Below are 71522 nucleotides of genomic sequence, written 5' to 3' on the forward strand. Positions count from 1 at the left end.
CCCGTCAAACCTAGTTTAAAGCCCTGGTAATCAGCCCAGAGAGCTTGCTCCCCAACACACTTGTGCCCCACTTGCTGATTATCTATCTTATTGTTCTTGAAGCATTCACACAAATTCCCTGGGAAAAATTTTAGATGTGAGAAATACCACAGATACTGAGTTCTTGCTACCAGATGCTCTCACCCCTGACTGTCATCTCTTTTTCTTGGATCAGCACACAGGGATAGTCTTGGTCATCTTTCTTAGTTTGCAGCTCAGAAATAATTGAAATACTGTGGCCAGATGGTTCTGTTTTCCAGGAGGGAAGGATAGCATAATATTTCTCAGAAAGGGGATGTAATTTGTTTATAGGGATGTTACATTTTTTTTAAAGCAAAACAATCCACAGCAGTGTAGATACTACAATTTTCTGTCAGTTTGTATATTGGAAAAGTGACTTTTCACCTTACAGAGATTATCCTTGTCCTGAAAATCTCTTAATATAAAATGAATGGAGACAAGAGAAGGAAAATGAAAAAGAAAAGGGCAGATGGAAACCGGAAAAAAAAATAGTTGTTTCCAGTTACTTACAACAAATCCTTCACACTTTGCTTGCTCACTGATGATTGGAAATTGAAAGGAGAAATTCTGAAATACCTACAAAGGACAAGATGGAGCAAACATGTTTGGGGACAGGCCTTGGAGAATGAATGCCTGTGAAATATGTCAGAACATAGTAGAGGGAGCAAGCAGGGATGGCGTAAATTGGAATCAAGAGATTTAGGAAATGAGGTCAAAAAGAGTTGGCGAGGCACCAGAAAGAGACATTAAAGTGCAAGAAACTTAGAGTTCTACTGGGCCTCTAGAGTGAAGACTAAGAACTTCAAAGGAAGAATTGGGAAGGGCAGTAAAGAAAAGGTACACATTCATAGAATCATAGAAGCGCAGAATGGTTTGGGTTGGAAGGGACCTTAAAGACCACCCAGTTCCAACCCCCTGCCATGGGCAGGGACACCTACCACCAGACCAGGTTGCCCAAAGCCCCATCCAGCCTGGCCTTGAACACCTCCAGGGATGGGGCATCCACAGCTTCTCTGGGCAACCTGCTCCAGGGCCTCACCACCCTCTGAATGAAGAACTTCTTCCTCACATCTAATCTAAATCTCCCCTCTTTTAGTTTAAAACCATTCCCCCTTATCCTATCACAATCTGCCCATGTAAAAAGTTTCTCTCCATCTTTTTTATAAGCTCCCATTAAGTAATGAAATGCTGCAATGAGGTCACCCCAGAGCCTTCTCCAGGATGAACTGCCCCAAATCTCTCAGCCTGTCTTTGAGGAAGAGGTGCTCCAGCCCTCTGATCAATCTTTCATGGTTCTCATCTGGACCTGCTCTAACAGCCCCACATCCCTCTTGTTCTGGAGGCCCCAGCCCTGGACGCAGCACTCCAGGTGGGGCCTCACAAGGGCAGAGCAGAGGGGGACAATCACCTCCCTTGCCCTGCTGGCCACCCCTCTGTTGATGCAGCCCAGGACGCAGTTGGCCTTCTGGGCTGCAGGCACCCACTGCTGGCTCATGTCGAGCTTTTTGTCCACCAGAACCCCCAAGTCCTTCTCTGCAGGGCTGCTCTCAAGGAGTTCTTCTCCCAGTCTGTGCTCCTCTCTGGGATTGCCCTGGCCCAAGTGTAGCACCTTGCACTGGGACTTGTAACCTCATTCTCTTCATGTAGGCCTACTTCTCAAGCTTGTCCAGGTCCCTCTTGATGGCATCCCTTCCTTCTGTTGTGTGACTGCACCACTCAGCTTGGTGTCATCTGCAAACTTGCTGAGGGAGTGCTTGATCCCACTGTCTATGTCATTGGTAAAGATATTAAACAGCACTGGTCCCTAGACAGATCCCTGAGGGACACCACTTGTCACTGGCCTCCACTTGGACATAGAGCCATCGACCACTCTCTGGGTGCCACATTCAAGCCAATTCATTATCCACTGAATTGTCCATCCTTCAAATCCATATCCCTCCAATTCTGAGATCAGAATGTCATGTGGGACTGTGTCAAATGCCTTACATAAGTCCACCTAGGTGACATTGGTCGGTCTTCCCTTGCCAACTGATGCAGTCACTCCACCACAGAAGGCCACCAGATTGGTCAGGCACGATTTGCCCTTGGGGAAGCCATGCTGCATGTCTCAGATCACCTCTTTGTCCAGCATGTGCCTTGACATTGCTTCCAAGAGGATCTGTTCCATGATTTTCCCAGGCACGGAGGTGAAGCTCACTGGCCTGTAGCTCCCCGTTTCCTCCTTTCTACCCTTGTTAAAAATAGGAGTGACCATGCCAATTTCCTTCCTTCCTTGCTTGATTTCTTACGTATGGTGATGGTGAGCTCTTGCACTCAAAGAAAAGTGTCCTTAAAGAGTTGCCATCTCTGATCAGTTTCTCTATACCTAAGGACAGTGTCCCAGGGGATCTCAGCTAGGTCTTTAAAAAGCTGGAAGTTCACTCTTTGAAAGTTCGGGGTCCTGACTTTGCTCTTTGACAGGCCCACATTCCTCCTTCATATTCAGTGTGGGTTTATGCAGGGGGAACCATGCTCAGCCAACCTGACAGCCTTCTTTGACCAGCTGACTGGCTTGGTAAACAGGGGGTGAGATATGAATGGTGTGAGTCTGAACTGGAGCAAGGCTTTCAATGCTGTCTCCCATAATATCCTCGTAGATAAAACTGGCACAGACTGGACTAGATAAGGGTATGGTGAGTTAGTCAGAAAGCTGGCTGAATGTCCAGTCCCCAAGCCTTGTGATCAGTGGCAGGAGGCCAGCCAGAGGTCAGTTACCAGTTCAATGCACCAAGGGCTGACACGGGGGCAACAGTGTTTGACATCTTCATTAATGACGGGGTGTTTGCTCAGCAGGTTTCTAGATGACACAAAACGTACAGGTGTTGACAGGCTGTATATATGAGATGGGCTGTATATATGAGATGGGCTGACAGGAACCACGTGAAGGTCAATAATGGAAGATGCAGAATCCTGCACCTGGGCAGGAACAACTCCAGGTACCAGTACCTGCAGTTTTGCAGAGAAGGACCTGGGGGTGCTGGTGGACGCCAGGCTGACCATAAGCAGCAAGGGCGGCCAGCAGCATTCTGGTTTGCGTTAGTAAGTGTGTTACCACTGCAAGAGACATGGGCACGGTGGGGTGAGTCCACCGTAGGGCCACAAATATGATGGTGGGACTCTACAAGGAGAGGCTGAAAGAGCTGGGATTGTTCAGCCTGGAGAAGAGAAGGCTCAAGGGGAGTCTTGTCCATGTGAAACCTTACCAGGATCCAGGGGAGTAAAGAAGATGGAAGCAGACTCTTCTCAATGGTGTGACTCTGTCTCAATGGTGAAAGGAGACAATGAGCACAAAATGAAAGGCAACAAACAGAATCACAGAATCACAGAATCACAGAATCACAGAATCGTCTAGGTTGGAAGAGACCTCCAAGATCACCTAGTCCAACCTCTGACCTAACACTAACAAGTCCTCCACTAAACCATATCACTAAGTTCAACATCTAAATGTCTCTTAAAGACCTCCAAGGATGGTGACTCAACCACTTCCCTGGGCAGCCCACTCCAATGCCTAACAAGCCTTTCAGTAAAGAAGTTCTTCCTAATATCCAACCTAAACCTCCCCTGGCGCAACTTTAGCCCATTCCCCCTCGTCCTGTCACCAGGCACGTGGGAGAACAGACCAACCCCTACCTCGCTACAGCCTCCTTTAAGGTACCTATAGAGGAGATAAGGCCGCCCCTGAGCCTCCTCTTTTCCAGGCTGAACAACCCCAGCTCCCTCAGCCGCTCCTCGTAAGACTTGTTCTCCAGACCCCTCACCAGCTTCGTTGCCCTTCTCTGGACTCTCTCGAGCACCTCCATGTCCTTCTTGTAGCGAGGGGCCCAAAACTGAACACAGTACTTGAGGTGCGGCCTCACCAGAGCCGAGTACAGGGGGACAATCACCTCCCTAGCCCTGCTGGCCACACTGCTTCTTATACAAGCCAGGATGCTGTTGGCCTTCTTGGCCACCTGAGCACACTGCTGGCTCATAGTCAGCCGACTATCAACCAGTACTCCCAGGTCCTTCTCGGCCAGGCAGCTTTCCAACCACTCATCTCCCAGCCTGTAGCGCTGCTTGGGGTTGTTGTGCCCCAGGTGCAGGACCCGGCACTTGGCCTTGTTGAACTTCATACAGTTGACCTCAGCCCATCGGTCCAGCCTATCCAGATCCTCCTGCACAGCCTTCCTACCCTCGAGCAGATCGACACACGCACCTAACTTGGTGTCGTCTGCAAACTTACTGAGGGTGCACTCAATCCCCTTATCCAGACCATCGATAAAGATATTAAAGAGGACTGGCCCCAGCACTGAGCCCTGGGGGCCTCCACTAGTGACCGGCCTCCCCAACTGGATTTGGCTCCATTCACCACAACTCTTTGGGCCCGGCCATCCAGCCAGTTTCCAACCCAACAAAGCGTATGCCAGTCCAAGCCACGAGCGCCCAGTTTCTTGAGGAGAATGCTGTGGGAAACGGTGTCAAAAGCCTTACTGAAGTCAAGGTAGACCACATCCACAAACAAACAAAAACAAAAAACACCTATTTAATCATATGAAAAACCTTGTTTACTGTGAAGATGTACAAATGCTGGTGCAGGTTTCCCACAGAGTTTGTAGAGTCTCCATCTTTGGAAACATTCAAACCTGCTGGAACGAGATCCTGGGCAAAGTGTTCTAGTTGACCCTGCTTGAGCAGGAGGTTGGTCTCTTCAGCTCTTGTGTGATTCTCTGAAATTGTTTACTTGGGCTTTCTAAATTTAAGGCTAAACTCTGAGCATGCCTTCTCCAAGTTTTTCTTAATTTAATGCTGATTGCATAACTGCTTTCAACAGCAATACTGGGGGGAAGGCTTACAGGTTAGTGTAGACCGGGATCACTTCCCCCCCAAAAATACTATGGAACTAAAACATTTGCATACATCTCACAATATTGAGGAGGTTTTTAATTATTATTTTTAAATTTATTTTTAAGTTGTTTTCATATTCTCTTACAATAACATTCCTGAAGGTCAAAAGTATCAAAGCCTCATTCCTGACAGATTTGTACATTGAGATTTCACTGCAAGCTTTAAGTTGATTTTTTTTTTAAATTTTTCCCACTATTGGACATTTTAAGAGCTTGGGTATCTAATCCTTCTGGTGTTTAATTTGTTGAGACACTCTACCAGACAGGAGACAGCCTGTGCTATGGCTGGCCTGGAACTACACTTGTTAAACCTCAGTGGCCACTTCACATATGCTGATTAGAAAGCTTGTTACTACTGCCAATTATGAGGGTACTGGCAGACTTCTCTGATAAGTTGGGCCTCTCTAGTTCTCCTCTATTAGGCAGAATTTTCCTCAAATTTTACAAGTGCTCAAAGACTTGAGTAAAATCTCTAACTCATTCAGGCAAGGGAAATGACTGACAGAGAGCAATTGAGTAAATTTCTGTATTGAATTCTGCTAAATACTGCATACTTTTTTTCTCAATGCAAATGAAGACTGAAGAGAAAGACACAAGAGAGAACATTTTGATAATAACAAACATGCTTAGCAGTAACATACCTATTTCTTTGGTTTTATTCAAAAGAAAGGAAGAAAGAATTTTAATAAAGGGTTAGTTAGACATATCCTACATTCTGCTTAGCCTTGGAGGCAGAGTTTTCAGTGTTTAAGTTATTAAAATTTAAAACTTCACTTCAAATACACACAATTCCTACCAAAGCATATTACCTTTATAATAAGGTTTTTTACAAAGCAGTTTCAAAGTGCAGATGCACAAGTGGATGAAGTCATCATGCGCAGGGCATACTTCCACCCTCCGCTCATATCCATATTTTCATGAATAATTTGTTCTTGCCTTTTATTTGCCCAGAACCTCAGCAATATCCTTGTGAGGAGAAACAGTAACAGGACAGTGACGGGCAAAACGTACAGCTGGAAATACTAACAAAGGCACACACAGGCTGTGAAATAGCATTTCAGCAGATTTTACATACAGTTTTAGCTGGGGTTCAGGTGAAAAACTGTTTTGCCACCTGCAGCTGGAGAACTAGATTACAAGTTTTGTCTCTCCAAAACTTATATAAATGATGTTTTTCAATAGAAACTCTGATGATTTTGGAGAAACCTGAAAAGCCTGTATAAACTTTTGTGTTTTTTTATGTTTCCACAGTCCTCTCAGAACTAATACCAGCATCACTACAGGTTATCAACTAATGACCTTTTGCTAATGATCTAAATATATATATACTTTTTATCAGTACAAAATTACATATGAGTGTTTATACTTCATCTTTTTTGTTGGAGCAACAGGTCTCATATCTACATACTCCACAGCCATATAGGATCCTCAGGAAGAAACATCGGGGTACAGTTGGGCCCCGGGATGTGCGACCTACGCTTCTTGACAGGAATAAATGTCCAAGGAGAGGAAAGGGTGCCGTCGTGAGGTGTTTGGACTAGATGGAATGGCCTCGAGTTGTGCCAGGGGAGGTTTAGGTTGGAAATGAGGAGACATTTCTTCTCAGAAAGAGCAGTCAGGCATTGGAATGGGTTGCCCAGAGAGGTGGGCAACCTTAAGTGTGGGAGACAGAGGGATTTGGCCAGCCTCTTTTCAGTGGTTTGTGGGGAGAGGACAAGGGGCAATGGCCACAAAATGGATCACAGGGAGCTCCGCACCAACATGCAAAAGAACTTCTTCACTGTGAGGGTGATGGAGCACTGGATCAGGCTGCCCAGGGAGGTTGTGGAGTCTCCTTCTCTGGAGATATTCAAGGCCTGTCTGGACGCCTACCTGGGCAACCTGCTCTAGGGAACCTGCTTTGGCAGGCTGATTATCTCTTGAGGTCCCTTCTTTGATTCTGTGGTGGAGTTACTGTCCGTGGGGGTGTTCAAGGAAAGGCTAGATGTGGTGCTCAGGGACATGGTTTAGCAGGCGACATTGGTGGTAGGGTGATGGTTGGACCAGATGATCTTGGAGGTCTTTTCCAACCTTAATGTTTCCATGATTCTATGTTACACTGATGAGAGGCTCTAGCCTGAGCTGGAAAATGTAATGTGGAACAAGGTAGATAGGGCTGCAATTTGCAAGGTCCTGCAGTTTTGCCACCTAACCTAACCCATAACAGTGGCCTAAAGAAAGCTGGAGAGGGACTCTATCCGGGAGTGTAGCAATGGAACTAGGAATAATGGCTTTGAACAAATGGAGGGGAGATATAGATTAGATGTGATGTGAGGAAGAAATTCGTCACTCAGAGCATAAAGTGCACATGGGTATTAGGGCTGAAGATGCACCTTGCTTCTGTTCTTTTCCGTAAACAGTAGAATGAAATTACCTAAAAACCAGTGTTAAAAATAAACCCAGGGCACAGGATGGGAGGTGGAGGGCAGTCCCTCTGGCCAAGGGGCAGCCTATCTCTCTGGCAAGCCAAATGGCCCAGAGGAGCCAGCCCCAGAAAAGGGGCCCTCAGCCCCCCCAACCCTCCTCCTTATTCCATGTGAGGGCATCTTCCAGGCTGCTCCCAACACAGCTGCCTTTGGCCACGCATGGGCCACTCCATCACAGAGGCTTGCTGAGGTCACAGTGGCCACCACTGCCCCCCCTTTGCTCCAGGCCCTATAAAAGAGGACCCCCGCAGCTGGCCCACCATTTGCTGAGCTTTGAGGCCCTCTGATAGCCAACTCGTGTGGCAGGAGGAAGAGCAGAGGAAGTAAGGTGAGCGGCAGGCCTCCTCGGTGTGAGGACAGCAATGCAGTCCAAGGAAGCACTGAGGAGTGCACCTAACAAGAAGGAGATGTGTCGTGGGCAGAGGGATAGCGCTGGCAGCACAACTGACACCAGTGCTTGGGAGACCTCTGGCGCACAGCCCACAGACACATATAGGCGGTGCCACTGGCACCGCAACGATGCGGGAAACAGGCTGCCCCCTCAGCCATACAGAGATAGGGGGCCTGGGCCTTCCAGTTGGTGCAGTGGTGGCGTGGACCAAAGGCATGAGCACCAGGCAGACAGCCGTGGGGAGCAGAGGTGTGCCTATCATCCAGAGCACAGTGTGGGACCCAGCCATGGCCATACAATGGACATCAGTGTCAAACCCATGCATGAAGATCAATCTGAGAGTGGCATGGGACCTCGGCATGGGACTGGGCGACCCCCTGGTTTGGCACCCTGGCCTGAGAACATTCCGGACGGAACGCATCCTGTCTGGGCAGTCCCAGGCAAGGACTGGCTTAGCCTTCTGCCCAACATCGTGGAGTCCATGGAGCTGGTTCCACCAGAAGAGGTGGAGGAACCAATGGAAGTGGATCCACCTCGGCCAGAACAGACCTGCGACTACCCCGGCATGTCTTTGTTACCTGCCATCCGAGCGCACCAACAGCGTCATAGCAGTGCCCGGCGAGCTCCCTACTCGTCGTCGCGCAGGCTCCATCCCAAGCATTAGCTTGGAGCCCCCAAACACCACGGACATCCCGCAGGCTCACCTGCAAGGTATCCCAGCAATAAACAACTCTGTTGCCAGTTCTCAGGAGTTGTGTGAGTGCTTCTTTCCCATCTCCCAGCCCTTGTGCAAAAGGTGGCATCCCTTCTGCACAGAGCCTCGAGGAAGAGCACAAGAGAAGACCCAGCTTCCTTTGGGCTGCTGTGCTGGGGTGACAGGAGGACTCCCTGTGGGCCACCATGCACCTCTAACATTTGTGCAAATAGACTGAGGGGTGAAAATAGTAGTGTGTAAGTGATTATGGGTGGCTAATTTCTTATATTAGGAGTGAGTTTCTATATCTGAGTAATTGGTAATGACAAACGTGGAGAAGGCTGAGGTACTCAGCAACTTCTTTGCGTCTATCTGCACTGGTAGACAGGCTTCCCAAGTCGTCATTTCCCTGAACCCGTAGATGGAGGCTGGGGGAGCAAAGTCACACCCACTGTAAGTGAAGAGCAGGTTCGACACCACCTGATGAATCTAAAGAGGTACAAGTGTATGGGGCCTGAGACATGCATCCCAGGGTCCTGAGGGAACTGGCTGATGTTGTTGCCAAGCCTCTCTCCATCACAGTTGAAAAGTGCTGGCATTCAGGCGATGTCCCTGGGGAGTGGAAAAATGGAAACGACATGCCCATACTCTTCAACAATTAAAACAAAGAATTGAACAAAGAGCACTACTCTTCAACAATTAAAACAATTAGGAGACATTTCTTCTCAGAAAGAGTGGTCAGGCATTGGAGCAGGCTGCCCAGTGAAGTGGTCAAGTCACCATCCCTGGGGTTGTTCCAGGAAAAGTTGGACCTGGTGTGTAGGGACATGGTTTAGTGGGTGACATTGGTAGTAGGGTGATGGTTGGACCAGATGATCTTGAAGGTCTTTTCCAACCTTAATTTTTCTATGATTCTATGTTTTTCTCAGTATGCAGCAAAGCTTTCCTCAAACCCTGGTAAATAAATTCATCGATATTTTGGCAATAAAACGATGAATGAACCAAGAGCAGTAGCTCTACAACACACGGAAAGCTTGCCTTTTTTTTTTTTTTTTTAAACACAGTACACATTAGCATAAGTCCAAGGCATTTGATTAGAACTCCAGGGTGTATCATGCCTCTGAGGCATGATGAGCCATCTTTGAGGAGGAGGCAGATTCACACTAGCTGAAGAACGCTGCTCTTTGTGAATCGACACAGTCTGTGCTAAAAGGGGAGACCAGGCGCACGTCATCCATCACTTCAAATTGCCACAGCTCCAGATGGCCCCTTGTTCCAGGAACCCATATCCTTTACTCTTTGTCCCCCACTAAGCTGAATATACCTGCTGAAAGAAGCTACATTGCAGGTTTGCTAAAGAAGTTATTCAGACCAAAGGCCTTACTCTACCTCACATCTCTCCACCATGCTCCCAGTGAACCTCCTGAAAGTGTACTGGGGCCTTGTGTATTAAACTAGACATCAACTTCAGTGTTGGATGCTGCAGTCTCCCAAAGGCGAGGTCTTTTTACCTCTTTACCTTTTTACCTTAGAGAGGTCTTTTTACCTTAGACCTCTCATGAGGATGAATTTCTTCCTTTTGATACAACAGAGCAAGCAGGACCAATTGCTGACCCCGAGAGGATGGCAGAAAGACAGGTCCTCTGCTAAACCAAAGTGACTTGTGCCAGCTTGGCATTTTCCCGCATGACACTGTGTGACGGTTGCTCATTCATCATTAGTATGCTTTGCTGAAGGTTGGAGTCAGTAGTAGGGTAAATAATCTTTATTCATTTTATTTATACTCTAACAATTCTTAAACACATGCTACAGTTTACAGAAGCCTCAGAATGTTTGTACGGAGCCACTGACCCTAACAGCTATTGCAAAATAAGCAGCTGGTCAACATAATCTCCCACGCAAACACCTTCTGGGACAAAGATTAAGCTTTAGTGTTTCAGCTCAATATTTCAGAGCCAGAAAAAGTTTAATAAACTGTGAATATTTGCTCAACTTACTATTGAAGACTGGCCCTCAATCTTCCTAATTCACTGTACCGTAATATTTTAATGCAAGATACTATTTTGCATAGGTTGTTTCTGCCTCAGAAGAGAGATTAAGTCAAGCCAAGTAAGGGTTTATTACATATATCAGCTCATACATTTCATGATTCAGATGTACTGACTCAGAATTCTCTGGCTGGCCTTGTGGCACTATCAAAACTGAGCACTACTATTCAATTCACAGCTTAAAAATGTACATAAAGCTCATTAAGAATGATGGGATCCTAAGCCCATATAAACGCGATTCTTAGATTCTAACAAAGAAAAATGAAAAACCGATTGATTACCACCCACAGTTACAAATCAGGTACAATCTGTGATTAATGAATTTGAAAACTGAGGCCATGTGTTTTTTGTGAAAAGTTCATTAAACACAAGTTTTGCTGAGAAAAAGACTGAAGCCAGACAGCATAAAGGTATGTTGCTGGCCACCACGATTTACAATTAACATGATAAATGCTGTTGAGCAGGAGCTAACAGACTACCCGTGTAGCGTTGGCTCTGCAGCACACCAGTTCCTCACCTGTTCCTACCAGAGATTTGTCAGACTCCCATTTCAGTTTTAAGCTGTGCTTTCAGTTTAAATTCAGTCAGTCATTTTCTGCTGCAGCATGTGAGCTTTGTGGATAGTATCACAGAATCAAGGCTGGAGAAGACCTCCAAGATCATCTGGTCCAACCATCCCCCTACCACCAATGTCACCCACTAAACCATGTCTCTAAGCACCACATCCAGCCTTTCCTTGAACCCTCAAGGATGGGGACTCCACCTCCCTGGGTAACCCATCCCAATGCCTGACTGCTCTTTCTGAGGAGAAATTTCTCCAAATTTCCAACCTGGCACAACTTGAGGCCATGGCTTTCCATCCCTACACCCTGAGTCCTTGATACTAAGTAGAGTTACTCCGAAGCCTGATTTTTGTGCAGTTTTGAGTTGCATTTTGGTGACCAGACTCTTCTAACAGCAGCGACTGAGTTCTTAAGGAGAATTTACGAGCACTCCTCCACCCGCAACCCCAACGGGGAGCTGCGGAACGAACACACACACGCAAGCTGGGTCCCGCCACGTCCCGCCCCACATCGCGGGTCCGACACCCCCGTCAGCCCCGTCGCCATGGCCCGGTGGCCCCAGGGCCCCTTGGCGGGGCGGTACCGGCCATAACCGCCCGCCCCTCCCCGGCGGGCCGGGCCTGCGCCTGACAGAAAGGCGGTGGCAGGAGGAGGGAGGACGGGGACGGGGCGGGCCGGCAGCGGCTCCTCCTCGGTGCGCGGAGCGGAGGCCATCGGGCCGGCGGGGGGACGGGGAGCAGCCGGCACAGCAGAGGCGCAGCCGCGGCTGACGGGGATGGCGGTGCTGGCTCTGGCCCTGGAGGGACTCGCCATCTTCGGGCTCGTCCTCTTCGTCGTGCTCTGGCTTATGCACTTCATGTCCATCATCTACACGTAAGCGAGGGGCGCGGGGGGGGGGGGGGGGGGCAGGACGGGCCCGGAGCTCAGCCCGCAGCTCCCAAAACCTCTCTTCGGGCTGGAAAAATAGTAAAAATAATAATATTAAAAAAAAATAAATCGTCGGTGTTGAGGCCCGGCGACCTTGCGCCGCCGCTGGCTCTCAGGGCGTGCGGGGGGGGGGGGGGGGTACGGCGTGGGGAGGCCCCCTCCTCCCGTTTTTAAATGTATTTATTTATTTTGTTAAAGTGGTGGTTTGATGAATGATGGCGGTGTGTGGGTATGCGCAGGTCCCCCGGCTGTTGAGTCGCGGGGTGCCCGGGGGCTGGCAAACAAAGCAGATTTATTCAGCCCTGTCAGCTTGGCAGAGCGATCCTCCATATGGGAAGGGGCTGGGAAGGCGCCTCTCCCCCTGAAAGACCTCTCTTCTGCCTCTCCCTGAAATGAAAGGCCGCTGTTGCATCACTGCAGGCATTAGAGAATATCTAAATTTGTTCTGTTTGTGCTCGGCTGGCTTCCTTTCTCGCTGCTCCCTGCGTGTGGTAGGTATCCCTGATGAACCCCTGCCTTCGCTGAAGACAAAGCTCCTCTTGCGCTCATGGATGCTGGAGGTTTGTTTCTGCTGTCCTTGGTCATGGTTGCCGTGCTCCTTTTTCCATGCAAAATCGCTTAAAATCTCTACTAATTTTTCCGTATTGTAGCTCAGCTGCATTTAGGTCTTATGCAGATGAATTATCTCCTTTCTCGAAGGCTAGTTGTCTGGTTTGTTTTGGGTAGAAATGACAGTATTTTGGTACTGGTGAGCTGCAGGGGTGCCCTGTGTGGGAACAGGCAGCGAACTGAGCTGCCATAGAAAAGCTGATTCTGGACAGCTCTGGGCCAGATCAAAACAGCCCCTTGCATGCCAAAACTTCAGCCTCTCGTGTGAGAGCGTGTGGCGGTGCTGCCGCTGCCCATAAATAATTAAGGAAGAGTGGCAGCTGTGAGGGGCAGGAGACCCACACAGAGATGTGGGAGAAGACATGCGAGAAGATAAACAGGAGGTTTGTGGCAAGAGGGGAGCCAGGGGACTGTACAGAAGGGGGATGTTACTGGCAGCCCTCGCCACAGGACCCAGGCGCGAAGGGATGGCCAGGGTGGGCAGTGGTAGGCATGGGAGGGTGACGCCAGAGCAGGGTGGGCAGGGGACGCCCGAGGGACTGCAGCCCCTGCAAAACCCACGGTGGGGCAGGGATGCTGCCAGAGGGAGTGCAACCTGTGGGTGAGTCACGGCAGAGCAGGTGCACCTGCCGGAGCAGGGAACAGTTAAGGAGGAAAATGAACAAGAAGCGAGGCGTGGCAGAAGGTGACTATGCACTGACCATGGCCTCCTGTATCGCCTGGCTGAGTGGGTCAGGAGGGACTGAGCGTAAGGTGCTGGGAAGCACAAGGAGCCCAGGTGAGGAGGAAAGGTCTTTGCCTGAAGCTGGCTTTGGGTAAGGGGAAAAAAAAAGGCGCTTCTCTGGAAGTTTGATGGTCTGCTTTGTTTCCTCAACACCCAAAACAACGATTAATTTTCCGTTAACTGGCAATAACTCAAAGTGAGTAGAATTCCCCAAGCTGAGGCTGCTTTGCCTTTTCCAGTAGCTGGTGGAGAACACGGGCAGTGGCTAGACTAGGTGCCATGGCTGTGAAACTTGGACAGAGCTCTGGGTTTTGTTACTGGGAATTTGTGGTGTTCCTGTTGCCTGCGTGTGCCACCCCTGCTTGGTACACAAGGCGATAACAGGTTGGGAACTCGCCAGCTGGGTGGGTGATTGCCCCGGGCTGTGACACCCCTGGAGAAAGGCGTGCTTCCAGCAGGGCTCCGCAGGGACTGGCCCCGCAGATTTGGCTGTCTCTGCTGGAGAAAGGCCACCAGCAGGGCTCTTTAATGCAGGAGGGTCTCCCTTGCCCAGAGCTGAGCAGCTGGTAGCTGAGGTGACCAGATGGCAAGCTGTGGTGGAGGACCCCAGCTGTATGGAAACGGGACCGCTGCACCCGGTGTGACCACTCAGCTGCCCTTCACTGGAGGTGAAATTAAAGAAATGCTGGGTGCCTGCAGCAGCCGCTGCAGGGAGACGTCCTTTTGGCGGTGCTGGGAAGCTGGAGCAGTGGGCATGGATACAGCCGCTGCTGTACTCTTACAAGGAAGGGACCCCAAAAAGGTGTATGCCATTAGTGCTGTGGCCTGAAAGCTCTGGTGGCCACATACCATTACTAATGCCTCTCATCATGTGGAGGCTGTTTTGTCCTGGAGAGTGGGTACAGCACGCTGCACCCTTCCCTAGATCTCTAAGATGTGAAGGGTCTTTGCTTACACGTGGAAACTCCTCTCGATCCCAGGGAGAGGGTGTAGCATCGGAGCAGAATTATCTCGTGTTTACCACGGAAAACTAATTAAACTGTACCCACTACAGAAAGTGAGGAAGGAAGATAAAAGTAATTACTCTTCCCATTTTCTCTTTGCGTGGATGATATTGTTGGTTTAACACTTGTTAAAGTGATAGGGGTAGGGACTGCTTGTTCTCAGCCTGTACTGCATCCAGCAGTGCTTGGCTGGTGGGTTGGAAGGGCTGATCTGTGCTACTGGAATGATAACGTTAAAACTACCCAGCAGAGCTTTTGTGGCCAAGGCAATCCTCATGCTGTGGTTCCCCTTCAGCATTTTAGATGCTTGACTTAAAAGGAAATATACTAAGAAGATGTGTGAATTAATTAGATAAATGGGATTATACATCTGCTTAGAAAGTAATCTTTTCTTGTTTTTAATTGCTTTCAGCAGTTGCCAATGTTAAGGTCATAACAGCATTTCAGTGGTGCTGGTTTGCATTGCAGTTGCTTTAAAAAGATGTAGGTTTTGGATATCTAGGGTGACATACAAGATTTCGGTTGTAAGAAGAATGTCCACTGTCTGTTCTCCCATGAAAGCACTTGCTGCATGGGGTACGAATCATGTATGACTGTCAGTTTGGTTCTTGGCTTTTTCCCCTACCACCTTTCCCCGTTGTGAACGGGTTTGATTTATAAAAAGTGCAGTAGGTTTGGTGGATTTCGTGTTCCTTCGAAATAAGCAGGTGGGCTGGAGCAGTGAAATTCAGACAGCCCCACTATTAAGTCAAAAGGTGATATTGGTAAATTGTTTCAAGTATGTGATTATGAAACCAGTATACGCTGGGTGCTCTCTGTGTAGCACTGACTCAGTGGAGTAAATGAAATGAACACAGGCCAAATGGCAGTTTTTTATTGCTAGTAATTAGGTAAAGGGCAGTTTGCATGTATTTGCTCTGTGTAATAAGGCAGTGGTGACTGACCTGTTTGAGATTCTATCCTTCATGCACAGCTTGGGTCCTTGGGCAAGACCCTTGCGTGTGTATAGCTGCTTGAATCGGGGTTGAGACACCGAATGATCCAGCAGGAGTTCAGTGCTGGAGGTTACTGGGTATACCAACTCTGAAACCTTCTGAAGCTGTGTGGACAGCTAAAACAGACTTTCAGAACTAAAATCAAACCTATAGCTATGTCTGAAATGGAAGGAGTGCATGTGATGTGCAATAAGGAAAAAGGATCTTACAATACTGCCTGAAGTGTCATTCAGGAGACCGAGGAGTAAATCTTAATTTATTTCAAGGCTGCTAAAATATCAATGTTAAGTTAATGATGCCTCACTACGATTCTGAAGACATTCAAACAGTGGAACAGAAATTGTCTTAAATCATGGGGAAAAAATAAAAACAACTAAAGCTGCTTTCTCAGGGTTTATGGCACTCTAACACATCTTGTATTTCTGAATAACTGACTGGCAAATTCTGTAGCAGCAGGCTTGCTGCTTTGACAGTATTTCAAAATCGTTGGTTCTAGCTTAATAATGATAGTTTTCTGAACTTTGTGTCGCTTCTAAAATAAGACTGGCAAACAAAGTCTGCAGAAGCAAGAAAAAGCCTTACTTACGCATAACCCGATCTGTTTCCCTACTATGTCTTCCAGCTTTAGTCTAGAAACGAAAGAAAGCCTATGTTCTATAGTTCCCTGAATAACTTGACTTGATTGTTTCAACTTGTATGCCACACAGAGGTGTGTTGCTAATGTATTTTGGGGACCAAAGAGAGGATAGGACATCTTCTAAGATGTTTTGTCCCTGGTGAACTGCATTGAACTCTGCCAGTGCGAGTTCACAAAATCTCTTAACCTGCTTGCAACTTCCTGCTTTGTTTTCCTGGTCCACGAAATTGGACTGACGGAGTTGATTTCCAGCCCCGAGTCTCCATTGTTTTTGTACCTGCTGTCAGCAGCAATTCTAATTACAGCACCTCATTTAAATTAGTTTTTTTTTTTTAACAAGGGATCCATAGTCAGTTCGCACACAAGTTGTTCATTGTGCTGGTTCTCCAGGTACGAGTAGGAAGGATACCGCCATATCATTTAATTGATAACTACATTGCTGTTTTTAGCTTTTAATTATAATTAAAATGTCTATATGTTAAACAGTATTCAATGATAAAAAAAAAAAAAACAAATTCTGCATTCGTGCAGTATTTAGGTATAATTAGGCACACTATGCCTTGTCTGAGTGAAACCCAAGACTTCCAGAAACATAAATGTAGTAAAACTCCTAAAGCTAACTAAAAACATATCTAATACCCCTAGTGTGAATCGTATGCATCTAAGGATGAAGTTCAGTTTACAAAGATACAGAAAAATCAAGTTTTCTTCTAAACAAACACCAGCTCCCTTCTCCCCCAGCAGAGCTGGTGTTTGATTTCTGCTTTTTATGAAGTCATGTTGATCTTTGGGTTAATGATATGTTACTATAGAGCATCTGTGACCTTTCCTTCTTAAAACAACAATTCTGTTGTCCATATCTTATTGTCTTGTCCCCCTGTATTTCTGTTTGTCCCTCCCTTGCTGCTCAGTCGATGATTTGTGTCCAGTCCTACCCTGCTCTACGCTGACATCCTTGCTCTTGTCCTTCTGACCTTTTTGCTTGTTGGCACGGGGCTCCTTCCTTTGGGCTGTCTTGGTTTTTCCACCGTCAGTGTCTGGCAACGGATTGACCAAAGGAGATGGATGAGCAGTAGTAATTCCCTTCGCCGTGACAGGGCTGCGGGGTTTTTTTGGTTTGTGGCACTGCTTCAGAGGCAGTCCTCAGACAGAAGCATCGAGGGGAGGAAGCGTGCTATCAAGTACTGCCAGGCATAAGCGAGCCAGCATTTGGATAAACTTTTCTAGAGATAATGCAAATACCTGTTTCTGAGATGAGAGGTACCCTTCCCTCTTGTTGGTAATCAAACAGAAAACTGAGACGTGTGCTGGAGCTCCTCCAGGAAATGTCTGGAAGATTTCTAGCACATGCAGAATGCTCTGTCTGTTCTTGGGTTTGTTTTTCTTCGCTACTCAGATGAGTCTTTATTGAACTTGAACCATTTAGGCTGAAATTTTCCATGCAGGTGAATAGTTTTTCCAGTTACATAGCTGATGAGAAACAAACCTGATCTAAAACGTTGGTAACTTTAATAGTAGATTGTCATCTGTGGTCTCGTCTGTGTGGAACAGAGAATGGAGCAAGCTCATGATCTCCATTAGTAATCTTTCTGCAAAAATGCAGAGGGTTGAAAGCAAGCAAAAACAGAACTTGCATGTTTGACCACAAAGAGGGACACTAGAGAACTCGGAGAAGTTGAACAGTTACCTGAAACTTCGGTTTGATCTTGAGTGAGACTTTTATCTTCCTACTGTCTCCGCACAACCCTCCCACCTAACCTGTGCATGGACCCCGCTTTCTGCAGCAACCTTAAGGTACTTGCTGCAAGTGCTGCGTCCTTACAGCTTGTTGGGTGGCTTTTACCTGGCGAGGGAATGACAGCATTGCAGGAGAGGGGAATCTGAGGGACTGCAATGCCAAGATGTGACGTAAAGCAGAACTGCTCATGAGGAACAGGAAAACCAATGTTTAAAGACATGGACGATGGGAGGTATCAGCAAACAGCAGGGGGTCGTGCCGCCATTCAGAGGGACCTGGGCAGGCTGGAGAAATGGACCGAGAGGAACGTCAAGAAGCTCCGTCGAGGCACGTGGCAAGGAATAGCTCCGTGCATCAGCACTGGCCGGGGGCCAGCTGTCCGGGAAGCAGCTCTGCAGAGAAGGACCTGGGGGTGCTGGTGGACAACACATGGCCCTTGAGGCAGCAGCGTTACCTGTGGCAGCACAAAAAGCCAACAGCTTTCTGGGCTGTGTTACTGGTTCCTATTACCTACGGACTGACTGGGATGGAGGTAGCGTGGAGGACGGAAGTTGTACATGTTGCCAATTTTAAACAGCTTTAAATTTACCAGACACTACGTGGTCACCAGGCTTAATTTTAGGTAATCTGTAGGGAAAGACAGACTTGGAGAAGGCAGGAGTTAATTTTTGAGTTATGTATAATAAAGTTGTGGTTGAGTGAGTGGTTCTAGACTAAAAGAAAGGAAAGCAAAACAGCGCAGAACCAGAAATCTGAGAGTGGTAACAATGTAGGAGAAAAGCCATGATGTTGTAGGCAGTTAGAAAACTGTGTTTTCTTTCCTTTTTTTTTTTTTTTAATGTTTTGAGTCAGGAGGATAAGGTACAGGTAATAAAATTTGAGGGGGCAGTGTAATATTGGAGGCTCTTAACGTGAATGGTTTGGTAGAATCCAAAGCTAAAATTAAAGACTGTCTAGGGTAGGCTTTAAGGAGAGCAATTGTGACAAACCTGTGGATGATATCCTCAATGTGTTGAGAAAGAGGAGTGGTGGTGGTGCAATAAATGTGACAAGTGCGCTGTTAGAGCCAACCATGTCTGCTAGGTGAATGGTTAGTGTGGAAAGGAAAGATGGAAGGCTGCAAGATTTGGAGTGTGTAAGGCATAAAACTAGGTTAAAGGGAGTGAAATGGATTGTGTTATCGGTGTAAGTGGAGGTCTTTGACGCAAAGAAGCATCCAGCCTTGTGTGCCAGCTGCAGAGGAAGAAGTTGAGCAGTGGGATGAGGAAGAATATATTTTGCGTGCTGGCTACCATAAGGTTATCAAGATTTCAAAAAAGTGGAAAGAAGCTGAGGCTGTATGTAAACCAAAGGTTGCTATAAAGATGTAACTTGATTAAGCTGGGTGTGTAGAGTTGTGTAGGTAGAAGTTGGTAGATGGCAATGACAAGTGACTTTAAGAGTGAATTTGTGGAATTTGTCAGAACTCCTGTGTGGCATGCAAAGTATGTAACTAGTATTTCTGGTTTGCTAGAGCACTCCTGAAGTAGTCAAATTCACTGGGATTGTAATTTTTTTCTCATAACTGAAAGAAGTTCTGTGATTTTGATACACCTAACATTGGTCTTGCATTTTAGCGAAGACTATGGTTTAGAAAACTAATTAATGTACTTTAAATATTTTGCAATAGATCAAAAAAGCCTTTAATTTTTGGTTATTGCAAGGTGAATAGTTTGCATTTTCTTAAATACGTTACTTATAGTTGATAAAGATCGAGGCTAGATTATACCTTCTCATTCTTGGCTTGAGCTAATTCATACCTTGAGTCAAATTACTGAGGTTGTAGCATGCATAAAACAAGTCTTATGTTGTCTTCTGGGCAAGTAAGGTAAAACATGTTTACAAGCGTAGACAAATGCAGAAAGCCGCAGTGAAGTATTGTACTCAGAAAAAGGCTTAGACTGTCTTGGCAGTGCTGCTTGTAACTTTATTGCTTTCAAACTGTATTTCTTGAAGCAGTTTGACTTCACAGGTGCTCCAATGGAATAACCTATTTTTTTTATATTAATTAAAACAGACGGATAACTACCAACACATCTCTGCTGCCAGTTGATGCTGGTAGTTGGTTTGGTCTATTTCAGACCATTAATTGTTCCCCTCTTCAGAAATACCTCTTTGAAAACCAAAGTCTGTTCGTTTTGTTAGTTTGTTTTTTTTTTTTTTAACCCCTTGGTAAGGCTTCTCAGCTCTATGTCAGCAGCATAGTCCGTGGAGAAGGAACCTGTTTAGGTAAAGAAACACCAATTTTCACGTTTGCAAGTATCCTATTTTTAAGTGCTTGTTCTGGGGTGTTGTTTCATTCTGTCTGTATAATAATGAATTCTCAGATGATTGTTGCTATGGTTCGATAATGACAGCATGCTACCCTTCATTTTGAAGAAATATTTCTCTGGCCGTATGCATACCTTGCTTGAAGCAAAATCAGGATGCTGAGAATTAGATTTTAGTCAATATGCAGAGCTATTTTTGAGGAGGTGTCTTAAACGCTTTCTGCCAAAATAATTTTTTTAATCCTAAACGTGTTTTTCTTGCAGACTTTGCTGGAGTAAGACTCAGAGGTAAAGCAGAAAGCTTTCAGACTTGTCTCCTCCATGAGAGCACACATGGTGAAGTGAGAAATTCTTCTTCCCGTGTTCATCCTCGCAGACACATGTGTTGGGCTGGGGGAGTGGAGGAAGCAGACAGGATTTTCAGGCTGCAGGAGTCTTTTGCTGGCTTCTCGCTTGCCTGACTCCACAGAACAAGGTGGTACGGCCAGTGGCTGAGATGCTGCGGCGAGGGCTGTACCCACCAACCTTTTGAAATACTAGTGGGGTGTTTCAAAATTAAGACGCTCCATGTCCCCTTTCAAACATTTTTAAAGGGGAGGTGAAATGCACATGTTTCACAACAGCATTTCCAGGCAGATTGTTTTACATAGATCATGTAGCAGTGAAGGAAGGAATTTTTTTTTTGAGGGTCTGTGACCAAAGTGTTGTGTGTATATTTTGGTGGCTTTCTTTGTACAGAAGACAGATGAAATTTACCAAGATAGTTTTTCTGGTTCCCATCTGCTGAGGGAGTGGGGGGATTACTTTTCTGAAGCCTTTAATATTGTGTTGAGTATAGAAATTACTCTAATGTTTTCTTTGGAAGGTTTTCATAATTGCTTTCTTTATTGGAAAGTCTTAAAGGTCCCTTAAGACACTTGCAGAGAGAGCACTGACAGCCCTGTAGGCCAGACAAGGTGTGTAGCGTTTATATTATCTCAGTTGATACAAGGAGGGACTGGGACTGTGTGTTCAGACTTGAGTACACTGGTGTTGGGGTGAGGTTTCTGCTTCTATTTTGTACTTTGGAAACATTTGCAAATGAGTTAATTAAAAAAAAAGGGACTGTCAACCACTAAAATAAGAAAAAAATATTGACACAGTATATCTTTGATTTGTTCGTGCCATCTCTGGTCAGTCATTACTACAATTCTGTTACTTGCAGTTAACAGTTTTGGAAGCTTTCGGGGAGAAGAAAATGAAAAATGATGCTGAGTGGCACAACAGGAGCAGTAAGGAGCAACGTGTCTGTAGGAAGCACATTATTTAATGTTCAGAAAACGATGTTGTCATTTAAACTTGTCCCTTATGAAATTAATAGTGATGAGCTATTTTCTCCCTACAGAATTGCAAAATAAGTCAGAAGAGCGAACTGAATTATCTCACAGTGCAAATCTTATAAAGCTTTGCTTAAAATTTTCATACTGTGCTTTGGGGACTCGATTCTGTGCTAAGCCCTTACTGCTGTGAGTGGTTCACCTGGCCCAGAGCTGTTGCCATCCGCTGGAGGTGCCCTCATAAATAAAACAGGGGATGCAGTTCTCTGAAGCTGCCTATCGCTTGTTGCAAGGAGTCTGCATCAAAAAGCACTTCTATTTCCGTGCCTCGCTGGCTCTTAATTTGCTGCCCAAAGGGGTAATCTAAATCCACTCCTACCCCTACACCTTTCTAAACATTTCTGCCATTCTAATCTGCCTTTAGCGAGCATGTGGCTACAGGGTGACTCAGATCAGCAACGAGCTCTTTCTGTGGGATAGTTCTCAGTTTGATCAGCCGGCTGATCCAATTTATCCTGTGGCCCTGACTGCTTTATAACCACCAGTCGGCTGAGGGTGTGGGAAAGCAGAAACAGGGCATGAGTTGCTATTTTGATGGCAGCCTGCAGGTAGGCTTCTAGGAGAGCTGTGTTCATTTTAGTGCTTGCTATGATCCAGTAATGGCTGCGGCGTAGACAATGCGCGGAGCTTTTGTTAAGCACATGTCGGTTCAGCTCGGCAAACTGTACGCGACCTAGGATTTGGATGGTGAAAGGGTTCCCCTTATGTTTAACTGCAACCTATTGTATGGGAGCCTGATTGTTTCCCTTTTATCTTGTGGGCGTGGGGATAAGAGAGGGGAGTAGGGAAGGAAATTCTAGATTAAAAAAGGGGGTGTTTGCTAGAGGTTCTCAGTTGAGGTATAAAGTGTTTGCTCTTACTTATTTCCAAAAGATAAGTTTTTTGTTTTTTTTTCTGCTTCAGCTTTTTTCAAACATGGAGTTAAAAAATAAATAAAAATCCAAGACCCCACCTTTGAAAAGACTGCACCACCTTATGGATTGCCTGTGCTAAATGTGACTTTTGTGATAACATGTTAAAGCCGTTCAGAAAGTGCTTCTCAGGCAGTTTCAGCTGTGTTTGAAGGCTTGAAGTTAAAAATGTTAAATTGCACTAGATAAGATTTTTATTGTTTTGCATTGTATGGTTATACTTGTCTTTGCTGCCTGCTAATTGAGCTCCTGATTCCCAGAACAGGAAGAGCAAATTAACGCTTGTGTTCTGAAAGCATTTACCTCCTGAAAAAGTGTAATTATCACAGCCCAGGTTATACCTCATTCCGTTCCTCCTTGAGACCTTTAATTCTGCGTTTTTCGTGAGTCTGTGTGGAAAGCCTTTTCACTCTCACTGCTTTGGAGCTTGTTTCAAGTTCTTTACACCGTCTCCCTTCACTGCACCTCCCCATCACGATTTCAGTGTACTTTATCCTAAGGGACTTCTCCCATCTCCAAGCACTCTGTCAAGGCTGGGTGACGTGCATTTTATTACAGTAACAGTCACACCAAACATGACGTTGGGGTTTCCTCTCGGAAGTCTTGTTTCCCCCTCTTCCTGGCAGCGCGTTTCTGCACCTCCCTCTTGCTGGGCACTTGTGTAGCTGGGACCAGTGCATGTGTGGGCTGGCTGGCTGTGTGGCCCTGTGCCCTCCGCCTGGGATGTGAGGCTGGGAGATGACTCTGTGTCCCCTCGGTGAGGGGCTGGTCCCCACCAGCAGCCAGGCAGGGGTGTGCGAGCTGCCACCACCTCACTTCTCCGAGGCCAAGTCTCTTCCTTGCAGCCACGCGAGGAAGAAGAGTGGCGTGCCCTGTGTGTGTCGTGTGAGTGGCAGGGACGTTTTCTCCTAGCAGCTGATACTGGTTAGCCCTTTCTGGCGGGCAAGTAAGGACAGGGAGCAAGCTGCAAGGGAAAGGATGCTGTGAAGGACAACTTCTGTGACAGCCAGCTCTGGAGGAGTTTTCAGGCGACTGACCCTCATCCCTGCACGTGCTTCCAGAGAAGGGGTTGTGCTCCTGGTGGCGTGGGTCCCGCTCTGGCCCTGAGGCACTACATACCCTCCATGGGCACCTCAGCCCTTGTGGAAGCCTGCTGAAGCCAGGGGAGGAAGGAGACCATATTCCTCCTCTTCTCCTGCAATCCTGGCAGCGTGTTCACAGCCGCCTTTCCAAACACGCTCTGGAGCTTATTGTGCCATTCCCTAAGGCACTCCAACATTAATTTGGCAGAAAACAGTACATGTTTTTTTTTTTTTTTCCCTCCCACTTCAGGTTTAATTTTCTGTTGAAGTGAGTCGAAGCAGCTCACAGCAGGGTTGCACGGGCATCAGTACTGGCGCAATATCTCGTTTGGCTGGCGTTGACAGAAGCAAGGGAGAGAAGGAACACCAGGGGAACCTTCTCTTTGCTGTTAGTGAAGCTGCATGATCATCTTGCCCATCCTTTCAGAGTGTATGCTTGCTAAATTACATTGACAAAATGCTGACATTATGAATGGAATAACAGTTTTGTGGTGGTTTAAGTACCTCAGCTGGGTCACTGTGGGATCAGACAAGTGTCAGAACCACCATGAGAAGCTCAGGACATCCCAGAAAAAGAGGGAAAATGAGGAGAGAGGGAGTGCCTTTTAAGCAGTAGCTTACACCTAAACTGGTTCAGCTATTTTATGAACCTGCAGTCTAGGGGAATAAGGCTGGAAAAAGATCCAGGTGTTCAGTTCTTGCTTAAAGAAGAATTCTGTTTGCTTGTTGGGAGTGGCCACAGGTGATGTTTTCTGCTTACGGATCTGTTTTGCAGTTTTCAAATCCTTCTGCAGTCGAGGGAGGACCCTAAAAAAGAACAGTTTATTAGACCTCCAAGTGCACAGTAGTATGCCCATGTTCTTAGATGTGGTGAACTCCTGTTTTTTACCTTTCCGCTTCCAAAAAGAAGAGGAACCATCTCCCTTTTATTTCTCATGCTCTCAGCCTGGACCTGGTATTCCACAGCAGATCTTGCTCTCCACAAATCCCTGTGTGAAATGATTCAGCTGACTAAGATGGAAACTGACCAGAGGGTGGGTGTGTTTGTGTGAATTCAGAATTACAAGCAGGGAAAGCAGCCTCTTCCAAAAGTAATGATCTGTGAGGCTATCTCAACTGCCTGTGCAACCACAGCCTCCAAGGGATGTCTCCAGCCCTTCCCAGGCCTTGTTAGTGCTGGCTTGTAGGATTGCAGGATCTGCTGCCAGTCTGTGGCGAAGAATGATGTTTTTGCACCAGATGAGTGAATTGTTAAAGTAAAGTAGCTGCGGAGGGAAGGCTGAAATAAATGAATAAAGAGTTGTGTTTTTTTTTAACTGCTTTTAATAGCCATAGAGACCCAGCAGTCCATGCTAGCAAGCATTTTGCATTTGCTAGAGTATTCTCCTTGCCTTAAGGGGGTGGGAGAAAAGGTTTGGTTTGGCTTGATACAGGTGAGCAAGGATTCATCATGTAGTGCCTGGGCAGTGCTAACTGAGTAGCCTGGATTTTGCCTTTCAAAGCACTTGTACCTCGGAGAGAAAAAAAATCTGGATTACTGTTGCTTCTGTGGGTTACTTATCATGTGAAGGAACTAAGTTTCTGCAAGTTTTGCAGATGTTCCTTAGATAATATGGGATAGAACCACAGAACTGCAGGCTGATTTGGGTTGGAAGGGACCTCAAAGCCCATCTAATTCCACCCCCCTGCCATGGGCAGGGACACCTCCCACCAGACCAGGCTGCCCAAAGCCCCATCCAGCCTGGCCTGGAACACCTCCTCTTCTCCAGGCTGAACACCCCTGACTCCCTCAGCCTGTCTCCACAGGAGAGGTGCTCCAGCCCTCTGATCATCCTCTTGGCCCTCCTCTGGACTCATTTTAATACTCTTGTGTCTTTCTTGTGCTGGGGCCCCAGAGCTGAACGCAGGCTCCAGGTGGGCTCTCACGAGAGCTGTGTAAAGGGGGACAATCACCTCCCTCTTCCTGCTGGCCACGCTGCTTTTGATGCAGCACAGGACACGGTTGGCTTTCTGGGCTGCAAGCACAACATGAGCCAGCAATGTCAGCTTCTCATCCACTGACAACCCCAGGTCCTTCTCCTCAGGCCTGCTCTGAATCCATTCTCCTCCCCGCCTGTGTTTGTGCTTGGCATTGCCCCAGCCCAGATGCAGCAGCTTGCACTTGGCCCTGCTGAACCTCATGAATTTCACACAGGCCCACCTCAGGCCTGCCCAGGTCCCTCTGGATGGCAGCCCTTCCCTCCTGCGCGTCGGCTGCACCACACGGCTCGGTGTGATCGTTGGGCTTGCTGAGGGTGCGCTCAATCTCACTGCACCTGTCACCAGCGAAGACATCACGCAACATCGGTCCCAATACTGGCCCCTGAGGAACTCCACTGCTCACTGATCTCCACACTGGGCTCTTGACCACAACCCTTTGCGTGTGACCATCAATCCAATTCCTTACCCACCAAGTGGTCCACCCTGCTGCTTTTCTCTTTCCCAACCCGCGCCCGGCTTCAGAGTGTAGAATAAATTTCACAGCTTTGTTACCTAAGGATCACAGGCTGATGCATTTAATGTGACAGTGTGAAAGGTGCCCAGGTAACCTGGCTGCTGGTCATTCACACTCAGGACCTGAAAGTGCCTTAAATATTGCTTTACCAGCACCTGTTTTGGAGTTCAAAGTTGTTACTGATTCCTTGGTGTAGCAGTGCTTTTCTGCAGCTTACTGCATTAGGCAGGGGTAGAGAAAAAATCCATTAAGCAGGTACATCTGAGTAGTGTCTTTGCGGCTGCTCTGGGTTAATTTCAATGCAGAATAATATACGTGATACAAACTTGGAATGGGCTGCCTTACTTTATTGTTTTTACTGCTATACGTGCTCTGTGGTAACAGACCACTGTGATCACAAGACCTGTCTTGAGAGTGCTAAACCACCGTAAGTACAAGGTTGTGCTCAAAAGTGTTACTTCACTTACTAATTCATCTTAACCGTACTGTCTATGACCTGTAGCACGTGGCTTCATGTAGAATAGATCTGCATTAAAAAATGTTGTTCTAATTTGTCCTAGTATTTTGTCTACCCTGTTAAATGCTAGCCCTGGGTATTTTAATTTATTTCCCGTAATGGTTGGTCAGTTTCTCCGGTGATGCTAGGTTTTCAGCTGTAGCGCTTCCATTCTTGTTCAGGTTATGTCAACCCACAAACAGTCCGTATCGGTGTAAAATGATGCTGCTTCAGTGAGGCGTCACAAGTAGCGGGTGATCTGACGGCTTACTTGTAGGATGGCGAGCTACAGGCGGTGCTACCCTACTGAACTGTGCTCTGTTAAAATTCCCTGTCTGTGGTGTTGTGTAGCTGGATGGATCCTGGTAATGCCACATGCCTCCTTTGCAGGTTTTCTAGGGCTTCCCTGACTCGCGGCATGTGTAGGCTCTTCTTTATGTAATTCAATCACCTGTGTGGTCCTGCATGTCAGCGTGGCTTGTGCTGTGACGCCGGGCGAGGTTCTGCAGTTCTGTCACTTGCTGCTTATTCTCCGTCACAGTCCTGCCACAAATCTTTCTTCATTTTTTTTTTCTTCTCCTTACCTCTCTCCATTCACTCTTCTCTTCCCTTCCTTTCTGAAGGATTTTGCCTTGGTATGCAAAGCTTATGTGTGCATTGATACAGTCCATTTAAAATGGATTTTTTTTGTTTTTTTTTGCCTTACGTACCTCTTATTCTTCCTTTTCAAAGTTGCATTATTTGCTCTCCCTTCATACCAGACTTAACAGCAAACAAGGACATTATGTTTGTGTGAAAATTGGCAAGGAAATCATTGTGGTAGCTTTCTGAACTGTTAAAACTATTACTTTCCTTATTTTGGTCTGACTGTCCCTTCTCTGTTAATTGTTCTGCAAGACTATTTTGGTTCACCTCTGCAGTGCCCAGCGTGACAGTGCTGACAGCGTGAGGACATCATCTTTGTCTTTCTGTTTTCTGGGCCATGTGGTTCTCTCTGTGCTGAGCCTCTGGTGTCCAGCTGCAAAACTAGTTTAAAGGAGCGTGCTGGTGAAGCAGAAGAAATAACACGTGAGGATGTTGCTGTCCTGTTTCAGGAAAAACTATAAAGAACTACTGGAATCTCTTAGTGGAGCTTCTTAGTAGATCAGTAACTTCCCTTGATCAGGCACATTCTTCAGGAACAAGCTGCTTAGGAGCATGACGTCTTGTTTTGCCATTTAACCAGGATGAATTGCACTCAGTAGACAACTACCCTATTCTCTTTTTTAGGCAGCATCTTGTGAATTGTGAAGTGTAAAAATTTTCAATATAAAATATTATTTCAGTCTGAGTACTATGCATGTTTTTAGAGAAAACTGCAGCGTACAGTAGATTAGAACTCATTTTGAAAAGATTGATATTGTAGTAATTTGCAAATGTTAAGTTTCAGCAAATACTTTTTTTTTTGCTGTTACTTAGATTACATATTTACTTCATTAAAATTTTATTGTGTTCTGGCCCGCTGAGAACTCAGAATTTAATTTTCCATTAATTCACACAGGAGTGTAGAATTAAACATTCATGATAGTGAGTTGTGGCATGGTTTTAAATTTTACTTTTTATATTTATTGCTGAAATATTAGTGATAGTCTAGATTTTTTCTCAGTTTATCCATGCATCTGACGAAGTCTGGTATCTAATTTTTAGGATATTTATACTACGGTTGATAGTCATACTTTTCTCGGAGATGTTTAACTGTTGATTCTGCTGATCAGTTTTCCCCCGTGCTTTCAGCTTGATTTAAGTTTTGCATAATTTAGTATAGGAAAAATAACATGACTTTTTTTTTCTTTCTATTGTTTACAGTAAGTTGTTTTTCTGGTTATCCCATTGTAATACCAATAATTCTTCATACTATGTAGGAAGGCAGGAAAATCTCATCTCCTGTCTAGATTGCAAAAAGTGATACTTTTACTGTTCAAAATGTGTACTGCTTGGAAGTTTATCTGAAATATATAAAAAGTTGAACAAGGTTGAATTTAACCTATTCAGCACTAAAGTTCTTTGGACATTGCCTCTGACATGTCAACTGTCATCAGGTCTAAAAATACTGAACAAACCAAGTTTTGTAGCAGTTTTAACTTCCGAGTTTCTTGGTGTTTACTATATTTTGAGTAGAGTTCTCTAGCGTATCTTCATTCTTTTATGGTGGTATGTTATTTCTCTTACAGACGTCTTCACCTAAATAAGAAAGCTACAGATAAACAGCCGTATAGCAAGCTTCCTGGTGTTTCACTTCTCAAGCCGCTAAAAGGTGTGGATCCTAATCTGATCAACAATTTAGAAACCTTCTTTGAACTGGATTATCCCAAAGTATGTATACTATTTACAGTCTTTCCTCTTCTGCCTTCTAAACTGATATCAGTTGTTTGTGCTAAAACTATTCAACTTGATTGTATAGTGAGTTGTTCTTCCTTCCACAGCTAATGCATAATTACATGTTTTATGTGTTCCAGACAATACTTATTGCTCTTAAAAAAGCTGCTTATGAAGAAACATGACTAAGACTTGGGAATAAAACATACTCTAGACATTAATAACTAAGAATTGCTCAATGTTGAGATTATCCTATAAACAAGTGTTGAGGTGCACAGTCTCCAAGCCACTTAGCCACTGCTGGAAAATAGATAGTTAATAAAAGCTTCCATTTGCTCTTGAACACCATTTGACTTTGTAATATTAGTGATAAGTAATATAAGTGATAAGCGTCAGAGTATGTCCTTGCTTTAAGGACCATACAGCATAAAGGAGAAATGCTCGCTGCATCCTTTGCTACTTGGTTTATGCTACTGTGTATGGAAAACATGCTATTCCTACTGCATATCAAGATTTCGAACTCAGGAGATATAAGGACTTTTTTTCTCAGTTTTTCTCGAAACCATTTCTGATACTGTTCCTTCAGGTGTAGAAGGCCAGAGACATGGGTAAGGTGTACAGTGAGTTTTTGTTGTGTATCCTATTTAGGAGTGAGTTCAAAGCTCTGTCTGGTAGGGTTTAAAAAAAACAACAACAAACAAACAAAAAACAAACAAACCAAAAAAACAAAAGCAGAAGAAAACAACAGAAGACTTGGAACTTACTAAAAATTGGATTGTTCTTTTGTAATGACATCCATGGCCTTTGAAAAGCTTGAGGTGTGCAGGTTTGAATCCTTTGACTTACTGAAAAGCGTGATAAAGGTTAAGTGTAGCCAAAATAAATTAAAGCACACTTGAGGCATTCTGTATATGCTAATGTTGCAAACAGTGCAGAAGGGTTGCAACAAGACCTTAAGATGTTCTGTGACTTTAATGAGCACCTGAACACTTGACTACAAATACAGTTGTTTTTACCTACTATGCATATTGAAATTTTGGCAGAAATCTCCCCACTCCTGTTATATCCAAATGAATCTGATTCTAATGTTTATGTAGATAAGCATCTTTGTATTTCTTCTGCTTTAGTCATATACCTTGTATCTCTTTAATCTGTTACTGCATACAAAGACTATTTACTGTGAAAAAGAATTTTTCTCTGTACAAATGTTGGCATGTCAAAGCTTTTTGTTCTATCTCGTTGAATTTCTTTCAGACTGTGAATATAGAAATGTCATTGCAACTGTGGATGGAAGATTATTTTTACAAGTTACCAGCAAAAATAATTGTTCTTTTGCTTTTTTAATTGAATCAGCAATAAAGCGCTAATTTCTTCAGTTGGTAATTTTCATGATGTTCAAGATGTCAGGACCATTCTATAATAGTGGAAGGACCTGCCTGCTTAATGAGACAGGTCTTTTGCCTTTTAAATTCAACTTTTTATGCTGGTAAAAATAGTAGGAAACAAATATTACTGACTCTTTAGGCTAACAGGCTTTAAGCTTGCACTCTGAGACATAAATGTGCTTGTCTGGTAGTCTGTAGTGCTAGACCAAGTCTTACTAACTACCACTTAGTGGTTAATGATTTTAGGTTTCCACAACATTCTGAATGAACTTTTGATTGCTGTATTTTTGTCTCTATCTCTTTTTTTTTTTCTTGAAAGAATGTATTTATTCCATTTAATTCATCCAATACTGTAAAAACATTACTTCTTACTGAATGGAAACATTAGAGATGGTTCTCACTGAACTTAGACAGCTCTTGAGATTCAGGTTAATTTTTGATTACGTAAAATAAACTTCAAGTAGGTGTTAAAACAGTGTGAGGGAGAATGAAATAACCATCCTGATCAGTAGTTGGAACTTCTCATTTGGCATAGCAATTGTAAATAAGATTCAACAACCATATTGTTCTTAAGCTGAATTTTTAATTTTTGGTCTGTAAAAATGGTCCCTAGGTATCTTGATCAGAGATCTAAATTTTCTGAATGTTATTCTTTGTGTGGAGCACTATTAACATCTTGTAATACTTCAGCCATTTGACCAGGGAGAGGGGAAGGTTATGTCAAGTAAGGAGCATTTAGTGAATCTCTTGCAAATGCAGAAACAAATATCTCCTTTAAAGCTTGTAAAGTTGTCTCAAAACATTAGGTTGAGTGATTCTTAAAATGCAATTTTTTTCACCCTGGTGTCTGTAGTTCATGTAATAAGCATGTAGATTGACTGCTGAAACAGCTACGTTTTTCCTTTAACGCTTGCTAGTTTTTCTGTTTTTCTGTTGATGAGGAGAATACATATATGGCAAGATGCATGTCCCTGAGCTTAGCTTTATTATGTGCTTAGGTACACATTTACTGGTCTCAAAGGATTATCTTCTGTGCATCTACATCTACATTATGCACCTACAAAGTAAAGAAAAGGAAGATGCAGTTTGGTGTACAATAAAGGTTGTGTTAATATCATCTGGGGTTCTCTTAAGGGTATAAAAAGAACCCAGACTGTGTGAATTCCATTTTTAAGTGTCTTCCTTGTTTTGCCATGCAAGCATTCAGAGTATTACAGGCTCTATTGGTAAAGATCATATTCTAACACAATTCTGACATACTGCATTTTGGGAATTAATGTATGTTGACAGAAAGACAAGATACAGATTGCTCGGTCTGCTGTGGAAGCTAATGCTTTCATGGCTTGTATCATCATTTCTTTAAATATTTTGTGTACTGTAATTTCATAGAGTGTAAACTCAGTTTTAAGATTCATATGTGAGCAAAAATAGCAGTGAAACAAAAAATATTACCTTTTGTGTGTACCAGAATGTCTTGTTTTGTGCCCAGTAAAAACTTTTCCAATAACAGGAAAATGAATGTTCTTAACGACAACAGCTTATAGGGACACGGGCTTGGGTTCTTTTCACAAGCATGTGGTTGCACATTTAAAAAAGTCTTATTTAAATGTAAAACAACCCCGTTAGTTTTTTTCAATTCTATAGCAGTGCTCTGTATTTTTTCAGTTTGGTGTGCCATTAAGCTTTATTCCCTCAGCTATACTGGTATTGTGTGTGTGTGTGTGTGTGTGTAAAAAACAAACAAACAAACAAAAAACAAACAAACAAAAAAACAAAAGCATTTGTGTACACTTTTGTTTTTCTTTTTTTTTTTTTTTTACTAGTATGAAGTACTACTCTGCGTACAAGATCATGACGATCCAGCTATTGATGTTTGCAAAAAGCTCCTTGGCAAATACCCAAATGTTGATGCTAGGCTGTTCATAGGTAAGCATTGCAGCTCTGGGGTGGGACTCTCACTTGAAAAATCTTTTTAGGCCTTCAACTCCTTATATAGTATTCTGCAATAAACAGTTGTCTTGTTCTGCCAGTGTTGGTTCTGTAGCTTAGTCATCTGTTTGAGAGGAGTATAGAATTAATTTTGTATTCACCATTTGAGACCTTGTTTTAAAAACAAACAAAACCAAACTGTAGGAAGAAGCATTTGTGCAAGCCCCTCCTCGCCCCCCAGCTTTTCTCTACTAAATCTGGAATTCATCAGTTTAAATCCTATCTCTGTGCTGAACTAAATATGCAGGAAGTTACTTAATGTTGTGGGTGTATTTGAGCTTGAGGTGCTACAATAATCCTTTTTCATCAACTTAGAGACTGTGAGGCTATTTCTTCACTTTCTGATTATATCAGAGGAAAGGAATAAGGTGTATTGGAACTAAATACTAGTTTTAACTGCAGAACTATAATGCTTCTCTGACATGAAATAAACTGAATCATATCTGTTAGGAGCAAAATGTTGTCTCACTTTTTTTGCTCCTGTTCTGTTTTTTTTCTAAAATTACCCTAGAGCATAATGATCATGATCAGTAGTAGCACACAACATTGACCTTACAGAATGTAGTAACAAGCTTTTTAGTTCTACTGTCTTTTCAATGTCATTAACCTTATTAGCCTGCCATTTTGAGGAAGCATTTGAATCCTTTTCCTTTTTAACCCTCTGCATAATTGTAGTGAGAGCTAAAATATGGAAGTGAAGGAACACTTAAAATTGAAATCGTTTCCATTAAGTTGGACTTAAAAAATTGAAAGGTTACTTTATTCTGTTTCAGTTAACACATCTAAGTATTTGGAATATTGAGCCTAGATTCTAAAAAGCATGCATTTTGTGTATGATGTCTATGTTTTTTTAGGTGGCAAGAAGGTTGGCATCAACCCCAAAATTAACAACTTAATGCCTGGCTATGAAGTTGCCAAATATGATCTGATATGGATCTGTGATAGTGGAATCAGAGGTAGGTGGGTGTTGTAATGTGCTGACAGTTGTATTGCCCTTACTCCTGTAAGCAAGCAGTTGTGGGGAATTGTTTTAAATGAGAATAGAAATAGAAATTAAAAATAGAATTTTGGAAAAATATTTTCACAGAATAAAGATGCTTCATCTCTAAAAGGTATAAATACCATTAAAAAGAAAGTTCAAACTGCTTTCATTCTATTTGTTGTTGATCATAATAATGTTAATCATATTTAGTATTTTATTGACACTGTTGCCCCAGAGTACTGCGCACTGAAGTGTACCTGCTCTTCATAATAAAATGATTCTCTATATTTTTTATAGAGTAGCCTCCTGCTAATGACAGAACTGTTCAGTGAATTGTTTTCTCGTTTGTCACTTAGTCACACCAGACACACTGACGGATATGGCCAATCAAATGACTGAGAAAGTAGGCCTGGTCCACGGGCTTCCCTATGTTGCAGACAGACAGGGATTTGCTGCTACCCTGGAACAGGTCAGTGCAATACTTTGTTATTTTTTTTTCCCTAATACACTGCTGGCTGACTAAAAGTTGTATAGTGCCCTTTGCAGCTTTTAAGCGAAGGGATGTTTCATTTATTTTTAGCTGCAGTTACACTTCAGACTATCTAGGATAACATTTACATGTTTGAAAATCCAACCACAGCGCTAAACATTGGTTCAGTATTTAAGTTTGCAATTCCAAGAAGGAGTGCAGGATTTTATTTTAAAGTTAATTAAAACTGGACACTTCTTCAATGCTTACTCAGAAAAGGCTATTCATTCTATTTTTCATTTTGAATAGGAATACAAAAATGGCTGTATGTCAGAAAAGTCCTTTTCATACAGTGTCTTATTTACAGCTTAGCTTGTAAGCAGAGCCTTTGAGAACAGAACCTAAGCAAGATATATATGCTGTTTTCAGATAGTAGTTGCTCAGCTGAAAATACCAGAAAGCTGAGAGAGATCCTGAACAGGAAGTAGTCTTGTCTGTTTACTAATACTCAATATATTAGTAAGAATGGTTTTCTTACAAGAACTTTTCCATTTCCATTCGATTAAGTCCATTTAGATTTTCAACATCTACAGCTGTATGTAGCAGGAAGTCCCACAGTTACAACCACCACCACCTTGTTCACTCTGAACTTCGTTCTCCTGTAGTGTATTTCATGTCTCCTAATGCTTCTTTTGGAAGAGAAAGTGAACAGTTGATTCCTGTCCAACATCTTCATATCACTTATGTTATCTGTCCTATTCTTCCCTCTCTCCATTCTCAGTAAGTTCTCTTTTGTAGAATGAAGAGGTTGAGTTTTCTTGTTTATTCCTTTTGTCTCAAGGCAAGTAATTTAATCAATTATCTTTTATTCTAAGCTGGCACGAATGAAGCATTTTGGCCCTGAGTCTAATGTTAGTCAAAGGCAAAAATATGAGAGACAAAAGTGCAGAGAAATTCAGTGGAGAGAGAGCAGCTTATGTGACTTTTTTTCTGCAGTGAAAAGTCTGAATTGATTTTCTTAAGGGAGCAAGAAGCAATAGCATGAAGTCCTTAGTATTGCTGTTAATCTCCTTAGTACAGTGTTTCAGGTCTTGCTACTGTATTCCTGGAAGAGCTTTTTCTTCCCATATCCTGTATGCTATAAGATCAGCATGGCTCTTCTTGAATGAGTTAGTGTATTAGTAAGACCATCAGTGGGAAAAAGTAGTGGGAGGTGCTAATGCTCACTACCAACTGTCTTTTTGTAGAAAATTGCTGGTTCTATATTGGATCTTACAAAGATACAACTTGCTTACAATCTGAATTTTTATCTTCCCTATTTCTTCTTGCATGTACATTAAATAAACAAAATTCCCCTGGTTCTATACAACCATATAGTAAGCTTCTTTGAAAATGTATGCAGAAATTTACTTGATGTTTACAAGGAGGCAGCATATCTTTTTTCTATAACCAAGTAATCTATTAATTTTAATGATTGGCGGTATGATTTTAGTATGTACTTCCTGAGAACAACCTCTATTAACTAGAAATTAAATACCAAATTTAATATGGTGGTTCAATACATGGATTTAATGAACAGCTTAAATTTATAAAAACAGCACATATCGCTGTTAGATTTATCAGTTTTGTTGATAGGTTAGATTTCTTATATGGGTGGTAAAGACCTTTCCAAATAGAGCATCATAATTGGCCATGTCTAGCTTTCTTTTTTTCTTCCAAACACTTATGGGAGAAAGTTGTGGGTAGTACTTGCATAAATACAGGTAGATCTTTAAAAGTCTTATTTATCTTGTTTTTGCAGGTTTATTTTGGAACTTCACATCCGAGGTCATATATTTCAGCCAATTTAACTGGCTTTAAGTGTGTGACAGGAATGTCATGCTTGATGAGGAAGGATGTCTTGGATCAAGCTGGAGGACTGATAGCTTTTGCACAATATATTGCAGAAGATTATTTTATGGCCAAAGCTATAGCTGACCGGTAAGATGACTGGATATTGCTTATTACTTTAAGTACGGTTTTAATTCTTTTTTTACATTACGTATTGTATGTATAGGCTGTCGAGTCAGTTTCACATGTATACAGCAAACATGTTTTACAAGTGCTTTGTCCTGTCAGTGTATTCTTGGAGAAATAACTAAGTCACACTGCAGTCTATTTCTTTAGGAAAAAAGTTTCAGAGAACTTGGAGTAAATATTATTCAAGTGGTATTTGCTACCTTCCAAGCAAGAGACTTGATAAAATCTGCTTCATTTTTTTGCTTATATATAATAATGTGGCATATATACCAAAGAAACCTTCCAAGTCTAATCAAATTCTTAGATGTTTGTTCTAGAATTGCTCTTTGCATTTCTTATTTGCTCTTTTTTTAATACACATTTATTTTTCAGGGGCTGGAAATTTGCAATGGCCACGCAAGTTGCAATGCAAAACTCTGGTTCATATTCTATTTCTCAGTTTCAGTCCAGAATGATCAGGTAAAATTTTAATTTTTACTTCTGCCTCTCACCTCTTACTTGCTTCGAATGTGGAAAACTTAAATGATGAGAGCAAAACTTCTATCAAACTAATTTGATGTAATATCCAGAATGATGAAGTTCCAATGCATGGCTTGAAGTACTCTTCTTGTTGGTGTTGAAAGACAGGTGCTGGCTTTCCACAGAAGTAGGACTGAGATATGAACACTTTTTTTTTTTTTAAACAAAACTGAAAACCTTAAAAAAAAAAAAAAAAAACACCACACAACACTTTAATACCTTTTAAATGCTATGCACAGTATCTTTGAAAGGGAGATTTTTTGCCATGCTTAATTTGGAGGTGTACTTTGTGTGATTAAACTAACATTGAGAAAGACCCTGTTGGCTCATCACCTGATGAGCCTGTAGAAGAGACATAAGGAATTGTGTATAGTTTGGAACTGATTTATTTATTTTTCCTAGGTGGGCCAAACTGCGAATTAATATGTTGCCTGCTACAATAATCTGTGAGCCAATCTCAGAGTGCTTTGTTGCCAGTCTAGTTATTGGTTGGGCAGCTCATCATGTCTTCAGATGGGATATAATGGTATTTTTCATGTGTCACTGCTTGGCATGGTTTATATTTGACTACATTCAACTAAGAGGTGTTCAGGTATGTAGCACTTTTTTCAAAGGTTATGAAAGTTTTTAGTGCCAACTACTTCAGCAAAAAGATAAATGTGATTATAGCGACAAAATATTTGACATTGTCAAGGAAATACCAGGTCAAATACCGCTACCCCTACCCATCTTCCAACTTTAGTTATAGTAGCGTGAAAGGAGGGTGTAAGTGTGCTTGTTTGTAATCTTGTTTTCTGAGTGCACCTACCTCTACATGGGCTCTGAAAGTTGGCTTCTCTCTTGCCTTTATCTCTTTTGCATTTGTTTCCAGTCTGCTCTACCTCTGCATGTCCAGAATTTTTAAGCTTTTTTTTTAAGAGTCCAAGGACAGCAGCTTTGTGGGATGTTAGTTTTCTTCCTTTCTTAGTTGTTCTTTTGTCTTGTATGACTTGAGGCTTATATGTATATTTTAAGTATACAATTACTTACAGTTTTACTCTATTTTGATACCGAATAATGGACTTACCGTACAGATGTAGTCTTCTAAAAATAAAATTCTTCCATCACTGGAAGAAGTGACACCTCAGCAAAACTTTGAATGTAGAAGGATGTCACAAATCAGCACAGCATTTGCTGTTCTAATGCTGTAGTTCTTTAAACTATTTTTTCTGTGACCACATTCCATCTAAATCTGATCCACAATTACTTGTGTATACAAATTTATCAAATAGCTCTCGTTATGAAAAATATTCTTTTTTAGCCTTAGCAATTACTAGAAAGATAAGTTGGTTCTGCTGTTGATTTTGTAGAACACCAACAGCCAGGTTTCACAGTCACCTTTCTGAATCCTCATCTCACCATGTGTGACACGTACATGGAGTAGGAAAAGAGCTTTGTGCCTATTCTTCCTCTTCTGAAGTCTCCTTGGTTTCCAGCTCTGCATGTGGCTGGAAATTCTCAAAGGAACAGAAAAGGCAGAGGCTCTAAACTCTTTTTAATCCCATTTTTTTTCTGAGGCCAAAAGCTTGGGTTTTTTTTTTTTGAATTTCACTCTCCTGGGAAACTGCAGTATACTTCTCTCATCTAGATGCTGCTGTTCTGGGGTCTGTGGCAAAAACCTAGTGCCTGCTTGAACACAATTTTACAGAGCTTCACAAGGGAAAAGAAAGTATTTATGCTTTTCCTTGCCTTTTGCTCTACATAGAAGTCATTCTTTGAACCTTGTGGGTCATTCTGTCAAGCTTTGCATGTTTAATATGGGTAATATTTTGAACAGGAAAACTTTCTTGGATTCTAAAAAGTATGCTATTGATAATATAAATCTGTCCAGTAAGCTGTAGTGTAGATTTATCTGTAACACAAGTGTTTTAATTACTTCAAAATTCCTTTGGAATAGTACGTTTAAGTATTTGTTCTTATGTTCCTAGGGTGGTGCTTTGTGCTTTTCAAAACTTGATTATGCAGTAGCTTGGTTCATCAGAGAATCCATGACAATTTATATCTTCCTATCTGCTTTGTGGGACCCCACTATTAGCTGGAGGACAGGACGCTACAGATTACGTTGTGGAGGCACTGCAGAAGAAATCCTTGATGTATAGCCACAGCTTTGTAACTGTGAATGTCAAAAGAGAAAGGGGATCAAAAGTATTATAAATTGTTTATATAAGTACTTTTAAGAAAATCTACCTTCAGTAGTTTTATTACTTGTATGTTTTGGTATCTGTTCTTTAATTTATTTTTGCATGGCACTTGCATCTGTGAAAATACATCTGTAGTTTTGGCCAAATGGTACCTTGCTCCTATGTACAAATAGAAATGGTGAGAATTGGTCCTGACATCTATTTGCTATGTGAATGCTCTGCAGTAAACTAATTAAAAAATATACATATATCCTCCTGGATATGAACAGCTTCTTACTCCGTGGTGTGCTGGCCTAGCAAAGCCAGGGGTCACATAGCTATTGTCCAGCTGGATTGCACAAGGCCGCACACAGTAAAATCACAGAAAAAGTATGTCTGATTTCTGTCATATCCCACTAAATTGAACCAGTAATAGGACCTCGGGAAAGAAGCTCTTAAATGCTTTATGCCTACCTCTTGTAGTTGCTGCAGAACAAAATGAATGGAAAGGTAAAAATGCTTTGCAAAAACAAGCTAAAGTAAAGCTGGAGTCTTGTGTTTATCTGTATATATGAAATACTTGTCATTGCAATGAACCAAAAGTGGACTGAGTTTGATAGAATGCGTTGAAAGGAATTATTAGACAGTCATGTATTGTGAGCATCTTTTGGCCAACTCTGATCTGGTTCGGTCTTGAACCTTGTTAAGCACTGTGCTGTAACTAGCCTAGCTGGTCCCCTTCACTATTTCCATCCTTTTATAAGGGGTGTTTTGTGTGAGTGAATGCTTTTGGGGGGGGCGGGGTGGTCACTAGGGGTTGGAAAGGAGCAGAAATACATTTCAGAAACATTTCACATGAGCTATTTTCTTACACACAATGTCTTAAGAATGTAATTTCATGATGCAGGTATTTAATAACTTTTTAAAGTGAACATACATACCTACACTAGTATCATAATTAAGTATTCAATTGCAGTAGATATTGTGAATATATTAAAGGGCTGAGTGAGTTTGCTGTTACTGATTAAAACTGTAATCTTAATTTAAGTATCAAACTAAGTCTACTCTTGGCTTTTTGCCTACTACTGTTAGTCTAGCCTTTAAATTGGACTTTTGTATTCCAGTGGTATGACTAAAAAGACTAGATTATAATGCATGCCCTGTTTTCTGACCCCTTCCCTGTAGCTTGATTTCCAACCTCATTGTGAGACTTCCTAATTTGTGGTGAACTGGACTTGTTTTCTTTGAACTTTTTAAATTAAAAGCAAAACAAAAAACACAGCAAAGCTAGAGAGGGATGTTGCATAAGCCTTTTGTTTTCATAATTGTATTTATGCTACTTTACTTCAGATGGGATAGAATATTGCCACCATGAATGTGAGCTGTTAATTACAAGGCTAAAGCCAAAAAAGCAGCTTTAAAAGTTGGATTATAATGTGTAGCATATTAGCAATAATGATGTGTATTTATAAAAATGGATACTTTCACCTTACTGAGCCAATCCCTTAATTGTCATATGCTATACACTAGCGTAATGTGTATGTATGTGTTAAACATACTCTGGGCCAAAATGCTTTATCCACCTTAATATTTCTTTCGCCTTATGATACAATGGAACTTCTTTTAATGGGCATTTCTATATGAACAAAGGCTTTTGATGCATGCTTCATTCTTTTCATGTGAATCAGGAAGAAACTCTTCCTGAGGAAAGTTGCACACTGAAAGCTAGTCTAGTTGTGACCCACGAAAACATTGTTTTTAAGAGTTTCTACATAGTTGAATTTTGCTGACAATGTTTGTATCTTTGTTTTATGAAGTTTGATGCGATTCATTGCGCTGTTGAAGTGAAGCATAGCTTGCAACTTAGCATTATGCTGATTTCTATGCAGGCAATGGAACAGAAAACCAAAAAAGGCTGAACAGGCTTCATTTTAAAAATGTAAGTGGGGATAATTGTTTACCGGGTGCTTTTGTATTAGTAGAGCCATTTTTGGTCAAGAAAACTGAAGCTTAAGGAAATAGTTTAATTTGGGTATTGTCTGGTTGATTATGGAATGGAATCCAACACTGTCAGATACTGTAGAAGATGCTGCAACAGAACTTTTAAAAGTTAAAAATGGCTAATGTAAAGTTGTGTTGATATACAGATATGTAGAATGTACCATGTTTATTTAAAATCATTGTCTTGTTTTTTCTTTTATTTAAAAATAAATTTTGAATACAATGTTTGGAATACATCTTTTTTGCATTTTGTTCAATGGCATTGTAACAAGGAAGCTTTGATTTAAAGTGTTTATGGCAGTTTTAATGGGTTTAATTTCTAATTCATCTTTACTACAATAAATTGGTCTGCTGTTCTTAGTTTTTTTTTTTTTTTTTTTTTTTACACCTATACCATCTGTTTTGGATTTTACATTTTGCTGAAATTAACTCTCATGTGCTTAAATCTTTTGAGCTATCCTTACCTTTTTTTTTAGCATAACTTCAGTGTATGAAAACTTCATAACTGAACAGATAGAAAACTGTCTATTGTAACTAATCAGGCTAGATTAAGACTTTATAGATAGATGTCTTTGCTTTAAAACTTGGAGAAATTGAGGAGTAGCATTCATACTTCGCTTTGAGGTACTACTGCTGAGAAAGCACTCTGTGCATGCGCTGTCACCTGACTGGTCTTTTCTCTTCCTTAATACATTCTCTAATACCAGTTTTCATGCAAATCTTAATAAGAGACTGTGCACAATAGAGCCGCTGGAGTCTGGGAGGGATGGTGGAAACAAACACCACTGGAATCATTTGATAACTGGTTACAGAAACATAAATATTCCTGAATGCATTTTGTGCTCAGTGCAGCTGCACAGCACAATACTTAAATCCCCCTTCCGAGTCCTTTTATTAATTTCCTCCCTATTAAGCAATGTTTTGGCTTTTATTCTGTGCTTTCAAATGAAATATTTCCCACTTGAATTCCTTTCATTGCTATTCTTCTGTCTCCTGATAGTGCTGACTACCTTCATTTCCTGTTTTGTGAGCTTAAACAGTTGATGCCTACTTATATCCATCTGCTTTCATATCACTTCTGAAAGCTATTTCATTCCTTTTAAAGGCCTCTTACTCCTCACGCAATTATTTTCTTACCTAATTTTAGGGTAGGTCTGAGCTTCAGGCGTTGTCAGGTTATTCTTGTCTCTCAAGAGCTTAAAAAATCAACAACAGTGTCATATAGACAAACTTCTTTAGTGGTACAAAGTGACTTGAATGCTCTTATAGAGTATTTAAGAGTGACTTTTAAGCATGTCTAAAAAATAAAAACGCTTGTAAGAGACGATAGCAATGTGTAGAATAGCAATAATTTCAAGCTTGATCCAGCTTTTGGGTCTGAAAATGCGTAAAATGAAGTTTGTCACATGTGAGTCTACAAATGTGAGTCTTCAACTTGGATATTCAGTGTAAATGTATACGTTTAAAGGATGAGAAAACATACTCATTTGAGATAAACTAAATCCCATGTCGGAATTGTTTCACAACGCCAACTGTTGTTACATATCTGGGTGGATGGGGAGCTTCCCGTAGGAAAGTAATCTCCACGTTGACTGTACTTGCATGTTGGCTTTGGAGGAGGTGTGTATGGTTCCTAACCTGGTGTAACTCTGTGGTGGCTCAAATCGGTGATTGGGGATGTGCTCTTAAGGAAAAACTAACAAAATCACGCCCAGACTGGTTTCGTGTGTCCTGTAGAGTCTGACTGCTCTGGAGTTGGGCTGTTCTGCATTGCACAAATTTCCATTGCTAGACATCGGGCAACTGAAGACAAGTGATAGCTGTTCTAGTTAAATTCCCTGTGTTCTGCTTTCGCTGCATGCGTGTCTGGTTCTTAAAGTCTGAACCTTTCAGAAAGGAAGCAAAGTTTAACGCAGCAGTTCAGCCACAGTCATATTTGTGTTACAGTTCTGGTTATTTTTTTCAAGTAGAAAGTTGCTATTGACTATAGTGCAAGACTTTGCTAAAAATGTTTCTGTGTGGTAAACTGTTTCTACTGACTGCTGGCTCTTAGAAGTCCCAAAAAGGTGTCCAGTTCTGCCTTCAGATCTGCCTTGTTGAATGCAAGCAAACCAGCCTATCTGGTGAATCCGAAGGCTTTGTCAACGTGCAGCTGTAACCTCCTGAGAGGTTTCCTTTTCAAAAGCAGTCTTAGGTTAGAGCCTTTAGTGTTTCTCTAACTGTGCTGAAGCCCCGCAGCCTATATATGGAGAGCAGCTCGTCTAATTGTAGCACTTTGGGGGAAGATGCTAGTGATGCTGGTCTTCACACTGAGGTTAAAGTAGCTGATCAGCCCATCCTGGTGAACTGAGACAGGGAGGGGGGAGGGAAAGCGCTGTTTCTAGTGTCCAACACGCTTTTGTAATGCTGTATTTCCCAAGTTTTCACCAGATTTGGAGTTGCCTGCTGCTTAACGTGTGCTTGGTGCTTGTGGGGAGGATTTCTCTTGATCTTAACTCCAAGCATTTTTGCCTAAAGGTGGTTGTGACCGTAGCTGATCAGTGGAGGGGTGTAAGCCAGACATCCTGCGGCAGAAGTTCGTGGATTGCTGCGTGTTCTCATGTCCTCCCTCCACTCACAGCCCCAGCTCTCCCCCGTTGCTGGCAGGAAGGAAGGGCCCCGGCCCAGCCCAGTGCCAGCTGGGATTAATGCCATCCGCATGCGGCCGGCCTGTGGGTGAATGGAAGAGGTCAGGCTCCAACGCTCGTGTGGCTGTGCAGGAAGCCAGCAAGCCCGCTGGAAGCATGAAACAGGAGCTGTCAGAAGGAGTCTCGTCACCAGGCTTTGACATGAAGAGAGTTATTGTTCTTGACTTGGGTTTAAGTCCTCTGGGCCTGCTAAATTTGGGTCTGCTGACAGGACTGCAGCAAGCTCACTGACTGCTGAGCTCTTCCTCCCCCTGCCCTACTGTACAATGAGTAGCTCCTCCTCTTCCAAGGCCTGCATGTCGCCTGGAAGTGTTTGTTTTTACTTATTCAGCAGCAAATTGCCTTTGGTGGCAGTGGCTGCTTCCTTCCTGTGATACCTGAATGCTGGCAGATACGCTGAGGCAACACAAGGCTCCAAACAGCACCCGTATAAAACGCAGCAACACACTCAAAAAATGGCCACAAACCATTTTGGAATAAGGAAATACAGAGAAACTATGAAGGCTTTTAGTGATTTTTGTCAGTATAGCTAATTTAGTTTATTTTTGTATATATGCACTTACATGAATAACTATTATTATAAATATATATGCAGTTATATATAGCTATATATACTTATTTATAACTACATATAAGAGAGAGCTGCAGTGAATACAGTGTTAAGTTTGTCCATGGCTAATGATCAAGACTGACAGATTATGGACAAATCTGGATGCTTTTGCAACATGTTGGGTAGTGAGGAAGAATATCAGAGAGGTGAAATCTTAGGAATGCTCTTCAGGTTTCTTGCTTAAAGATAGGCTGAGACCTCTGAAGGGTTCAAGGCTAGCTGTCTAGAACAAGCCTGTTCCCCTTAAGTTATACGGGGCTTTCAGCAAGAGCTGCTTTATGGCTGCATCATGCGTCTGGGGGTCTACAGCTGGCAAAGGAGGAAAGCACCAAGACATGAGAGCTTCCAGCTCTTGTCTCTGGGTTGCAGACCACTCAGAGACCTTCTTGTTTTGGCTCTCCATGTCCTGGAGCATTCAGCTCTGTGTGAACTTCTGCAGATGGCATGTAGGATGAGGAGGGCTGGTCACTGTTGTCTGGGTAGGAAGGGAGACGGACAGATCTGGGCCTTCCCAGGTTTGAGAGTGTCAGTAGCCATGAGCTTTGTTTCGGGTGTTGGTGTTTACTCTTAAAATTGCCACTGGCGGATGTGCCTGATCCTGGCTGTATGGACCCAGAAGCTTCTCACTGCAGGTACTGGAATAGCAGAGACTTAAAACATCGGTGTTATTTCTGGCATCCTCCCGCAATCATGATGTCCAAGCAGGGCAGTGTGGCACGTGGCCGAAGATGACTGCCTCTGAATGTAAAGTGTCTCATCTGTGTGCAGGCTGACACAAACAATGATCTCACCATAACACGTCAGCACTGTGCTATCCCTGCGAGCAGCGAGCACTTGTGTTTGACATCCAGTGACACTTTTGTAAAGACAGCCTTTGGGCAGCCAGAGTACAACTGCACAATATTTCCCTGCTTTGCCTATCAAATGGACTGCTTTTTGTCTGCAGCAGGTGATGGCTAGAGAGATGATTTCATTCCGCTTAAAACCATAGCTGAAATGAGTGCCAGAAGTGAGATTTGGCTTTTCCAGCCCTCTGTTCTACGATTAACGGAGAAGCTGGTGTGTTCCTGCCTCAGGCGGTTTGTTGCTACCAAACAGCAGGGCCCATTCTGTATTAATGTGTAAAATAACAAAGCCATGTCCATGGAACACGAAAGATTCCAGCCCTGCATGGGATCGAGGCTGATTTTAGCAGAATCGCTGCCACGCAGTCCAAACCCTCTTGGCTGCGAATTGTTTCGAGCTTCTCACTCCCCAGGAAGTTGGTGCTGTCATCACAAACAGGCTGGATGCATTTTTTCCTCATTTTGGGGGACTGTTCTATATCAGGTCTAGGTGTCTGAAGGGACCAAAGTGCTGTTGTTTCATTGGTCTGCACCAGAACTTCCCTGCTTTCACCTGGTTTGTGCTGCAGCCTTTTCTGATGCCTGCTGCATCTGACAGCCATTTGTTCCCACTGTAGCTCTGCAATCAGTGGATTAGTGAGCTTCGTCTAGGCGAAAGACAATGTCCATCTCCTCCCTGCTGTTAGCAGTGGGTGAAAATCAGGGCACTGAAGGACATGCTCAACTTGTGCTTGGTGAATGTTATCTCCATGTACCACGCTGCACAGGAGGTGTAGGTCTGACACAGCTGATGCTTGGCAGTCCTTTGCTGGGCTCTGGCTCCTGCCAAGGCAGCAATAGAGGGGAAGTGTTTAAAAAGGAGAGAAAGAAGAAAAAAAAAAAAAAAAAAGAAAAAAAAAGAATAAAGCCTTTGGTTTTAGCATTTGTTCTGAAATAAGCAGGTTGTTTGGAAAGTCTCACTGTAGACAGCAGTCCTTGCCACCCATCTCTTGAATCATGTTCCTGGTCTCTTTTATCCATGCTTAGCTGAAACCCAGTGTTTTTTGGGGAAAAAAAAGTGCATCACTGCACACCTGAGTTTGATCGGATTGACTAAATCCTCTTAAAATCATTGAGAATCATACTCTTTTGTGGAGATAATCCCCGCTTCTGCAGACAGCACCAAATAGCCTGTGATGAGCATCCTTGTGGCAAAGGACCCTCTTGTCCATCCAAGAGTGGATATCACACTGCTGCCTGAAAGCCACAGTGTTTTTCTCCTCAAAAGTGTTGGATTTGAACCTCAGATTGCAGAGCAGCTGAGGTTGGAAGGGATCCCTGGAGGACTTGTCCCACCCCTCACTCAAGCAGGGTCAGCTAGAACAGGTTGCTCAGGACCATGCCCAACTGGGTTATGAGCATCTCCAAGGATGGAGGCTCCATGATCTCTCTGAGCAACCTTTGCCAGTGCTTGATCACACTCAGGCTGAACATAATTTCAGCCTGTCTTTGTATGCCAGGTACCTACCAGTCCCTGAATCCTCTTTGTGTCCTGTCCATGGAGGTGCTCCAGTTTTGCCCCACCAGTGCCAAGTAGAGGGTAAGGATCCCCTCCCCTGACCTGCTGGCAATGCTTTGCGTCATGCAGCCCAGGACAGCATTCATGTTCTTCACAGCAAGGGCATGTGGTGGCTCACGTTGAGCTCGGTGTCCCCCAGGACCCAGAGGTCCTTTCCTGCCAGGCTGGTTGCCCCCAGCACGTCCTGGTGCCCGGGGTTGTTCCTCCCCAGGAGCAGGGCTCCCCTCCTCTTGTGGAACTGCAGGAGGCTCCTGCCAGCCCATTTCTCCAGCCTGTCCAGGTCCCTCTGGAAGGCAGCGTCACCCTGTGGGGTGTCAGGTACGGATCAGCACCCTGGAAAAGCGGAGCAGGTATGGCAGGGTAACACATGGCCTGCTGCATTTGAGATCTTTCTGGTAAAAACCCCTTTGTAATGAATGTATTTGAGTCCCCTTATTGGTAAATCTTAGTTATGCAAATTAAATTATCTTACTGGCTCCTTCTAAAGATCCGCAGTTCTCATTTGTACAGGTTGGTTGCGTAATTTGTCTTCCAGTGATGTTTCTTTAACCTTTGTGCCCTGTGCCTGCTGAACTGCGCAAGCTCTCCCAAGCAGCTATTTAAGGAATCTGAGTATTTGGGTTCTGGCTTTTCCCACGTTAGCTGGTTGACTGTAGGTACAGCTAGATGCAGTTTTCTGATGCTTCCTGCCAGCAGAAATCAATGACGACGCCACTTCTTATTTTTGCACCAGGTGTGAACAAACAGAAGAGCGCCAAGCCTGGGCTTCGCGCACCTCGTTTCTGGCCTCTGTGTGCTGCCTCAGGGTCTGAGCAGGGTTAGGTTTCTGAAGACATCCAGCTCCTGCTGGTGAGAACTGGGACTGAAAGCACTCCAGGCACCTCCAGGCTCTCCTGTGACACCCAGACTTCAAACAAAACCACGTTCATTTCAGGAGTGCCACACAGGCAGCCAGGTCTGCGCTGTCTGCTGATGAGCAAGGAGGTGCACTCAGCCAGAGAACAGCACTCGGGCCTCTCTCCGAGTATTCAAATCATGGGTCTGAAATAATTTCACTTCAGCACAGACGGGGAAGAGCTTCCTACTACCCTGAACCATAAACTGTCTCCTTCTCGGGCTGAGAAGGAAACAATGCAAATGAATTGCTGATTGTACTCATCGGCCGTGACTCACTCCTGAAATAACTGGGTGAAAAAAGAAACTAAGTGTGTTTTGTGTAACCCTGGTGTATCCATCCGGGCACGGGTTCTGCATGCGGTTCTCCCCTGTTTGTTCCCTGTTTGTTCTCCCCTGTTTGTTCCCCCCTGTTCCTTCCCAAACCCTGGTGCATGGAGCCAGGGCCGCGGGAGGCAGGGGCAGGACCTCCTCAGGCTGTGCTGTACCTAAACCATCCTTTGGCACCTAGGTCAAGCTGTCCGCAGGCTGGGCTCACAAACTGAGGAAGGCCAGCGCTTCTGGCTCCTTTCTGAGCGTGGTTTTCAAGCCAGAGGCAGCCCAAAGCCTCCCCATGACTTCACACAAGGTGTGACCCATGCACAGCCTCTGCAAAGCCACTTCAGCATGCTACATCCAGTTGTGAAGTTAAATCCAGAGCAGTCAGGGCCAGTTTGGGGGGAATTTCGTGGTTTTTTTTTTTTTTTGGTTGTTGTTGCCCTAGCAATGGAGGAGCTGAGCAGAACAGCTGGCAGGAGGAGGGGAACCCCAGCACTGCTGCAACCTCGAGGTGCCTTCGGAGGCTCAGCCCAGGTCCCAGTGCCCACGCTGGTGGCTGGGTCCTGGGCTGAGTGACCTGGGCTTCAGGAATGGCCACGGAAGCACACAGCTTAGTCACAACATGTATTAAACTGTGGGAATATCAAGCTGTGTATTGGATTAGGCCTAGCTTCGAGCCACCTAAGCATCATTAACCACTAGAATATTGTATCTATATGCAGTATATTCACTTTCAAGCTAAATGTATTGACTTTCATATTAACTGCTTTTTTTTTTTTTTCCTTTAGGTGGATGTACTCAATGCAATTTTAAATTACATGCTTGTTGGTGCATATGTTTGTGCACATATCTAGGAACAACAGAAAATGTGCCGTTAATAAACCTCCTCTCTTTTATTTTCTATTAAATATATAATGTGGCTATTTAAGTAAATGAAGAATGTTTTTGATTTGTGTGCTTGCCTGCCTACTGTCTAGAGTTATTTACATTCCCACTTGCCAGAAAGACCTATTGTTCAAACACGGTGTTCTTTCGGCAGGGTACCAGACATTACACGAATATAAGCACGCTGAGAACTTAGCCTTGCATTTATTCACAAGGTGGGAAGCAGATGGGATGTCCTAATCCTGAGAGGCTGCCTTATTTCTCTGGCAGCCACAGGGATGGATTCCTCAACTTCTTTCCTTGTTCCTGTGCAAAAGAGAGGAGAAACCCGTAACATGGTGACTGTTCGCAGTCCTGTGTCCTCCACGCCTCTTTGTTCCATCTGGCTGCTGCAGAGATGCAGAAGGCAGAGGATGTGCCTGCCCCATGTCTTGTTTCAACACTTATATTTGAATTTACAAGCTGTGCTACAGCAAATTAGCTTTTTTTTTTTTTTTTTTTGTAGCTCTTGACACCAACCTGTGGCAATACCCCAAGGCAACGCCTGTGGCCCTGTTGGTGGTGCAGGTTGCATCCAAAATTAGCTGCCTGCTCTCCAAGGGTCTCAGTAACAGGAGGAGCAAGTCATGGCCCTCATCAGTGCTCTTGGCATCCTCCGTCTCTTGGAGGTCTGTCCTGAGAGACCAGGCAGGGGAAAGGACTGTCCTCACCTCTCAGCATGTGATGCCGTGGTGTGTGCAGCCTTTGCCACGACTGGTTCATTTCAGAGAAGTCGCAGCAATGCTAGAGGCTCAGTCCCACAGGCTGGATGCCACAAAGGTCTGTTTTGCTATTTTGTTTTTAAAAGGGGAAGAAGGTAATACCACCACCAGAAAACGGGGCTTTTGGAAACTTTTTGCAGGGACTGAGGTTTGTGACAGCGATGCGAGACCTTACAACGTGCCATTTAGGGGAAGTCCACCAACAGCACCCTGCAGCCCCTGTGCAGCTGCTCTGGCTTGCACACTGCTCACCTCCTCCTTGCAGTCCGTGCTGGAAACAGTGGTGCTCAGCAGCATTAACCCAACCCCCTTCTGGGCCACACAGCTGCTTCCTTGGAGCCCGGTTCCTCCAGGGTCTGCACATCCCCAGAGATGTGCCAGGAGCTCACACCTCCCCATCCTGATGCTCCTGCTAAATCAACACCACCCTGGTGCTCAGACATATTCCTATTCCTTCCATGTGCTAATGTCTGCCTGTGCATTAAGGCCATGGGAAACCTCTCCGCACTTCTGTAGGTAGTGAAATTTCCTGGTGGTGCAACCATCATAATGTTGGTGCCTTGAGAGGGCTTAGTGTACAAATGTGGTGTTCGTGTTTTTATCTGCACGTTGAAGTGCAGCTGGGGTTTTGCTGGTTCCTGAGAGAGGAAATACCTCAGCCTCCTTGTGGTTTTTCTTCCCGGGATTTCTTCCTATGAAGTAATGAACACCCCTAAAATCCACTGCGGTGAGTAATCTAACAAATGGTTTTACTTAAGAAGAGAAACAAAAGCATACTTATTTTGGAGAGGAGTTGGTAAGGCTGCTGTTCTCCAGAAGTCTGGAAATCCCCTATTTCTCTCCCCTCCCTCCTAAGGTCCAAGTGAATGGGAAGGCCTTAGGATAATACACATAGTCAAAATTTTGACCTAAATAAAGTGGAGAAAATTGCATCTCCAGAAACACAACCACCTTTTGGAGCTACTGAGAGCCTTTGCTGCTCTTTCGTGGTTTTGGTTGCATATAAAATGCCAGGGTTTGGGGAAGCATACAGATTAGGCAGTGTTTGGTAAATGCAGTCAGTGCAAGCTGTTGGTCACCCGGCCTGGTCCGTGCATGTGCCCGATGTGGTCTGCAGGGTGCTCAGACGTGCACCTGGATTTTGGGGTGCCCATCACCAACCCAGGAGCAGGACCCAGCTTGGCAGGCTGAGAAGTGTGCTCTATAGGAGCTGCCTACTGGGCTGACTGCTTTTCTCTGGATTTTGGCTTTTTCTCTGCTTTCTGTATTGTAATGTTTATTCTGAATTGTAACACCATTTCAGGCCATCCAGCAGGTTAACAGTTTAAAATTCTGGAGGGAATATGCTCCCTATGCCTGTCTATTTATATAAACACCTCTCTTCAGGTATTTATTATTAGGTACTTTAAGCACAGATAAAACACTCTTCACGTAAAATGTGTCTCTAAAAAGAGCTCCATCTCTTCTCAGTGCTTCAAAGCACCTGGAGGTATACGTTCCCCTGCACCAGTGTGTATGTATGCACGAGCCCACAGGGCTGTGCAGGCAAATATCTGGTGTGGGACAACAAGCTCCTGTGCAAAGCAACCGCAGAGGTGCTGTCCCCTGATGGTCCTGTAACCTCAGCAGAGGAAGGGGTAAAAGTTTCAGTTGTATTTTTTTTTCTTGCTTGCAAGGACTTGAGGAGCAGAGCTAGCTGAGTGATGGTGCCTGACCATTGTCTTACCATGGACAACCCCAGCCTGGGGAGACTGCCCCAAGGCAGGGAAGTGCACAACAGTTATCCTCCTACCTACTTGAAAAAGAGAAATGTTCTCTGTTTATTTTGCCCCCATGCTACTTGTGCTGTGGGAATCCTGCTGTACCACCGTGCCAGGTCTGATGGGTGGTGGCTGCCCTGCTCCCAGGGTCCCTTAGCTGGTTGTCACCTTTGGACTGCCACTCATGTCCCCTTCAGCAATCATGTCCCTTTTGGGTTTGTCTCCACGTTGGCAACCCACATACTTGTCTTTTACCAGGGTGTTAAAAAAAAAAAAAGAGTTTGGAAAGGTGAAAATCAGTCATTTTCATATGGTCCTGTGCTCAGAGGAATAATCGTGCTCCTTGGTGAACACGCTTGTCAAAATGTAAAATTAAGAAAAGCCTTCGGCAAAGGTTCCTCCTGGTGTGAGGAATTTCATCCTGGGCAGAACACAACAGGGGACACTAGCAGTGCTTTTTCTCCTGGCAAGCACTTCCCCACCGCTGGGGCTGTGTCTTGTTCTTTCTTCCATAGAAATTGGAGTAAGGCTGAAGAACAGATACAAATTCATGGTGTATTTGCTTGTCTGGTATCCTAAAATACACCTGAAATGGAGGTTTTTTGTGGGACAGAGGAAGTTGTGGCCTATTACACAAGAGAAGCAGTTTGATTTACAGGAGGCTGAGGGGAGACCTCACTGGTCTCTACAACTACCTGAAAGGAGGTTGCAGAAGGAGGTGTAGGCCTTTTCTCAGGTGACTAGGAACAGGATGTGAGGAAATGGACTCAAGTTATAAAATAGGGGAGCTTTAGATTGGACTTTAGGAAGAATTTCTTCATGGAGAGAGTGGTCAAGCATTGGAAGGTGCTGCCCAGGGAAGTGGCGTAGTGCCAGACCTTTCCAGTGGCCAGCACAGAGCAAACTCTGAAGCAGGGGGTGTCTGAAAGGAAAAGCAGCCATGTTCTTTCATCTGTATGCTTTGCAGGTGCTCCTCGAATGCAGTCCCTAGCTCTTGACGAAATCCTGCATCTGAAGGAAGCATTACTTTCATGATGAGCAGCTGCTCTGACACAGCAGCAGCAGGTGCAGGCCACCTGTGTAGGATGTCATGGGACACACCTGCTCAGGCCTAGTCAGTTTTGCACTGACCCAGTTGGTTTCAATTCACTTTATGGACACCAGTCCCATGTCCTCCAGGACAGGGCTTCCAGGGGCAGCAATCCCTACAGCAGCTGGCATCCTGAGCATGCTGGAGTCGTCCTGTTGAGAGCAGAATCCCATGCCCTCCAGGTCTGGCCCTTCTCTGCTTAAACCAGCTCCAATGTCTCTTGGGAGGAGCCAAGAAGCTGAATGTTCCAAATTCAAAGTAAACCAAAGGTTTGTGCTTGTTTTGAATCCATGTGGATTTAGGGAAGCTTTAAGTCTGTTTCACAATGTCAGTTCAGGAGTTTTGCCCTGATTTTATTGCGTGATTTTTCTTAATCTATGCAAAAACAGCAGGGCTTAGATCTTCTGTGAGGAGAAGCCAAAGGGCAAAACAGTACCTGTGAAATCTGTCAACGTGGTACACACAAGGCTGTGGGCAGTGCAGTCCCCCTGGAAGGAAAAGCCAAAAGAAATTCCATATTTTATGGCTAAGATGGCCTCTATTTGCAATTCTGCCCCCATGACAATGGTTTAGTGACTGCTTTCTCGGATTCAAGAACAACTGCATTGTGTAAGCAAAATGAACAGGTTTTCACTGCGTTCCTTCACAGTCCCTCAAATTTGTGCCAGATGAGCTTGCACCAGAAAAAAGATATGAATAAGAATAAGGATAAGAATGAGAATGAAGAAGGAGAAGAGTCTCATACTGAATCCTTTGTGGGCTGCCTTCTGAGCCCCATCTTGCCCGTCTCATCATGCTGGCAGGAGGCCACCGCTGAGGGCAGGAACAGCAGAGCCTCCTGGACAGGGATGGGCTCTGCCAGTGGGGCTGGTGGGTGTCAGCCCCCAGTGGTGGGCTGGCACGGGCAGGACCCTGGCCGATGGTGCAAGCCCTGGCATGGGAGCGTGCCCTAGTGCAGCTCTGGGTGGCAGCACTCCTGTGGGGTTCGCACCACATCACGCCACACACAGAAGCTGTTTTGAGCTTCACAGTTAGAAGAACAGCATCATTGGATGTTTGGTGGTTCACAGAAAGCACCTGGAGAAGTCATCTTCAGGTCTTTGACCTGCACTGGTGTGGGAAGGCATGCATACATACATACATGCCTCTATATAGGCCTATATGCATGTAGTTTAGTTCAGGGGGCATAATAACTCCTCCAAATCTTCCTCCCAGCTGAAATATCTGATTTGGAGGGCTTGCTTGTGTCTTGGCCAGAGAAAGGCAGAAACACTCAACCTGCTCCTTTCTTTGGTTTGCATGGTGGAAATTGGGGTGGGAGGTAGCTTAAGGGATGGGAAATGAGCACTTGCAGAGTGGGAAATGAGCACTTGCAGAACATAAAAGCAAGAACATAAAAGAGCATAAAGGCAAGTTTGGTTTTCTTTTTATTCACTCCAGTTCTCTGACGTTTTCATATTACTGGGTTTAGCCTCACTGCACAAAACACCCGTGATGCTAGTAGGATCCAGCCCACCAATACTCCAGATTGTAGAGTTGTATTCCTGTGGAATTTATGGCTCCATAATATCCTGCTTTCCTTTATTTCTTCTCTATTTTAGAGTTCCAGGGTGTTTTACCTGTGGTAGCAAGGAAACGTGACAGCTAGGTCTGGTGCAACCCAGAGGGAATTAACACTGGACAGCTAGTTGAAGAGGTTTGCAAACAGGAGCTGAAAGGGGGAAAGTTGGTGCATAAAGGGGGAAAAGGGAAAAAAGGTTGAACTAGATGGGGTGGACAGGAAATGTGGAGCAAACAGAATCAGTGATGGGATGGTCATTGTAGCTGAACTTCATTAGCTGGGCAGCCAAGGACTTTCTGGGGGTTGTGTTTTGGTACAAGAAGAAGGATTTCCCCTCAAGACCCATTGCTCCGGATACATAGGCTTGATGACCTTAAAACTCAAAGTGGGTGTTGATTCATTGCGTGCTTGCGACAGGAGGGATGACAGAATTGTCATATCATGTTTGCACAGGCTTTCCTTATTACCACGATTAGATTGCACAACCATTGAGATTCATGAACTTTGTGGTTTAATTAAGCTCTATCTTTACCTTTAGGGTCCTGTGCTCTGACGTGACTGAGCAAGGCCAGCAGCTGCCCCCTGGCAATTTTTACTCCTGGAGCTGCCTCCTCCAACCTCTGATGTGACTCCAGCAGTGACTGTCACCAGAGCCTTTTCCAGCACTGAGCGTGCTCATATCACCACAGGCTTTGCTTCTAGGGTGGCAGGGGCGTTTGTCTCCCCTGTGCTTCGGTCTGCCTCTACTCCCTGATGTGCACCTCCATCACTCATCTTGTAACACATTTTGGCAGACCCCACAGGGTGGGCACCTGGGGTATGAGGCTGCTGTAACTCTTCCTGGCCAGAGAGGAGTTTCTCTGCTATGGTGCCACCTGCTCACACATCCCCAAGGCAAGCTAAGGTCTCTGGTAATGTTTTCCCTGTTCAGGGTAGAGAAGACTGGACCAAGACCATGCTTCTGGGCATGCCAGACTCCTGCTCATCTATCAAGTAAACCTCCCAGGACAACCTGAGGTTGCTGCAGCCTCTACCTTAATCCTATATAGCCCCCTTTTTCTTTGGACATTTGGTCTGCTCTGCGGTGTGATTTACCCACACAATTTGACAGTAATGCTGGGTAGCATAGCCAAGGTCCATGGCGTAGCAGCTCTGCATGGTTCTGGAAATCTGGTCCATTTAGAGGTGTGTTTGGTTCAGGAGACCCATTTAAAAGAAAGTGTGTTTCAGATTGTACATAGCCACAGTGAGGAGTCTATTTCACTCCAGCAGTTCTCTCCACAACATCCATTTTATGACACTGTGTACATAATTTAATCACTGCAGTTTACACAAAATCTTCTTAACTTAGCCATTACTTTGAGTGTAACTTTCTTCAACTGACTACTTCTTCTGCAGGTTTTCTGGCATCTCTTATGAATCCAGCCTGTGTCAGAGTAAAAGCTCTGAGATCTATGTTATCTATCCATCTGTCTATTTATATATCTATCTATTCTGTTCATCATTTGTTTCTGTCCTCTTATTTCTTCCCCTAGCCATTGTAAGACAGAGCTAAAGATATCTCCATTTACAATTATCTAAAAAAAAGAAAAAAAAAAAAGGCTAGTAAAAACAATAAGGAAGAATGAAGAAGACAATACAGAGATAAGTTCTATCCATTAGAAAATTTTCATACAGGAAAGCTATGTCAGGAATCAGAGAGATTTTTCATCCCCAACACTCTAAACTGGTTTGGTTTGTTTGTTTTAACCTTTTCAGTGAAAAACCAAAGTGTACAGAAAGCAATAACGTATCTGGTTCTGAAATACATTTTTCTGTCGATGAGACACTTCTCATAAAAAGCCTATCAGCTCCTTTTTCTCCTTTATGCGATGACGGCATCAACACGTCTCACTGCCACACATGTGGCTGCATTCGGTACAGTTGGGCAAGGTCATTATCATTCACACAAAGGGGCAAGGTTTAGGTTTTATCTGCCCACACCTACTATTTAGGTATCACTGCAGTTCAGAGGAAAATCACATTTTATTTTTATTTTCAGCTGGTGGAAAGTCTGAGTCTAATTTCCACCAAGCAATCTCAGCCTTTCCATAACAACTCATCAGCTAAATCATAGACTTTCAAACTCTTGCCACGGCCCCCTAAGGGCAGTGCTGCAAAGAGCAACAAATGATGGGCAATTAATGGAAACCTCAGCATGCTGGCCTAGCTTGCTGATGAAATCAAGCCACTGCTGTTGTGGAAGAGGACCCTCAGCACCATGTGGCACATGTGGGAGGTGAGTTCAGGGGGGAGCAGAAGCAGAAGGAGATGAGACACCACACGAGGCACCAACCAGCATTGGAGATCACGTCCATCAGAGGCTGGTCCCACAGAGAAAGCTTCTCAGAGCTGGTGACAGGACCAGCCTCTGATGGGTGACACAGAGCTGTCACCCACACCTTGCCAGCTGCCAGCATCTGCCCCACCACCAGCATGGCCAGGGGCCTCCAGGAGCCCAGAAGCGAAGGGCTCAGTCTCCATGAAGTCTGTCAGCAAGGAGGATCCTCAGCCCTTGCACGAACGGGCACCTGCATTTGTTATTTACCTAGCTCTGGCCTGGGAAATGCGAGGGTCCCTGCGTTTCAGGTGGTGCGGCATTTCCATGAGCATCTCAGGGGTTGTGGCCTGCATGCAGAGGGACAGAAGTGTCCAGCTACAGGCAATAAGCAAAACCATTAGAGCATGCCATGCTGGAAGTGATACAGTTGCAGTAAATATTGCATTAAAATGTTTGCTGGAGTCTCCAGAGGGAGGCTTCTTAGTGGAAATCAAAATGCAAAACAAAAATATCCCTCTGCATCATGGATAGGGATCTCATGCATCATTTGGGTAATGAATCCAGGCTACAAAGCTGAAGACATTTCTTCTGGGGTGATGTCAGATAAAAGTAGCTAAACTTCAGAGAGCTCTCAAGAATGAATTGATGAAAAGGATAATATGAGACAATCAGCAGCCTGAAACAGGCAAAATTGTACCTCACCTCTTGTGACACCAAGCCAGCACAAAGAGAAATTATTGCTGTATAAGACCAACACCACCCTCTAAGTATTTCCTGAGCCTGGGAAATCTTAAACCCTCTTTTGGGCCTGCAGGAGACCTGCTCCAAACTCACCTTCTGCTCAGACAGCATTTCTTCCTAACTCTTCTTCCTCTCGTCTGGCTCCAGACAGACCCGACCTGTCCCGGAGATGGACATGGACCACCACAAGATGAGATAACACAGGGGGGCCATTTTGAAAATGCACCCGAGTCTTCAGCTTTGGATCTGTGGAAAAGGGCACCTAGACCAGACCTAGAAGGGAAAGAAAGACTCAGATAGCTGAGGTGACTGGGTGTGATGTAAGATTTTCTTGTTGGGCTATGCTGGACCTTGGGCATCTCCTGCAGGTGTTGTCTGACACTCATCTTCCCTGCACAGTAATCCCTGCTTTTTCCAGGGATGCCCCATGAGCTAGCGCTGGTGAGCAGACCTTACTGCATCAGCAGCAGGCATAACCTTGCACTCCTCTGGAGAAAGATTTCTTCTCGTCCTCTTCTGCTTCTCCAGTCTTTAGATCCTGCTGTTTTAATTGTTCCCATTTTTGGACCAACCAAAGCATACTTCATTCTGCTGATCTCCTCTTCCACTGCGGCTTTTCCACGTTATCCTTTTAACACGATGTGTTTTGGAGGCAGGGTACATCTTTACTTCACAGCACTCCAGGGCTTTGTTATTGTGCTTGGTTCTCAACTTAAAGGTATTTTCATTACCATGGTAATACTTTCATGAATAAAAACGGCCGTGGTAGGAGCATAGCATGGCCCTGGACCCTGCACAAGCCATCAACAACAGATCACGCTCCCTGCTGTTTCTGAGACTGCATACAAGAATGAAATAAGTTAATTGACAGCTTTTATGGGAAATTGCTGAGCATAAGCCCAGCTGCCATAAATACCAGAGTACACACTCTCAGCCCGTGATAAGAACAATGTTGTGCAATGTCCTTTTATTACAGACCAAGCTAATAACGTGTTATCTCACTTTTACATCAAATAAATGGGTGCACGCAGACAGCTACTGTGCTGCAGCACAATCCCATCTGGCTTTCAGTCTTAACCACTGCTCTCTAGAGAGCTGCAGCACAGGACCTACCTGCCTTTGCTTGGGGCTGCAGTAGGAATTACCAAGAATAAGGATGAAGGGAAAGCCTTGCGCTATCCTAGTAACACTGGCATTACTTACAAGGAGCTTTGCAGTTAGGAGTATTTGTAGTCTGACATTAAAGTGGCTTCAGATCGGTTGCTGCTGCTGTATTGCAGAGGACGTCCCTGCCCGACAGGCAGCAGGACATTCTGCAGTGCTATTTCTCTACTCTTTCATGCCTTAAATTCACTTTAGTGACCTCACACCTCTTCATGCCATGGTGCCTGTATGTCAGGTAAAGGGTCTCAGCTGAACTGGAGAATGTCGTCTTTTGTCTTCATTTCCAAAACTGCCCTCTTGCACAGGCACAGACCTCCACAAAAGGAGGAAGACCCCTCCCCAGACCACCATGGGGTCGGCCCCCTTCCCTGGGTACCAGTGACAGTGTGTCGGGTTCGCAGGGCAAGAAACATTCACCCACTGGTGTAGCAAGCACCAGCGACTGACCAGGGAAGGAAGTTGTGAGCTATTTATTTATTTAACCTTTGGAGCAGCTTCACTCCCTCTTTCCTTTCTTGGTCAGGAAATAGGGCTGGGTCTTGGCAGTGGGGGCTGTGAGAGAAATGCTCATGTCATGGGGCACACAGAAGATTTCTGCTCAGCAGTAAGGGGCTCCTGGTGGTACATGAGCATGTGGCCCCCAACAGATCCCCCAGCCAAAGCCCAGCCTCTGCAAGAGCCCTGGGCATGCAGGGGCTTGAGCAACATCCACAGATTTCCCCTTGCCCCTCTCTTGGTTGGATGGACTGGTTTCAGCTTGTGTGAATATCCCTCAGGTGCCATCCCTGCATCCCTGCGTGCCAAGATGTGTGTTGCAGAAGACAAGTAGTAAAGCAAAAAAAAAAAAAAATGTATATACATATATATATATATATATATTTTTTTTTTTTTCTGTGCTGCTTCTTTGTAACTAGCCAACATGCAGTGAAAGGAGAAATCTGACAACACACCAATTTGCTATTTATGTTTGTGATGGCTTCTGGTGTCTTACCTGGATGGGAGAAAAATCTGGTTCTGTAGTGCAGAAACAGATAATGCCAAGTGTATGTGCAGGGCCCAGCCTGTCGCAGACAGCACACACCAGAGTGCTGAAAGCAGGATTTTTGGTGTCCTTTTAGGAAGACAAAACATTTAAAAACAGTTTGAAAGGATCTAAGAAGCTCACATTTCTGCTCTGAAAACTGTACAGCTTGACTTCCCACCACAGATTCACAGTCACAGAATCATCTAGGTTGGAAGAGACCTCCAAGATCACCTAGTCCAACCTCTGACCTAACACTAACAAGTCCTCCACTAAACCATATCACTAAGTTCAACATCTAAATGTCTCTTAAAGACCTCCAAGGATGGTGACTCAACCACTTCCCTGGGCAGCCCACTCCAATGCCTAACAACCCTTTCAGTAAAGAAGTTCTTCCTAATATCCAACCTAAACCTCCCCTGGCGCAACTTTAGCCCATTTCCCCTTGTCCTGTCACCAGGCACGTGGGAGAACAGACCAACCCCCACCTCGCTACAGCCTCCTTTAAGGTACCTGTAGAGAGCGATAAGGTCGCCCGTGAGCCTCCTCTTTTCCAGGCTGAACAACCCCAGCTCCCTCAGCCGCTCCTCGTAAGACTTGTTCTCCAGACCCCTCACCAGCTTGGTCGCCCTTCTCTGGACTCTCTCGAGCACCTCCATGTCCTTCTTGTAGCGAGGGGCCCAAAACTGAACACAGTACTCGAGGTGCGGCCTCACCAGAGCCAAGTACAGGGGGACAATCACCTCCCTAGACCTGCTGGCCACACTGTTTCTGATACAAGCCAGGATGCTGTTGGCCTTCTTGGCCACCTGAGCACACTGCTGGCTCATATTCAGCCGACTATCAACCAGTACTCCCAGGTCCTTCTCTGCCAGGCAGCTTTCCAACCACTCATCTCCCAGCCTGTAGCGCTGCTTGGGGTTGTTGCGCCCCAGGTGCAGGACCCGGCACTTGGCCTTGTTGAACTTCATACAGTTGGCCTCAGCCCATCGGTCCAGCCTATCCAGATCCTCCTGCACAGCCTTCCTACCCTCGAGCAGATCGACACGCACCTACCTTGTTGTCATCTGCAAACTTACTGAGGGTGCATTCGATCCCCTCATCCAGGTCATTGATAAAGATATTAAAGAGGACTGGCCCCAGTACTGAGCCCTGGGGGCCTCCACTAGTGACCAGCCTCCAACTGGATTTAACTCCATCCACCATGACTCTTTGGGCCCGGCTACCCAGCCAGTTTCCAACCCAACGAAGCGTATGCCAGTACAAGCAGCCAGTTTCTTGAGGAGAATGCTGTTGGAATCGGTGTCAAAAGCCTTACTGAAGTCAAGGTAGACCACATCCACAGCCCTTCCCTCATCCACCAAGCGCGTCACTTTGTCATAGAATGAGATCAGGTTCGTCAAGCAGGACCTGCCTTTCATAAACCCATGCTGACTGGGCCTGATCGCCTGCTTGCCCTGCAAGTGCCACATGATGACACTCAAGATAATCTGCTCCATGAGCTTCCCTGGCACTGAGGTCAAACTAACAGGCCTATAGTTCCCCGGGTCTACCCTCTGGCCCTTCTTGTAGATGGGCGTCACGTTTGCTAGCCGCCAGTCGACTGGGACCTCCCCTGATAGCCAGGACTGCCAATAAATGATGGAAAGTGGCTTGGCCAGCTACTCCACCAGTTCTCACAGTACCCTCAGGTGGATCCCATTCGGCCCTATTGACTTGCGTACATCTAAGTGCTGTAGCAGGTCACCAGCCATTTCCTCATGGATTATGAGGGCCACATCCTGCTCCCAGTCCCCTTCCACCAGCTCCAGGTACTGGAGAACAACTGGTCTTGCTGCTAAAGACTGAGGCAAAGAAGGCATTAAGCACCTCAGCCTTTTCCTCATCTCTCATCACTAAGTTTCCCCCTGCATCCAGTAAAGGATGGAGATTCTCCTTAGTCCTTCTTTTCATGTTGATGTATTTATAAAAATGTTTTCTGTTATCGTTAACAGCAGTAGCCAGATTGAGCTCCAGATGAGCTCTGGTCTTTCTAATTTTGTCCCTGCACATCCTTACAACACCTTATAGTCCTCCTGAGTGGCCCGCCCTCTTTTCTAAAGATCATAAACCCTCTTTTTTTTTTTTTTTTTTCCTACGCTATAGCTCCCTGTTCAGCCAGACCGGTCTTCTTCTGCACCGGCTCATCTTTGGGCACGTGGGGACAGACCGCTCCTGAACCACTAAGATTTCCTTCTTGAGGAGTGCCCAGCCTTCCTGGACTCCTCTGCCCCTCAGAACTGCCTCCCAAGGGACTCTGCCAACCAGTGTCCTGAACAGCTCAAAGTCTGCCCTCCGGAAATCCAAGACAGCAGTTTTACTGGTCCCCCTTCTGACTTCGCCAAGAATAGAGAACTACCATTTCGTGGTCACTCTGCCCAAGACAGCTCCTGACCACCACATCTCCCACCAGTCCTTCTCTGTCTGTGAACAGAAGGTCCAGCGGGGCACCTCCCCTGGTAGGCTCACTAACCAGCTGCGTCAGGAAGCTATCTTCCACGCTCTCCAGAAACCTCCTAGACTGCTTCCTCTGAGCTGTATTGTATTGCCAGGATTATGTCTGGATAGTTGAAGTCCCCCATGAGGACAAGAGCTGGCGATTGCGTGACTTTTGCCAGCTGCCTGTAGAATTCCTCATCCGTCTCCTCATCCTGGTTTGGTGGTCTGTAACGGACCCCCACCAGGATGCTTGCCTTGTTGGCCTTCCCACTGATCCTAACCCATAGGGACTCAACCTGATCATTCCCAGTCTCAGTCTCAAGTTCCGCAACATCAAAACACTCTCTAATACAGAGAGCCACACCACCACCCCTTCTGTGCTGCCTGTCCCTTCTGAAGAGCCTATAGCCAGACATTGCAGCACTGGAGTCATGGGAGTGGTCCCACCACATTTCCGTGATGGCAACCAAGTCATAGCCTGCCTGCGGCACAATGGCTTCCAGCTCCTCCTGTTTGTTGCCCATGCTGCGTGCATTAGTGTAGATGCACTTCAGCTGGGCCATTGCCTGCTCCCCCGGCCCTGACACTGTTCCCCCTGGCACACCTCTAATGAGCCTTATTTCGTCCCTGTCCCCCTTCCTACCTAGTTTAAAGCACCCTCAACGAGCCCTGCCAGCTCCTGGGCTAGTGTCTGTTTTCCCTTTGGAGACAGGTGGGACCAATCTGTAGTTAACAGGCCAGGTGCTGAGTAAAGCACACCGTGGTCAAAAAAAAGCAATAAAATTTATGTGTTGGCACCAGTCTCTGGGCCATGTGTTTATCAGGTGGGCTTTCTGTGTCCTCTCCATACCCCTCCCTGCCACTGTAGGGACAGAGGAAAACACTACCTGTACTCCCGCTCCATCTACTAAACACCCCAGTCCCCTAAAGTCCTGTTTGATAGCCTTCTCTCAGCAATTTCATCGCTGCCAGCCTGGACTATCAAAAGAGGATAGTAATCAGAGGGGCGAACCAGGTTGGGAAGGTTTCTGGCAATGTCCCTGGCTGGGGCACCAGGGAGGCAGCAGACTTCCCTATGGGTAGGGTCAGGCTGATGTATAGGGCTCTCTGTTCCCCTGAGAAGGGAGTAACCAGCAATAATGGGTCTGTGTACAGCTCCTGGAAAACTAAGCCTTTTCTTTCATTACTACCACAGCGCCCTTTGTGGACACCTGTGTCCCCAGGGCTGGAACTGATGCAACCCAGCAGTCGCGCAATTCCTCCTTGGCACAGTGCAGGAGAGCCCCGCCTGGAGAAAGGGCTCACCTGAATCATAGTAGTTGACTTCATGGAAACAGGAATTGCTGCACTTTGGCAATCTCCCTTCCTCCTCGCTTTGCTGTTTTCTTCAGCCTCAGAATTTTGCGTGTGCCTCTGGACACCCCTCTCGCAAGAAGAGAGAGAGTCACTGAAAAACCAGAACTGCTGCTGGTAGAGCTCATACAACCTTGTTGATCTGCAGCGCTGGGGTCCCAGGTCACTTTCTTTCCCATTCGTGGTGCTCATGTGGTTTCTGTTGGTTATCATGCTGCAGGAGGCCATGCTGAGGTGTTATCAGAGAGCATCTGTGTTGAAGGCAGATAGCAAAAGGCTTTGAAACATCAGCACCTTCTCCCCTTCCCAGTGATTCAGCAACCATTTTTACAATGTCTGGGGTTTGAGGCATGAAGATGGTGCCCTCTCCTTTACTCATGGGGCTCCGTGATGGGGGTGAAGCTGCATCCCCAGGCTGTTGGCTTGCGGACAGCTCTTGTGAAAAGCATCACCAGCCCAGGTCTGCATGGGGGCTGCAGCCCCGTGTGTGCAGTGAAATCATTCAGCTATGAAATTGCTCTCTGATGTAGTCCTGAAGGCCTTGCCAATGCTTTTGTTCCGTATCCTCTTCGGGCAAATATTTCTCAACATCTATTGGGAAATTTCAAAGACCTCACCATTGATTTCTTGTGCTTCTCTTTTTGTTAGACTACCCCATTGTGGACTGGTACGTTGGAGGATCAGGAGAGGAGTGATGCAGGAGGGGATCACCTGGAGATGGTTTTCAGCAGCAAGGCAGATTTTTACTGGTGTTGCAGCATCCCCAACAGCTCCAGAGACACTGCTACAGGACATCTGCCACCTCTCCTGCAAGAAAAAGGGAGAAGCTTGGGATAGAAAGAGAAATGTCACTGGCACTCTGCTCCAAGCAAGGAAGTTTGCCTGTCCATTAGGTTTATGCAGCAAGGGTTTGGTATTGGGGGGCTACAGAGGTGGTCTCTGTGAGCAGAGCCCAGCAGCTGCCCCATGTCAGAGCAGAGCCAGCTCCAGCTGCTCCAAAAGGGCTGGCCAGAGCCGAGCCATGAGCGATGCTGGGTGGGCCTCTGGGAGAGCAGAGTTAAGGGAGTGAAAGAAGTGCTGGGCAACAGCAGCTGGGAGAGAGGGGTGAGAGCCAGCCCTGCAGCCCCCAAGGGCAGTGCAGCAGGAGGGCAGGAGGTGCTCCAGGCAGGCAGCAGCAGTTCCCCTGTGGCCTGTGGAGAGGCCCCTGGTGGAGCAGGCTGTCCCCCTGCAGCCCATGGGTCCCACATGGAGCAGATCTCCACGCTGCAGCCCGTGGAGGAGCCCCCGGTGGAGCAGGTGGATGTGGCCTGGAGGAGGCTGCGGCCCATGGAGAGGAGCCCACGCAGGAGCAGGGGGCCTGGGGGGACCCCCCCATGGGGGACCCGTGCTGGAGCAGTTTGCTCCCGGGGGATGGATGGACCCCGTGGTACGGAGCCGTGTGGGAGCAGTTCCTGAAGAGCTGCTGCCTGTGGGCAGCCCCCGCAGGCTCATTTCGGGAAGGACGGCATCCCGTGGGAGCGACGCCACGTGGAGCAGGGGCAGGGAGTGACCGTGAAGGAGCGGTGGAGACAAAGTGTCATGGACTGACCGCAGCCCACATTCCCTGTTCCCCTGTGATGCTTGGGGGGAGGAGGTGAAAGAAGGTGGATGGGGGAACGGTGTTTGTAGTTTGCTTTTAGTTTTTCATTGTTCTAGTCTGTTAGTAATGGACAATAAATTACTTTAATCTCCCTATGCTGAGTCTGTTCTGCCTGTTAAGATAATTGGTGAGCGATCTCTCCATCCTTATCGCAACCTTTCAGCCCTTTTTCATTGTATTTTCTCCCCCTCTTCCTCTGAGGAGGGGGAGTGAGGTGGAATTTAGTTGGCCATCAGGGTGAAACACCACAAATCTACCACATTTTTTGTCCTTTTTTGCTGCCGCACTGCCTGAACAGTTGCTGCTCTTTTGTCCCTTCCCTGGCACAGGCTCAGCTGATTCTCCAGCAAAGCCACAACCAGAGGCACAGCATGCTTACCTTGTAATCCCAAGTTGTCTTCTCTATCTGCAGGTGTTTTGAAGACATTTTTGATAGCAAGGATGCACCACAGTGGGGTTATCTCTTTCCAAGTAACACCAGCCCTAGTCCTTCTCTCACACCCCTGCTTCCCACCAGCACTAGCCAGCTGGGCCTCGCCTCGTGGCCACCACTTACCTTCCTTCAAATACCATCAGAAAACATTTTCATCCCCCAGAGTGTCCTTCTGAACCCACGACAGACTCCTTCTCCCAGGCCTCTCGCTCAGCTTTGTGATATTAATGACTGAAAAGCATGCTCTGAGACAGGGACGTTGGCCAACAGGAACTTCACTGTTGACGTTACACATCAAGCGGTGCCAAGAACATAGTAGGTCTCAACAGTTACCGTTTAGAAAAACAAATACTGGGCTCTGCAGCCTTTTGGTGGGAACACTGTTCCTTCGAACCCAGGAGCCTGAAATGAAACAGAAAAATTTCTCCATAAATGTCCAACTCACCTTTGATTCAGAGTGTTGGGGAAAGAAAAGAAAAGAAAACAAAACAAAAACAAACAAAACAAAACAAACAAAAAAAGGAAAACGAAAAGAAAAATGAAAAGAAAAAGAAAATTTGCAAGTAGGCTACTCTCTGGTTTTGGTGGAGATTTACTGGGCCAGAGGGACCATCCCAGCCTGGCATCTGATCTTCCCACTTGCAATGGCTTCTTCTATCAGTCTTGTGATAAGTCTCTGAGGATGCTTTCCACCTCATTGGTGCCTGCAGCACCAGTGAGAGAGACCCTGAGAATTTTCTCTGTGATCAATGCTTCAAATTGTAGTTCTTCTCACCTAGTGGGTTCCTGCAGGTTGAGAAAAATGGCAGGATGGAGAGACAGAGGAAGGAGAAGAGCTTAATAATAACCTTTCTCATTCCTAAAACCTACAGCCCATAGCACTTCACCTACCTCCTTCTCAGATGTGGACAGTAAGCTGAGTCTTAGATTCAGGAAGGGGTTGGTCATCCTAAATGTTACATTTTGAGAAACCTCATGGTAGCTGTTCAGAAAACAATTACTTTCACAGGTGTTGTGCTCCCCTCCTCCATATTGTTCAATGAATTTTAAAAAATGCACAAAGTCCACATCCTTGATAGATGCAAGAAGGATAGCTAAGGTTTAGAGGAACCATCAGGCCCTTTTATAAGCAGCCTGGGTCCTGCCCCATTAATCTTCCTTAGCATTTCACAGAAGCACAAGCTTTTACCTCCCTCTGTGAAGCACCAGGATTTTGCAGATCCATTTCCTCCTGTAAGGCGTGTTTTAAAGAAGTGGGTAAAACATGAATGAAGATGTGACACCCAGGGCTTGCAATGGCAGGGTGCAGCACCAGCGCGCCCGGCTGTGTCACCAGGTGAGCCCTGTTGGGGTGGAAACCAAACAAATTTATCCTCACCTGTTCACTGCTTCTGGCAATGGGGCCATGGGTGCTCTGCCTCCTCTCTGCCACCTGCAGCACTTTTAGGAGTGGTGTTTGCTTGAACAACATCAGGGCTGAAATACACATGAATAGAAATTGAGCCTCTCCCCACCTGTGTTTATCAACCCCTTTTTCAGAAAACGGATACAAGCTTCTCCCACTGGCAAAGCGTGCTTTCAACAAGGATTTCAATGAATGCGTATTCAGAATTTGGGGGAAAAATGTGAACTGGAGCAGCTGACACGGAGCTAACCAGCATGGTGTCTGCAAGCCCGGGTGCCCAGAGCTTGCAGTGTGTGCCAGGTGCTTTGGTGACTTTCACCATTTCCAGGCACCTGTTTCCTATGGGGGCTGTGATCAGATTTCCAGAGAGAGGCAGGGGCAGATTGGTGTTGAGAAGTTGTTTCCAGCTCCATGCATCAACCCACTGGGTTGCTTTGGGGTAAGGGGAGGCATCAAGAAATAGCATTAATAGCTGGTGTTCAATTTATATTTGTACAAAATGTCAGACTTCACGAAATGAAAATATTTGGCCTTCAAATGCATGAGGAGGAGGCTTGCTTAAATCACCCCGAGGTGGTGATTGAAGGCTGTCATGGTCTGGGAGGAGGGAAGGTGCCCATGGCCGTGTGGCTGTGTCACCCATGGGGCAGAGCCATGTCCCCAGCATAGCCTGGCAGCGGGATCAGGATGTTTTCTGCGCTGAGGCTGGTCACAGTGCTGCACCCCTGGTTTTTCCTCCTTGCCGTTCTTGCTGTGATTCACCAGCAGGGAGGTGACTTGAAGGGAAACCCAAGCGGTGATGAGGGAGGGAGGGAGGGAGGGAGAGCCTGGCAGGCTGATTTCTTCTCCTTACTCGGTCAGGGGTTAGCTCGCTCCAGGTTTCTGATTTCACTGGGAAGCCTTTGGGGTGGTGAACATCCTCCTGCTCCGTAATGCAGGCGAGTTTTGTCACAGTCGATCTATTTCTGATTACCTTATGTGTAGCTCTTTCTCAGTATCGCTACTTCCTGAATTTTAACTTCCTCTTTATAAGGCACAGAGAACCAAACAGATTTTAAGGCCAAATGGTTAAGATTTCACTAGCCCAAGAAATGTGTATTATTTTGTTATCAGGAAAGACCTGATCTTTCTAAACTGCTTAATTGTTTTTGTCCAACACCCCTTTTCTTGGCTGAGCCCTGACCTATTGCAGTAATGATGTTTTCAGATTGTAAGGGACAGAAAAAGAAAAAAGAAACTGCCTGTGGGGCAACTGAGAGGAAGTGGTTTGCACATTTCCCCTCCTCCTCGTCTTTCTCCGTCTGTACTTATTTGCTTTCCTTTTCTCCCCCACACACCTCCTTTTGAAAGCATGTGTCCCGGAATAAGCCTGGGAGGTTTCTTGTTATGTTGCGTTTGAAAGCTCGGCTGGGAAGGAGAGATCGGTCTTTTTCTTCATAAATAAAAACGTGAAGCACGTGATTCATCCCATAGAGGGAGGAAGGGTAAAAGGACAAGACATGCTGGGGGAGACGAGGAAATCTGTCCCCTGTGAGGAGGGATCTCCTTGGCTTAGCAGGCTGATACCCCAAAATGCTTTGGTTTGCCCTGGGAGGATGTGGGTCCGTGCCCTGCTGTGGAAGGAGGGAGAGCAAGGTGTCTGAGCCCTGCTGCCCCTTCTGGAGAAAGGAAAGGGCAGAGGGCAGACAGGGCATGTGGTGGGTGCAGGGGGAAGATGCTGGTCCTGGAGGCGATCAGCTCCCAGACAGCTTCAGCCAGAGCTGGGCAAAACCCCCGCAAGCTGCAGAGATCAGCTCCTGTCATCATCCCTGAGCAGCAGATTGGGTTTGGGCCGTTTTAATTGAAGGGAATCCAGCACTTCTGCTTTCAGCTGCTGCACTTTGCATCTTGGCCCCTGTCCTGCCCCTCGGAGCAGCTCTACCCCGGGCAGCTCCATTCGGGTACCAGCCACACACCCCATGCTGAGCCCCCATGAGCTGTCTCTTACTTACACATGCCCATAAACAGGGTTCTGTTCCGGGAACTTCACTCCCAATCACTTTGCTAGATCTGCCAAGAACACTCCTTTTTTTTTTTTTTTTTTTTTTTTAGGTCCGAAAGCCTCTGTTTGCAGCAGCCACAGCCTGTCCTGCTAAATCTTCCTGTTTATCCCAAGGCTTTCTGCAGGGTGAGCCTGGCGGGGAGGTGTCCTGCCGGTTCCCACCCTGCAACGAGCACCCAGGGAAGCCAGCACAACCCACTGAAAGGCTTGCAGCTGCAGACAAGCAGCTTGCAAGATTTTCTTGCCAATTCACCCCAAAATCTGCCACTGCCGCTTTTTGCAGCAAAAGGTAACAAGTAGTTTTGAAACTAGTCGGTGATGACGACAAAGTGGTGCGGTCATCCAGATGCAGCTGGGAGCAGATCCTCAGCAAGGGGGTGAAGGATAAGGTCAGCGACCAGCCCGATGCAGCAAGAGCTCAGAAAGCACCAGGAACGCCACCAGCAGTTTAAGTTTGTCTTGTTGATTGGCAAGTCTGTATGGGATAAACAGTCAGAGGACACCCCTGCCCATAGACATTGTGGTTGCAGTTAATTTTCTTCAGCTTACAAATATTTTAGGGTTTCATCTTTTCAAGCCTACTGAGGACAACTGGATTAGTGTGCTGTTAGCTTGGTTAGTCCCTTGAATTTGAGCTGGTGTTAAAAATTTTAGAAATAAAAATCAATGTCCAAGGGAAAAAGAAGGGTTTTTTTTGTTTTGTTTGTTTGTTTGTTTGTTTGTTTTTATCATACTACCAGCTGTCCGAATGCTGAAAAACAGCAATGGAAGAAAGTAAAAGCAAAGTGATTCAGGAGCGTATGCCTATGGCTCCCATGGGGCTGCACTTCACGGAGGAGGTTTGTACTGGGATGTTGGGATCGGAGCGAAATGAACAGCTCAGAGGACCAGGAATGGATCCTGCTTTTCTTTTGAGTGGTTTTGGGGTGAACATTGCATTTCCAGTGACGCTTGCAAGAGGTCAGAATACGGGCAGAGGTCTGGAAGCCTGCCCAGGTCGTCCATCTGCTCCTAACATTTCTGGCAGGGAGAGAGCATGCAAGTGGCAAGCAGCAAGTTACCCTTGGTGTCCTGGTGGCTGCTGGCTGCTCCTCCAGGAGCACACGGACCCAGGCAGCCGTTTGCCAGGTCACTAGAAAAAGCATGGCATGAAACTCATCTGGTGATGCCCGAGGATGGACGAGGTGCAGAAAGCCCCATCTCCGTCAGCAAGCATGAAGGAGAGATGTTAGCAGGTCTGTGGAGCAGGACAGTTCCATTTGAGCCCAGACCACGCTAAATATGTTAGTGTGATGCCAGGTTGCACAAGGAGGAATGAGGGAGCCCACCAGAACCACACTGAAATTTGTTCATGCTCAGATGGCCAGAGGTGAAGCATTATAACTGTGCTGTGAGGACCTCCCAGTGTGAATTTCCCTGGGATTTGCCTCTCCCAAGAGGTCTGTGCACTGGCACATGCTACAGAAAGCCCACAGCATGTTTATTTCACCTCCTGGTGCATGCAGTGCAGCCTGGAGAGTGATCAGTGTGAGGGCTGGGAGGTGAAAGGGAGCAGCACTCGTGCACCAGCTTTCTCACTTATTTTCTGGGAGCTGGTCCAGCACCACAGGACAAGCCTTTGTTTTACAGGGAAAACACAAACTGTTTGGTTCCAGCCCTGCTGGCCGAGGCTGTGTATCTCCACTGAAGTAATGGAGCAGCACTGACTTCCATCTGGTCATGGTGTGGCCAGATGTGGTGGCTGGCATCAGGTACTGGTGGACACCAGTGATGGCCAAAGACCTCCAGCTGATCCCATCAGCCTCAGCAGATAACGTATTAGCAAATCCTAGCAGGATTTTTTTTTCCTATGTTGTCAAGACAGTTGTTCCTATTTCACAAAACCACAGAAGGGCTGAGGTTGGAAGGCACCTCTGGAGGTCACCTGGTCCAACCCCTGCTCAAGCAGGGCCACCCAGAGCAGGCTGCCAGGACCACGTCCCGGTGACTTCTGAAGATCTCCAAGGAGAGGACTCTACCACCTCTCTGGGCAGCCTGTGCCAGTGCTCCATCACCAAAAGAGTAAAGAGTTGTCTCCTGATGTTCAGAGGGAACCTCCTGTGCTCCACTTGGTGCCTGTTGCCTCTTGTCCTGGCACTGGGATATTTGCCACGTCTAACTCCAGAGGGGCTTGGCTGCTTCTTAAGCATTACTTCCAGTTCTTTAACTGGAAGCTCAGCCAAAGCTGCTATTTTTAACCAGAATTTTAAACTTTCTCTGGAGGCTGCCATCAGCACTCCTTGGACCTCTTGTGCAAATCTGTGAGTGCTTGGGACTCATTGCTCTACTCTGACATGAAAAGTTCAGGCTCTATGTGACTAGCAGGTGGAGAAGGCTTCACAGCTTCAACCAGCTTCAACCACAGCTCGGGAAGACCTTGTTTCCCCTCGCTCTGCCTGCAGGTTTTGCTGCTTTGGATGCTGACCAGCTTCCCAAGCGTGCTGCTCTCACACCATCTGGGCTCTCCACCTGCGAGGTCACACAGCCGGCAGGACTGTAACTGGATTTGTAGTGACGGCAGAAAACTGGAAATGCTTCCAGCTCCGCAAGGTTTCCCTAGTTTACCTTCTCGGTGTGGCCCGCATGGCCTGTGAAGACCACGGGCAGCCACCCACCCGTGCTGTGTCCTCACAGGACTGAGATGAGAGGTCATCTTGCCCTGCAGGGCCCTTGAGGGGCTGGCTTTTCTCTTTCCCAAGCCTCCCCTCCTTCTCACCTTGAAAATACAGCTTGGAAACAGTGGGCTGAGCATACTCAATCCAACCCCCCAGGCACGAATTCCCCGCAGGCTGGTTCCCCTTGATCTGCATGGGCTTCCCTGCTGGCCTTGGCCCCACCAGAGCCCCAGAGGACTGCTTGCCCCAGGGCAGGAAGAGTGGAGGGCTCAAAAGCTGGACAGGGAGTGTTTTTCTTCCTGCCGCATTGAACACACCATTTCCCGGCTGACCTCAGCTAGTGTTTTGTTGTGCCCTGAGACCTGTTTCCACATCATTCAGCAGATGTGAAACAGGTAAAAACCGAAGCCGTTCAGTGTCAGTGGTGGACAGGGGCCCAAATCAAGGAATGGACACCTGAAATGTGTGGCCCACACGCAGACCTCGTGCAAAAGCACAGAGCAGCTCTGCAAGGCCAGGTGCCCAGAAATCGTAGTAAGGCAATATGTAGGACCCTCGAGCTGAGGGATTTCTGATCTGGGTTGAGAGAAAGGAAGCAAAAGTCATGACTACCCCTCTGTAAGGAGCACAGAATACACCATTTTTTCCCCATCCTAGTTAATCCTTCCTCAGAAATGGCTACAGCTAGCAGCCCCTTGAAATGGCACTGTGTACAGACAACACAACCCAAGTAGTTCCCCAGCTCCTATACTGCAAATTGCAACATTTTTTTAGGAAAAGAAGAAGTTTGATGGAACTTGGACTTGTAGGTGCATTTGGACATTTCTCCTGCATAAAGCCACTGGTTTAAAACGTGCACACTATCAGAAAGATGAATATTTATGTGCTTGTGCGTCTTCTTTTCTGAGTGAATTGTCACTCTTCAGGACATTTGCATTTCATCACCCTTTTGTTGCGGATTGGACTGGGCTTTTCCAAAAG

The 71522-nt window shown here is 45.4% G+C and overlaps 1 protein-coding gene across 1 annotated transcript; it reads left to right on the forward strand.

Annotated features, from left to right (window-relative positions):
• Positions 1-11798: 11798 nt before the first annotated feature.
• UGCG (UDP-glucose ceramide glucosyltransferase) lies at positions 11799-40559 on the forward strand. Its single transcript, XM_040541392.1, has 9 exons — positions 11799-12016; positions 28656-28797; positions 32009-32111; positions 33029-33130; positions 33513-33625; positions 35427-35605; positions 36017-36103; positions 36566-36755; positions 38131-40559. Exons 1-9 carry the CDS (start codon positions 11919-11921, stop codon positions 38299-38301), a joined length of 1185 nt encoding a protein of 394 aa, XP_040397326.1. The 5' UTR covers positions 11799-11918; the 3' UTR covers positions 38302-40559.
• The last annotated feature ends 30963 nt before the right edge of the window (positions 40560-71522 follow it).

The sequence above is a fragment of the Cygnus olor genome, chromosome Z (genome assembly GCF_009769625.2).
Source record: "Cygnus olor isolate bCygOlo1 chromosome Z, bCygOlo1.pri.v2, whole genome shotgun sequence".
Lineage (NCBI taxonomy): Eukaryota > Metazoa > Chordata > Aves > Anseriformes > Anatidae > Cygnus > Cygnus olor.

Coding starts and splice junctions, on each gene's coding strand:
- UGCG (XM_040541392.1), top strand. CDS start 11,919: ATGGCGGTGCTGGCTCTGGCCCTGGAGGGACTCGCCATCTTCGGGCTC. Junction 28,798..32,008: donor TTGAACTGGATTATCCCAAA/GTATGTATACTA, acceptor TTTTTTTACTAG/TATGAAGTACTACTCTGCGT. Junction 32,112..33,028: donor TGATGCTAGGCTGTTCATAG/GTAAGCATTGCA, acceptor ATGTTTTTTTAG/GTGGCAAGAAGGTTGGCATC.